Raw genomic sequence first — 53063 nt, forward strand, 5'->3', positions numbered from 1 at the left:
TTACTTGAATTGTTCTTAATGATCTCAGACCATTGTGTTCAGAGCTGCTTGTGTCATGCTTTAGACATTAACCCACCCAGACTGAGACACAAACTAAAAACCACTAAAACCCTGTTTGAGTGTTTAAAAGTGCAGATTTCTGATCCATTTTCCCCTTTTATCAGACCCGAGTCTGTCACTGCAGCCGCTGTTGTTTCTGACCCTCCAAACTGCATGTGGAGAGTTTAGTGACATCAGCCAGATTTGTTGATATTATAATTAAGCTGCTTTATTATAATTTACTCTCTTTTCCTGACTTGCGCGTCTTATCCCACAAAGGTGACTGTTGACCCTACAGACGAGAGCAAATTGCACAAATTACAGCACAGAACAGGCAAAACTGTCTATGTGACACATTTCTCTCTCTCTCTACCCCCCCATATCCATATACATCCATCCATTAGATCGGGAGGACAGAGATGGTGGTTTTTATTTAAGTTAACTCTTTGCTTTGCCACAGATTGTGCTGTAATTTACTGTGAAACAGTGAAATTCACCTTTAGGTCTAATTGTGCTTCCTGGGGAAACCAAGACAGTCTTTGTTTACATTTACTAAAATAACTGCATCCCATCTCTAACATAACATGCTTTTTCTTTTCAAGAAATAATTGCTCTTAGTGTAATTATCATTCTACTTCTTATCATGATACAGGAGAAACAAACCCGTTGTGCTTTCTATATCCTGTGAAATAAACGAGGGCCTTGGCTGTCTGGTATTTTACTTGAACAAAGAACCGTGATGCTGAAGAGTGTTTTTGATTGAGAGGCCCCATGGTGCCGCGGTGAAACTTTGAGTGGTGCCACAGGATGAATAAAACCCTGAGCCAACAGTTGCTGTGTGTTAAGAAAAGGGGGGAAAAAGGTCATAAATGAGGGTTGTTCTGTTAGTTTTCATTTGTCTTCCATTTATTTTCTTCTTTCTTACTCTTAAAACTTGGAATTCTCTTCCTCGACTCACCATTGTTGTTTTTTGTTGTTTTGTGTTTTGCTGCCTTTAATACTACAGAGGGCGGATGTGTTGTCTTCTTCACTGGCTGCTGTAGCTGTAGCATGTAGCCTTGTTTGCTTTGTCCTTTCTTTCTTCCCACACATGCTGCTGTTTGTCCAGTGTCACCTTCACAGTTCTTGGAGTGTGTTTTCATTGCTCAGACCTCAGCCTGAAGATGTTAAAACTTAAAAAAAAAAAAAAAACAAGAAAAAAGTCCTGTGTCCAGAAAGGTCAAACACACGGCTCTATTGAAATTTTAAAGGTGGCATTATTGTTCTGTCTCTCATCCTCTTTCTCATTTGTCAGCATTCACAGAAAATGTGAAACTATCTTGCAAGCTCTTGAGGCAAAAATCCAGCAGGATATCAAGCACATGATGCTTTGTACAATTTTCTGTGTATGTGTGTATATTATTCAGATTTAAATCATGATTATTACTATCATTATTAGTATTATTATTACTGCGAGAATTTTGTTTTACAGCCAAAGCATGTAACATGTTGCTTTAAGCCTTTTGATTGGGCTACACACAAGACTTGACTGTACGATGTCTACGTTTCCACAGTGGCCTGTTATTGATATATTAAAAAAAGAACTAATAAAGTTATGATTTGTAGCCTGATTCCCTCTGTACAGACATCATGACTATATTAAAATATATAAATACACATACAGTATATATTTAACACAAACCTGAGTTTAAACGAGTCACATGGATGCTTGGGGCATAAATGTGCAAAATGCTGAATGTGCATTGTAGTGATTTTTTTCATTTTTTAATGCTTTACTTTTGGTGGGTTAAGACAACTGTATAGTGGTGTATTAAACTTTGCAAGCAGAACCATAGAAACACTGGCTGTTTCCTGTTCTTCTTCTTCTTCTTCTTATTATTATTATTATTATTATTATTGTCGTTGTTTTTTGGACCCAGTTAGTTGTTCATTAAATGACAGCTTTTCTTTAAGGCTATCCCCCCAAAAAAACTGCTGCTGTCTTTCTGTTTTTGTTATTGTCAACAAACCTAATGAAAATACCAAACTCAGCCTTATCTGGCCAACAATTGAATCAAAAGCAACTGGACTTAGGTTTGTCAAAGACTGACCTGGCCATGACCTGGATGAATGAGAATATATACAGACGAACTCAGCCCTGAATTGATCTTTTAAAAAAATTACTATGCACCTTGATTTTTTTTATTTTATTTTTTTTGCTGAAACTATGAAAAATGTGCCTTGCTGATGTTTTCAGTGACATGTTTCTTTGTTATAGTTTATTTTAATCCAAATTCATATTCACTGTCCTTCTGTTCTCATGTGCAAATCTTTTTGGCCTAATTCTTCTTTTTTTGTTATTTTTAAGGAAGTGAAAGCATGGTGATTGCATTTGTGAGCTTTCTTCTGCTAAATTTTAATTTGGAGCTTTAAAGTTGAGTTAAAATTTCATAGTCAACAATTTTATTTTTATGGATTCTGTCTCAAATTGAACCAGCATGAAGTCCTGCTTCATCAGTCATATGATGCCTGTGATGTGGAGGCATTATGGAGGATTTACAGGGTTTACACATTCAAACACTGGTGGATTTACTCACATAAACTTCAGACTTTCCTTGAAATTTAATCTAAAGGCCTAGGAGGTGGCTGTCATTACCTACAGTTTGAACAGAAAACAGTCTAACAATCTGCAAGTAACCATTTTAAATGTTTAATACTGCATAACCTCTGCTTTCAGAAAACAAAGCGTTTTCCTGAATGTCCTTGATGCTTTCTCTCTGGAATTCATGCAGAAAAGAGAAGCACCAAGTAATGAAGAAAAAGTCCAAGAACGCTTTTCATGCTCTTGGTTGACTTTCTGAACTAAATAATTTATTAAACTCTTATTATGAGACTTGAAAATCTGATTTGTGGTATATTAGAAGAGACTTATCCTTCCTCTCCTGACGGCCACAATAATTATACCTGGATCAAGTTTCATGATAAACTCAAACTTCGGCATCTAAATGATTCTAAACTAGGAACAAACACAAACAACTTATGATGCAGGAGCTCAAGCTGCACCAAATCCCAGAGAGGTTGTTTTTCATCATTTATTCCTTTTTTCGATCAAAATCATCCAGCAGAATGTTTGATTTGATGATAGAAAATTACAGACATTTGTCTAAATGGAAAAATAGATCTCTGTGAATAATCATCTATCTTCAGAGTGCAAGAAAAATAAAACAAATTTCCCTTCACCATAAACATTTAAACAGACAGCAAACAAGATGATCAGCAAATCAACAGTCGAACCAAGAGAGTGAGTTTCTTCTGATACATCGTCAGCTTTTATTTTCTCAGTCTCACTCATCTTCATCCGCTTTATCCGTATCTGGGTCGTGGGGGTTCTGGAGCCAATCCCAGCTCACATTGGGCGAGGGGCGGGGTACACCCTGGACAGGTCGTCAGTCCATCGCAGGGCCAACACACAAGGACAAATGCAGACAAACAAACACTCACGCTTGCATTCACACCTACGGTCAATTTAATGTTGCCAGTTAACCTATACATGCATGTCTTTGGACGGCGGACATGCAAACTCTGCACAAAAAGGACCCAGGCCAACCCAGTCTGATTTAAAAAAAAAAAAAAAAAAATCTGATGTTCACTTGCCTTCAAAGAGAAGCTACAGTGGCTGTAGTTTTTTCATTATTTAAAAGTTTGACAGAACATATTCTGTCTGAAACAGCAGCTTTAGAAATGGAGACAAAACTCATGATTGGACTTCCAAAAATTCCAAGTGTTCCAAAAATGAGAAATTAGTGCATGCACCACCAAGTTCACACCATAAGGAGGCAGCACAGTCAAGGCACATCAAAATGAAGTGGACACTGCATTGCTCAACAAATACCTGCTTGCATAGAAAGCAGATATTTGGAAAGATGTGTGGAAAGATTAGTGATCCCAACCAAGATAAAAACAACTGACAACACAAAATGATTGCTTCTTGTTCTTCTTGCGAATTACTGGAGCTCTCACACTTGCACGCACACACACATACATATATAGGTTTTCTTTTTCCGAAACAATCATAAGGAATAATTCCAGACCTAATTTGTCCCCTAAAGCCAAAAAAGCATGATTTAAAGTTCTGTTTCTATCTTATGTGCTGCTTCATAACATAAGTAAACATGAAATTAATGCCTGTTTAATGATCTTAGTGTCATTGGCAATTAACTTACATAGTGCAAAAACATGTAGAAAAGAAAGTATTTTCATAAAAGATATGTTGGTCTTTCATCATTCACCTCTTTACAGGGTCAAGTGTAGTCATGGTATGTTGCAAAAAACAGGCACATCAAGGCTTCACAATCTGACCTCCTCTGTTCTTCATATTTTAAATGACAGACAGCGTCTTTACAGGTGGAAAAAGGTTCACATACATCAGTGTCAGGCTTCCTCAATCTGCGGTGAGACACTGTCTTCTTTTCTCCACAGCGTCAGTTTGCTAATGTTCTGACATAGTTTTTCGTGGCCCTGTCCATAATACAACGCCACCTCCCTCATGCAGCATTTAACAAGTCAATACCTCCTCTTCTCCTCCCTTCCACACTCACCAGCCTCAACCCCCAAGACCTGACATGTCAGGAAGCACCTATAGTTCATTTCATTTCGACTCCTATACAGGCAAAGAATGTGTCCAGATATTTCTGAAATGAATTTAGCATAACTCTTTGAACCCCCACAAGGTTTGGTTAAGATTTTGTGGCTTAAACCATTAAGCCACAAAACAGTCATCATTTCCTCCCTGTGATTTAAAGCTGAATGGGCCATCTCTGTGATGGTTATTAAAAAGTGTCTGAAAAGCAGCTGCGACTGAACACACAGGTCCAGGACATCTCTGCAGATGGACTGAGGCAGCAGGAAGGAGGAAGAACAAGCAGAAGTGTTGTGATGCAGCTGAGGTCGACATCAAGGCACTAAGAGGTATCAGTGACCCAAACAGGACCAGAGCTGCAGCCACTGAACACTTTTTTTTTTTTTTTTTTTTTATAGGCATGGCTGCATCTACTTTTGATTTAGCCAGAGACACACAACAGAAAAACACCAACGAACAACAAGTAGCTGGATTAAAGGGTTAGTTCTCCAAATATTTCTTTGACCTTTTGAGGCATCTAGTCCCTGACCTTACCCTATGACTTGGCTTGAAATGATATATATTATTATTTGGCACAATGCAAATAGAAGTGAAATGAACAGCCAGAGTTTTGGTTTTCAATGAGCAGGTTTTGATATCAGTTATATCAGAGCTTCCTTATTTTGTTTGAGGACAAACTCAATATTACAGGACTAATGTATTTAACTAGATTATTTTGAGCCAAATTATTGTCAGTTTAGAAACAAGGTTCATACTAATGAGACGTTAAGGCATCAAATTGGAGACTGTACTGCTCTGGTGACCAGGCTGTTAGTGAGACCACGCAAGCTTTGGAATAAGGAAGTAAACTAAATATCAAAGGTTTCATTGAGTGCTCTGTTGTCGCATATGGTTTCTTGGGATCCATTTTACGTCTTCAGTAGAAACTGGAGAGATCTCTTCCACTTCATTAGTCGTGTGTTATGGCCAAGGAGATGAGCACCACTGTCACTGACTGAATTATCAATGACCCTGTGTTTTCAATAAACAGTCCCACAGCCTGATCACCTCAGTTCAGACCCAATGACTGTGGGCGCGCACACACACACACACACACACCATCTGAGTAGTACTGCAGAGTTTTGCAGAGTCATGCAGGCATAAATCCATCCCTTCACTGTTGCATAAGATGCTTCGATTTAGGCCGATATGTCGGATTCAGGACAGAGAAGAAATGCAGCCATGAACTGGACAAGATGCTGCAGGCCAAAGATGTTGATGGATTCGTTTCCATGGAGGCCAGCAATTCATCATGAACTGATGAAATGACACTGTATGTGTTTATATCAGTAAAGTGAGGCTAACGTATTCTACTACAGAACAAAGGGAACAGTTTTGGCTTCGGAGACATGAAATATTAAATAAAGAGAGATATTAAATTAAAATTATACAGTAAACTTGAAGAGCTCAGCTCATCATTATGAAATTGTATCTTTTCCGATTCAAGTGTTTTGCAGGTAATTTTCATTTTCAACAACATTGTCTTGATTGGCAGGTTATGACATTCTGTCAGGAGATATTTTAAAATAAAAACATAGCTGCAATAAATAATAATAAAATAATAAAATAAAAATTGAAGAATGCAAATATAGTTTTCTCTGTATTTATCCACATAATTATTTGCTGTAATATCTCGCTGACCATCAGAGTATCTTCTAAAAAACGTCTTCTTTGTACCGCTGTTTTGCTCCCGAACCTGCTCATTTCTGATTTGAAATGCTAAAATGTGTTTATCAAACACCTTCTGCCTTTAAAAGCTGTTGGTGTTTGTTTGTTCAGTTCATCCAGTGATTAGTCTGGTCAGGCCACTGTGAACCTCGGCCTGCACCGGCCCGTACTCCACCACCTCTCCATCTACTGTTATTATTCCTTTGGGTGAGGACGGCTCGAGCCGGAGTGCCCGCACCTTTGTGTACACCAAATGTTGACAGTTGGTAGCCAGATGTGTGCCTTTCTCCATTGCTAGAAACAGCCTCAACAGAGCAGTGCGAGATATTCCTGCTCTGACATAAAAAAGATGGATGACGCCATCGTCCAAGGAGGCATCTGGTGCTGCCAGCAGGTCCTCCGCCAGGTGGGACTGGTACATGGCCAGCATGAGGACAAAGTCTTCCTCTTGGACCACCACCCATTCGCTGGGCAGTGGCTGGTCCAGCGGCAGCAGCAGGGTGTCTCGTGGTCTGGGGGGAGCTTTGGTGGTGTTTCTGGATGGTGTGCTCTCTTTTTTTCGCACCTTGAGAGAGTTGTTGGAGTGGCAGGAGTTGTGGAAGGTGTTCTGGCAGGGAGAGTCTCTGGACTGCTGGCACTGCAGAGAGGCTGGGCTCAGGGAGGAAGTGTGATTGTTGCAGTGGAGTGTCTCGTTGTTCCTCAAACCTCCCTGGTAGTCCTTGGTGGCAGGCAGGTAAGCCAACCTGCCCTTGTAGACACGCAGAGAGGCCAGCCTCACCAGCGTGCCCACAGTGAACCTGGCAGCTCCAACGCTACGGTATTTCTCACTCTCCACGTCCACGTCTGCAACGAAGCCCCAAGCCAGAGAGAGGAAGGACAAGAGACGAGGGCTGGAAGAAAGATGGACGGAGACCAGGTCCATGTGGGATACCAGTCTTTTGCAGAGCAGGAAACCACAGCTGACCAAGAGATCCTCACTGGACACCGGAGAGGCTCTGGACAGGAAGAGATGTGAGTTAGTCACAGCAGACAGAGATGGACTTCATGAAACCAGAGTTAATATCGTTGTGCTCATATAACATACATGTGAAAAATGCTTCAATTGTCTTTTTAATCGCTCATTCTTTCTCTCATTACTTTAAGGTGCTAAACATGAAGAAATTGTGTGAAGCCTATAAAGGATAATATTCAAATGCAATATATTCAAATGTTATATTTCATTCATTATAACTTGCAATTCTTAGATCGCATATTTCATCATTGATCTATATGAGAACACTCTTTAAACAGTATCTAATTGGTGACAAGTTTACATTAACTTTATTTAAATAAATCACAAAAAATATGAAGTCATTAAAACCAAATTCTCCTATTTTGAGACGATAGAGATCAAATTTTTTCAATTCTTTTGTACTGACAATTATTTTATTAATGGGAGGGACAGTTTAACTCATTTTAGGAAGTGGGTCAAAGTGTGTCTGTGTTTTAGGGTGTGACTTATAAAAGGAGTGTTATATAATATTGGGGAAATTGTGACCTTATTTTGTGATCACAAAAATACAGAGGTGAGCTAGTTGTTAGATGAGAAGGGTGGAGTCCCATGGAGGTCTGAAGGGAGCAGGGTGAGTGTGGCGGGGGGAGTCTGGGGGATTCTGAGGGAGTCTAGGGGAAGTCAGGGGGATGGGGGAGTGGTTCAACACACCAGGCAGTTTGAACAAACCTTGAGGTGGGACAGAATGAGCCTGTGGGCCTTCAGACATGACAGGCCAGTCAGACAACAAAGACAACCCCATCTGGGCATCTGGGAAAACGGAGATTGGGGTGGAAGGTCATGATAACACACGAACACACACAAACACACACAAATTGGCCTGCTGTTACCACCCACAGGCAATTACAATGATGGCTGGACGTCTAAGTGGAGTTCACTGGCTTTGGCCCTGCAGTTATCTCCATATTTAGCATCCTGAATTTATTCACCAGTCTGGCCATCCAAACAATCTCATTTACATTTCCTCGGCTCTGTTTCTGTCTAATCACTGTCTTGTAAAAGAGTTAAGTTTGAACTACAACTACATTATTCTGACATTGACAGAATTTTTCAGCTTTTCAGGTCAAATTTTTATGTAACACAAACATGATATGTTTCTAAGCCATAATGGACAGTTTAGTGCTTTTCAATCCTTTTGTAGTAGTCACTCCACTCTTGGTTTCATTGAGTGACACTGATGCCCTGATAAGACCAATGGAGAATGAAAAATCTCAAAAATGCCAAATTGAACACCGGTTAAAGGTCTGAGAGCTGAGAACTCTTCAGAAATTCTGTTTTCAATGCTATTTCTAAACATTATGTATTGCTAAATTCAGCAATATTAATTCAGCGATAAAGACAGCAAAGTCTACTTTGCATCAGCTCACAAAGTCCTGAGCAGACTTGTCTAACCCTGCACCAAAATGTGTTGTCTCTGGACACACACTCTGGGTATAAAATCAGTGATAAAGTAGCAGAATTTCAACCAGCTACAACTGTAAAATGTTTATGTATTAAGGAATTATGTCATGTACAATAACAATTCTCTCAAAAGGGATTTTTATGACATAGTAGACTATTTACTTTTGATACTTTTGAGTACATTTAGCTAACAACATGTCTGACCTACTTCAGGAGGATGTTTACTTTGCAGTACTTATACTTGAAATAGAGGATTGAACTCGTCTTCCACCACTGATGAGGGTCAAACTGAAAATCAGATCTAAGGTGCAGCAACTGTTTTTACCAAAAACAAGATAAGGTCCTTCTTTTTCCATATCCTTTCCATATCCTATCCATATACTTCTTGTGCAGTGCCTGTAAACCACCAGGGGAGGGAGATGCTCCCTCATGTCTAAGTGTCAAAACCTCCACTTCAGAAATCATCAGCAGTCAGCCATACAAATGACGCTCCAGCTCGAGCTGATTATATCTCTGCACAGAAACACATTAAACCCTAACTCAGCTAACTGGTTCACTGCATTGCATAATACCAAATACATTCTAGTTGCCACTTGATCCACGTAGCTCCAGTGAACCCGACATTCAGCTGGGAATAATACCAGATACAGTGGCCAGGGCCACTGCAGGACAGCCTGCAGCAGCAGCCATACACACACATGCAAACACACACACACACACAGAGAGAGAGAGAGAGAGAGAGAGAGAGAGAGAGAGAGAGAGAGAGGGAGAGAGAGAGAGAGAGAGAGAGAGGGAGAGAGAGAGGGAGAGAGAGAGGGAGAGAGAGAGAGAGAGAGAGAGAGAGAGAGATGTTTTCATGTTTTCTGGATGCCCCGGGAGTGCGAGAGGAGAGTAAACAATACAGAGTCTGGTCTCTTCCTCCTATTGTTTCTGCTGCTGTGGCTCAAAGACCATTGTTTGATGAGAATCTGACAGACAGATGCAGCCATAGGGGATGAATGAATGAATGTGGCTGTTTGGGTAAGACCATGAGTGTGAAATCTTTTCCTTTATTTCCTTTTGTTAACTTATGTCATTTTGCCTTTATTTATTCCAAAACAAATACAAAATGACAAAATACGTAGGGACAAAATGAAGCTAAAACTGCCAGGAACCTCCACAATGGGAACAAATGAAAAAGCAAATGAAAAAATTATCAGAGTGAGCAACTATGAAGACACATCTTCAAGACACTACATCAATGGCCAGTGCACTCTGAAGTACTATGTATAATACAATACCCCTGGAACCAGGGTCCACAGCCACAAACACATATGGGTGTTAAATGACACACAGCGGCTGAAAAACCTTGTTCACTGCCTATTGTGGGCATTACATGTCAGGATGGGGAAAAAACAAAAAAGCTAGATATTCAGGGCACAAATTGCTGATACGATAAAGCTACAAAGTTTTTCCTGGTTCTGGGAGTTTCTGTAAACTGCTCAATGAATCCAACAGAATAATAATCACGTCCATGAAAAACTATCAGGGCTTTGTATGCAACTCTGTGGTCTCTCCCTCCAACTAATAAAAAGCAAATGTTGTTTAAAACTTTAGATTATCACGCAGGCTTACTGAGACTTCTTACATGAGTCTTACTTTCTGAGGGAAGTTTCATATCTTCAGCAGAATGACAAGATGCATCAAAGGTATCTGACGATATTATTGATGATCATGAAAAAATTATATCTTTGGTGTCAGGGTTAGAAATCATAACATTTTCCACTTGTGGACGAAGTGATTATTTAATCAACTGGGAAAATATATTAGATAGTATAAATTATAGTCAGTTGCAGTTGTGAATGTATTGATCACTCTAGAATAAACTATGGGTACATGTTAAATGGATGCAGTGATTGCAGACACGGTTTATTTTCTATTTATTTTGATGTTGTTCATTCATTCATTTTTCTCTCCTTCTTTCTTTCCTCTTTCAGCGTCTTCCCGCTGTTCTTTGTTCTGACTTAATGATTGGCAAAAGTCACTCAAATGAGCAAAACATTAATAATTAATACAGATGAGATAAGTGCATCTTACTCTGAGAAGCACCAGGGAGCAGAGCTGTGTGAGTCTTGGGCCCAGTAATAAAAACAACACTACACAGTGAAACAATGATTTTCAATCAGATGTAACCCAGTAGTTCTGTTTGCAGCTGCAGCAGCAAAAATGCCTGACACTATAACATGACAGATGAAATACTGCGCACCATCAGGACTTCAGGCTCTTCTGAAGTACATCAGACTCAAAGGGATTATGGCCATTAGACACAGCACGTCCTTGTCTGCAAAGTGGCCACTGCACATTCTGCACATTCATACGACTGAAAAGGACAGCTGCATCAGTTTCCTGTGTCTGGGCCAGTCTCTCCTATAGCATAGGTAGCTCTGTTTAACAGGGCACGAATGGAAATGTTTGGACCAAATCTTGTGTAATTGTTGAAACTATTGCGTCAGTATGTTGCTTAACTAGTCAGACTGGTCTCTCTGGAGAACTGTTGCGCAATACTTTAGTCTGTTTTTAATTTAGCAATTAAATATAAAATATTTATTAAATATTCATTTAACCGTTAAATTGTTCAATCAGTTGTTTCAGTTCAGATACAGGAGTCAATATTTAAAATTTTTTTCATTGATGACTCATTAAAACACTTGCCAATTAATTATTTGCCCGTTGCCTATTTAATTAATGATTGGAGTTTTTCTCCCTGACACATTCAGTGTCAAAAGTAGAACACAAATTATAGTGAGTTCAGCACAAAGTATGCTGATATTTGGTTATTAATAATTTTTCTTCATATGTCTCACCCAGAGTAGTGATGTATAGATGCTGCCAATCCGTTGCCTGATCCACCAGGAAGGATGCCTAGTGGGGTCTGGATGGCCTCCTCCCAGTCTGGTCTCTCCAACAGACCATTTATCACCTGTATCACACAGATATTATGCTTTGGTTAGGCAGACATATAACAAGACTAACATTTTCAAGAAGTGACATAAGAAACTATAATGCAGAAGGCAGGACAAAGCATTGGACCTAAAAGCTTCTAAAGCGTCTGTAAAGAGTAAGAAGAACTGATTTCATTAGAAATGTTCATTAAAGCCACACTTTAAAATATTTTAGATTAGTTATTCTTTAAACTTAGGTAAAAATTCTTCTTATATACCAAGTGAGGAGGCTTTTCCACAAAACTCTTACATTTTTACAAAAGAAATCAAATTTCTTAAATTCAAGTATTGGGCTGTGAGTCCAAATAACCTGACACACTGCCCTTTCCTCACACATTGTGAGTGTTCACTGTGTTATGTACTTTAATAACCAATATCTGATATGAAAGCTAGTTTATAAATATTAAACATAATGAACCATGAAATCATGACATATCATATATGAAATGTCATAAAATAGAAATACCTCCCACAATTTATGAAGTGACGCCCACTCTCTAAAACCCAGCAGCAAAAACTAAACAAGTGAATGGTTGGAGTGTTTTAAAATATGACTTAATTATTAAAACGATGGCAAAAGTCTGATTATTGTATGCAAAAAGCCACACAGTTGAGGTTGGACGTGAACATATTGAACATGTGTTGTGTCTCTTTACCTCATGCAGAAGTCCATCTCCTGACATGATGACTAAAGCATCCCACTGAGACAGATCGGCCTCCCTCACCAGCTCTCGGGCGTGATTCTGTCGTTCTGCAAAACGCAGACATGGACACAGATAACAATAACAATAAATGTGTGCCTTTAAGCGTGTCTTTCTTGTCTCTATGTTGCTCCTATACTATTGCGAAAAGAGAATTGTGTCCTGTCGGCTTCCTGCTTCCACAGAGAGGTCAGAGGTCATGGTCAACTCTAGGGAGTGACAGGCTGCAGGTGTTGGCAGCAATTTATAATCTCCTTAGAAAAAACCACCAGGACTGTGAAAGAGTAATGAAGTTACAAAAAGACATTAAGAACTGAGGTAACGGAAAAGTTCTGGTCCACCATACTTTTAATCGTCTTTCTCGTTTCCCCTTCAGTTCCCAAATTAAGTATCACCGTGGGAAGGAAATCTGAAATATGGTCTTAAATGAAGTGTCTGCCACACTGTCAATTAAATTGGAAGAACTAAATTACCTCAATCACTTTGTCATATTAATCTTGGGTTGTATAATGTGATGAAGTGGGATTTTGGTGGCAAGACCAGATGCCTTTTAAAGTGGACAAAACCGAAGTAAATCCACCTGACTAGTGTAATTCTTCAGTTAATAGGTCTGCAATTTCCTAGAAGGTTCCTGAAGAGAACTTAGTGATTTAGCTATAATTATGGTGAAATTAGAGACAGACTTTAATTAGTACGTTAGAATTATTTAATTTGAATTAATTGCATACATAACAGAGTCTTCCAGCGAATGGGAGGTGAGTTGAAGACACAAAAATCTGCTTTAAGAAAAAGCTTTAAGCATCCGAAGAATCAAAGAATAGGTGGCAAATTAAATTAAATTAAAACTGTTTCTTCAAGGAAAGCTCATGTTTCCTTATATGTACAGTTCTTTTCAAGAATAAAACAAAGTATGTCGAGGTCATCTTCAAAATTAGGAATGACGTATGGTAGGAAATCAACAGGTGGAACACTGCAGCAATTTACGGTGAAGTGCAGAGAAATGATTAAGCTCAGCTGTAAAACTGAAAACTTTGTGTTGTATGTGTATATGAGTATATGTGTTCTATCCTCTTTCTTTACCCTTAAGCTGTTAACTGGTTCAAAATGTATATATTTAACTAATTTCGACTGAACTCATTTGCTGTCAGTTATCAAATTTTAGCATCTCAATATTCATTCATCAACCACATGTTATCTGACTCTCCCTGTCTGCTTAGTGTGTTCATGTGGCGGGAAGTATCACTCTCTCTCTGTCTCCTCTTTAGTGTCAGGGTGTCAATCAGGCAACAGAACAGGACAAGACAGGGAGAAGCTGTGAGGTGTGAAGACAGCTGAACGCACCAGACCGTCACAAACCTCCATTCTTTCTCAGGCTGAGGCTTAGTGACATTTAACCCATCACACTGTTTGGTCCTTATTATTCCTCATTTTTTACAAACGGAAACGTTTTATCTAATACGATATTCTTTCTATCTTCTATTTGGCTTTAGTGAAAAAAAAAAAAAAAACAAGCATAAAGGTGATGAAAGATAAGAACACAGAAAATACAGAGAATGAAAAAGTGATGGCCTGTTGGTGATGAGGCTTTGCAACAAGAGTCCAATAAAAATTACAGTTTGTCTCAGCAGCCACATCTCAGCACACGCTCCTCAAGTGTTGTGCCCTGTGGTGACTCTTTGTAGCCATCTAATAAATACTTAAGCTTAGATATGTCGAACACAAAGAGACAAAACACAATCACACAGTTTACTTTAGACGGATGGAGAGATGAACTATCATTACACAGTTGATCTGTTATTGATATCCTACAGGTGAGCCTACAGCAAAAATTTATACTGTGACCTACACAAAGATACTGGGGATCTGCCTTAAGGAAGCTGTTCACGAGTTACTAATCAATACCTGATGTAGACTGTAGTAGATCAAGGGCCTATAAAATCCAAAAACACACAAAGGTCTAATCCTCAACCAGTATGCATATTAACTTACTGGGTCTTTCTCCTTCTAGCCATTCGAGCTTTTTGCCACAATAGCTTTCATCATGACATGAAGGGGGCAGCTTAGTGGGGTCACCCAAATTCAATTTCTTTAAAGCAAGACTGGCTATTTTTATGCAGCCCGTGAAAAAGTCACTCAATACCAACATTTGGAATGCTCTCTGCAGGGCAATGTTCATATTCAATACTTTAAAAGTGTAAAAGTGCAAAGCAGTTTCACTTACAGTGTGATGATGAAGTTTATCTTAAAGGAAAAGTTCAAAATATTCTGAGAAACCAGCATTTGCTTTACTGCTGAGAATTGGATGAGATTAACCCCACTTTATTCCCTGTGCAGCCACTATATATAAAATACATAAATATGGACAGAGTCTGTGTCAGAATGGTCTGTCTGTTAAAAAACAGCATCCACCTACAAGCATTTCTAAAGCTCCCTACATCTTGTTGTTATTGTGATCTGTATAATGAGTGTGAAATGAAACGAGTCTGGCTTTTTGAGGCTGCTTTTCTTTCTTCAAGCACTTTCCCACAACGCCAGTCCATATTGGATATTCCACATTTGAATTTATGCTGCTCAATAGCCCTATGAAATGATCTAGTCCAGTGATAGAAATGTGTAAATTATAAATATACATGTGCATATTTGTTAATTATATTGATGTTTTGCTTAAAGATGCACAATCCTATGTGGGCTGCAGGACATTGAGGACGCAAGACCTCTTTTAATGTCTGTTCAATGTAACTGCTTTGCACTATTGTTATACGTTGCTGTTACGTTAAAGTCTTCAACAAAAAGAAGAACAGTAATGTTACACCAATGAAAGCATGCACATGAACGCTTGCAGTCCTCTGAGGGGGATCTAATGTCTTGGCCTTTCTTCTTACCTTACCTTTTCTAAACTGAAGAATAAAGGAGAATCGATTCCTCCTTATCAGTTGAGTCACATCACGTTCCCTCATCTATGTAGAGGCTGTACACTAAAAAGGATTGAAGGGCCACAATCAGAAACAAAGCATGGACACTGCAGTGTGGTGGGAGGACAGCCTGGATCAGTTTTAGTATGCAACTCCAGTGATGACAGCAAATACAGCAAATATCAAAGCCGTAAGGATGGGGGCCCACTGTTGCTGGGGAGGGGAGAGGACAGCAGAGAGGTGTCCACTATTTTTCCCATCTGAATTTTCTGTGGTTTAAACCAGCAAGAACTAGCTCATGACAGTCGTACAGGTTTCTACTTCATTACTGGCCTCTGTCAGTTACAGGATGCTGCTGTTGGACCCCCCCCAGCATCCAATCAATACATACGTGACAGGAAAAGAGGGAGTTTTGCTTATCCTCTCGTCTCATACACAAATGATAAGCATTTGTCTTGTGTACTGAGCTCTGCTCACCGGCCTACTTTGTATGTACCTGCAGGATGCAGAAGTATATTCACTCTGGGATGATGCCAGGATAGCTTCCTCGAGAACTGTTTGTTTTGCATGAGGTGAACACAACTATACCTGGTCAAACTCAAGGACTTCACTTGATTGTGAACATCGAGGTCACAACACAAAAAGCTCCAGGTGTAGATCAGTTTCTCTGCAAAACAGAGCTGGAATGATAAGTCACGCTGACGAGCTCAATATGACTATTGTCCCAAATATCTCTTTATTTTTGTTTATTATATGTTTCATTAACTTGTAGTCAAGTCAGGTTAGGACGATTTTACTTATATACCACAAAATGACAACAGAAGTCATCTCAGAGCACTTTTCATTTAGAGCAGGTCCAGACTGTACTTTTTAAAATATTATTTACAGCACTGCCCTATCAATAAGCACTTGACAAAAATGTCAGTAAAAATATTGTTTTATTAGGAAGAAAACTTGAGCAGAGTTTGGCTCTGGCTGGTTTTAATTGAGTTAAATGTTTAGATCATTACACATTAAATATATGTAAGGTAAGACGAAGCTCTGTCCTCCTGGTGACCTTGTATCATCAATTACAGGCAGCCCCAGATGCACCTCCACCCTGTTGACTGCAGCTCTCTTCAAATAGCACAGTTTAATAGCTGCAGTCTTTATCCTCCAACCTGACAGCAGGTGATGACAGTTCAACAGCCCTACCTTTTAAATGTGGTGTGATACAGCAGGAAACGTTAAAAAAACCCTGTGGAAGCTTACTCAGCTCCCTGTGCACAGACACACACAAACACACACTTACACAGTCTATTTCTGTAATTGACACACGCAGCAGGGAGGACCAAAGGTGGAACTCTTTCTGGTGTAACACTGACGCTTTTGATGAACTTTTCTGGTGTGGCTTTCTGTGCCACCCTCTGTGTCAACATCTTCAACTGCTGCTTGGTGTCTCTCAAAGATTAAATATCTTTCAGATGGCTAGTACATCATTATGAACATCTGATGCAGTTAAACAAATTTAGATTGGTGGTATTCAACATGTTAGTTAGTTGCATAGGTTCAAAAGTTTTATTACAGCAAAACCAAGTGTCATTTGACTTTTATTGCTGCAGTGCGCACAAGCACAAGCACAAGCTGACCTGTTATATTTCTGCTCTGTTGTGTACTGTCTCATTCACCGCCCAACAACACAGAGGTGTTGTGTTTACAGTCCAAAAATTGCCACCAAGGGAAGTCCTCTTTCACTGCACCAAGTTAATACTTGGACTGACGCTGTATTTCCTTTCCCAGTGCAGAAATAGAAACATGGCATCACAGATCGAAAGAGACTCCAGTAGGTTGTGCTGAGGGTACAGGCGCTGAGGGATACGTCCTATTCTGACACTCTCTTCAACTAAGCCTGAACTCTGAAAATATCAACCAACAAGAGCTTAAAAATGGGTGACGTGTTGCCATCAGAATAGAGAAAAGTACGGAGATATTGTTAAACATAGAACGTGTATTTACACCAAGTCATAATTATGTGAAGTGGTAACAGCCACATTAAACAAGCAAGGCCTGGAAAGGGTGATACTTTGGATTTTGAGTGTTCGCGGAAGACTCGTTTGACAAGCCCTTCGGCTATGAACACAGATATGCTCCCGAAACATGAACGTGGTTTGTTCTTTAAAAGCTAAAAGCAAAATTCTAAAAGAAAATAAACTTTCACATTCAACGTTTTTCCACGCAGTAACTCATCCTACTAGAGAACTGAAGCTTTCTCCTCTTTTCAGGTATGAGATGGTCTATGTTTCGGGTTTGCCTATTTCTTTAAGTTAAGAGAGTTACAGAAGAGTGTTCAGTGGGAGCCGCTTGTCAAAGCTGAAGGTCTCATTTTAGCAAGTTGTGCAGTAAGACACAGATGTTAGACATTAACTGTAGAATACACAGCCAGAGACTCTCCTGCTGTATGCTCTCCTGCTGCCCTGCCAAATTAAATGGATCTCAAAATCTAAATAAGAGGAAAAAAAACCCAGCTCTAACATCATGGGAGGCCTTCTAAAGTTGGGACCACAACTGTATATTAAATGTTTTGTCCTGGATTCATCTAGAGGAAGAAACAAATGGTAACGTTAAGAGTAAAATCAAAACATCACAGAAAAGCCACAGTTGTGTTCTATCAGACATCTTTTATCACTTTGTTTCCCTGCTCCCTTGAAATTTCCTGTATTCTCCTTTAAGCATGATGGTTTGACAAATTTAGAAAGTGGCTTCTTTTCCTCAATTTGTAAGTCTTCTAGGATGTTTCCAAGATCCTTGTCCTCTTCTCGCCCTCAATGCTAGAGCTATAAAAATAGTCTTAAGATTGCCATGTGGGGTGGCAAAGAGAGTAGCCACTGTTAAAAGATCCATGAGGTTTGTTGTAAGAAATGACAGAATAAAAAAACAAAAATGGGATAGGAAAAAGGTGTAGCACAGAAAGGTTGTTCTACAGGATATCCGTCTCTTCTAGTAAACTTGTCACTTGAGTCTGAACACAAAAGGAGGATGAGTAAGTTGCCAGCATTCAAGTCAATACTACAGTAGGCTGCCTGGGAAGAATCAGTGTGCCATCTTCACTAACAGAGACACATGCAGAAGCTAAACAACGAACACAAAAATACACACTGTCTCAGCATTCGACCCCTGATCAGAGCAGTCATCCTTCATCTATGTCCACCCTTGGCAGAGCCCACAGCTGCCACAGTCCAGGATCCAATAATGAACGCTGTCTGCTTCTGTTAGCATGCACATATGAGACTTCCATACGACTCGTACAGATCACAGAGATTCTCAAAAGCAGATAGACATGCTGATTTCAGTTTGTTTGATTTGTGTGTGTTATAGTAACAAATGTTAAAAGATGTTTGGACAAACATTCTTTGCAACATATGAAATATGTGTTTTAAGCAGCTTTGAAAATGGTTGTTTTTTTAAATCACCTTTAAATAAACTAAGTTACTAGCATTAGCACATCAGTGAAACATCAGTGACTTTTCGAAAATTTAAGAAGAAAATTTAAACTTGGCTGCTCCAAAATAAAACTTCATGAGCCATGTGACATAGATGACTCCCTTCAGACCAGCTCTCTGCTGTTCAGAAAAACTGTGTTTGTCTTGTAGGCGAGACGGCTTTAATGCCACCAGGAGTTAATTTGGGGGGAGGGTCAAATTTACAACATCTGAAAGAGGATAGTTTGTTTCTAATGCCTTTTTCTTTAAGTCTTTCTCCCACAGTTTGCTGCTTTATTCAGACTGCTATGTTTTTTTAAACGCAGTGATGTGGTAAAACTATTTTGTATTGAAGACAGAGCATGTTGCCGCTGTATCAAGTGAAGAACACCTGGCAAAAAGAGCAAATATCAAGCAATGCAATCTGCATGCTGAAGCTAAACTGTTAAAATGCATGTTAAGATAGTTTAAGATTCTACTCCTAAGGAATTGTAAAAGACATATCTTAAACTCAGGCAATGGAGATCAATGGTCTCCCCCACATATGCAGATATGGAGATTACAGCTATTGTTCTATATTGCCCAGCGTTAATTTGCACTTCCTGGAATTCTTATGTCTTTTCCACATTTTCTGCACAAAATTAAGTTATAGGATTTCTCTACTGTATGTCTCTATTTTCCTCCCTTTGATTTTCTCCCTCTCTTCGGTCTTCGCATTTACCACTGTGATAAAAGCCATATTTTCCGTCTGTTATCTTACACTACACTGCTGTATGAACAAACCCAGAAAGAAAAATATAAAACTAGGAAAGCTGAATAAAATTGCACAGGCTGATCAGTTATTTACAATGCACTCAGAAAATATTCACAACCCCTTTTGGCACATTTCTTGCACCTTTTTGAAATGGAGAAACTTCAACTATCATATTGACATAAATATTTAGATATTCCCATTCCCCTTGATTTACCGCATGGACTCCAATCAAAGTTTAGAAAGATGATAGAAGATCAAGGAGGCTCAGCAGGCTCCTGAGCTAAACTGAATACTTATGTTAGTGTCAAATTTCAGTGTAGTCTTTTTAATTCATTTGTAAAAAAATATATTTTCATCATCATGTGATATTGAGTGAGATTGATGAGGGGAAAAAAATCATCAGTTTATTTTGATAAAATTGATGGGTTCTTTCTAAATGTTGTCTAACTGTCCCATACATGAGATGAGCATGCATGACAATGTGTATTTTTCATTATTACCCAGTGTATGTAGATTACAGTGATGACTATAAGAACATCAACACGTAACCCTGCGAGATTATATCAAAGCAAATCATGGCAAATGTGAATTTTCTGTGAATGTATGTTTATTGGGACTGTGAATTAATCTATGTGTGCACACATTTATTATATAACATCTCCACATGCAAATGGGTCAGAGGCAGCCGATCAGCATAATGATGGTGACAGCAGGAAAACACGAAGAGGATTTAAACTGGTGGAAGCAAACTTCTAGACGAGAGAGAAAATCTGCTGGGAAGGTGTTGCTCCTGTTGTTACTGTGGCCTTTGCTGTGCAGTCTATTATTATGCGAAAGGCTATATTCGCTACAAAAAGATATTACAAGTGGAAAACTCATTTCCTGAGCTGAAGGTCAGGAAGACCTTTGCAAAGATAGTGTGAAAAATGAGCATACAGTGTGTGACACTCTTGTGTGTGATCCTCAATGCGTTTGTTTTGGATGTGAAAATTTTCAACAAATTTTTGACTAGAAATGGCTACAAAATTACATTTGTAGCCCAAAATTACATTTCGTTGGCTGTAGTCCATTTCTATCAGAGACATCGGAGCATGTGACAAACAAACCACTGGTGTTAATTACTTTTTAGATAACAAAAAATTCCTGATGCCATTAAAAGGTATTTGGAACCATACTCCAACTAAACTATGGGTATAAACTTTATTATCCTTTAAAGGCCGACATTTCAGTTTAAATGTGACAATTTTCACAAATTGCAAAATTGTGATTATTAACAAATCTAGTTGCATACTCACTTCTTCGGCTAAACATTCTTTAATGCAACATACAATACAACAATTTTGATTCTTTCTGACTTCACATGTTGTCCACAGCCCTCTAACGATGTGGATGGATGTTCCTAGGCTATATATCTATATATGCGACGTGCACTTGCGCATAGTACTCACCAGTGATGACCAGAGTGTGTGAAACACCGGTTTCGTTGAGCATGCATTGGATGTGGTTGTTGTATAGGGTGAGCGCCTGACCTTTCCCACTCTGTGGATTCACCAGCAGCATCATTCGACATGGCCGAGGCAACTCTCCAATTAACACACCTGCAGAGGAGAGAAGAAGGTAACCGAGCGCTCCAAAGGACAAAGGCACCCACGTGGATTTAATCTGGAAAATCTACAACCTGAACTAGTCATGCTGCAGATAAGCTGGACATGTTTGACCAAAAATAATATGAAGTGACTTTTGCACATGATGGCAGCTCACAGTTTTTCTAGTTTTACAAAGTTTAGATTTCAAAACTTTGAATTCTTAAGCCAATGATTTTCAAAGTTTATTTATATGGGCTAACAAGAGCCACAACTGTGAGAAGCAATTATTTTTTCATCTACAGTGCTCCTACAGCAATAAAGCATTTCTTCCATCTTTAGTCTTTGGTAATAGCGCTGTTGAGATTCTTGTATTAATTTGTACACGATCAAAACATTTAGCTTCTCAGATCTATGTTCACCTGATTACATAATGTAAGGAAAAATATTTCAACTGGAGATGGATTTGTTGAGAGTCTTATAAAGAAGAGCATAGAGGTGCAAGAGGATTTTTGGTCCATAAAATAGAAAAAAAAAAAGAAGAAAGAAAACCTTGGGCAAATAGGTTATATGGTACACAGTATTTACTGCACAGTGTGAATTACTCGTTAGCAGATATCTACATGCTTTAAACTTATTGTTAAATATTTGCAATCTCCCGATTGTAAACAAGGTTTTTCATATTCAGTGTATTCATTGATGTTAATGTATTCAGAATAAACACATCCAAATATAACTCACACAATTGTATGTTATTATTTTCTACAATACATGATATCTGCTGCTTTTAGAAACAACAAGCATCATGCTGTTTTAAAAGTTCTGTGGATCAAATTGGCAGGAGATTTGTGGCTACATGTACAAATAAAAGACAGTGGTCATGGAACTAAACTTGCATCTTTAGATAAATAAGCGCAGAAGTAGTAGGGCTGATACAAATTGGTGTTCAAAATAACTTTGGGATCAAACAGATTTCAGAGAGGGTTGGAGAGATCTTACAGTACGCAGAACCTAAATTGAGCCTAAAGAGGCTCTCCCACAGTATCTGGGGAGGATTCATTCATCACTTCAAGATGCAAACACTACATAGAGATTACTAAATAAAAATAAAGATTTGGTGCAGAGTTTCAAATTGTGACCAAGTTAATAGCAGATGGAGCTGTGTAGGAAAATAAGGGGACCGTAACTCAATGTAGGATTCATGTAAGTAGAAGTTCTTTCCTGTAAAACCAAACACTGCATCACTGTTCTCGTTTTTTACTTTTCCCCCTTAAGAATATGTTTTTCTTGCAGCTCAGCTTGGAAACAAAACAAATAAAAGTAAAGGGGAATGTGACAAGAAGCTGTCACACATTCTAGACACTGTAGCTGAGGGATAATTTTACAGGTAGGTACACAAAGTCCTCTCTATTGCAGAAACAACACACTCCACTATGGCTGTCATGCCTTTTCAGCACACACTCAACCCCTGGATGGAAGCACAAACAAACAAAACAAACTATTAGAACCCCAAAAGCAAAAACTCTGCAGTGATTTCCCTCTTTGAGTGTGATCTCATTCTGTACAGCAGTCTGCTGGATATTATTTAAGATTAAAACACAATAAGGCAAACCATCCAAACAAGTCTGACAGCTGAAAAATGAGTAATGATGGGTGGAGAGAAATGAAGTGCAGACGCTCCTGGGATAAGTATAACTGGTTCAAAACCTAATCAGCAGGTTTCGTTATAACTCATTACGTATATCCGCCTGAGTCAAAGTGACGAATGCTGGAATGCCGTGAGTCAGGTCAGAAAAATGTTCACACACACATTACCACACCTCAGAGTATGTTAATGTCTGTTTGACCTGGAGTAACTTCTTCAGTAAATCTGCGGAACTCTATTAAGATAGATATACAAGATCTATACTCTATCTAGATAGACCTATAAGATAAGATATACCTTTATTCGTCCCACAGTGGGGAAATTAACTATTGATAAAGAAACTGATGTATTACGTTATATATCATATATTATATTTTATTCTGAGAGATGAGTCTAACTTTAAAGTTACTGATATAAATATCAAACATACTTGAATTTCTTGGTACCTCACGATATGACACAATTCAGGGGGCTTTGATGATGAAATGGTTACTGATGCATCTCGATGCATTAAAGTTTCCAATATATTTGCTACACCAACCTGCCAAAGGGCAGACCACCATGTGGAGGCACCCAGCAGAGACTGGGGACCACCTCTTTATTTTGTGAGTTTGCACCAGACATGGCTTTGTAGGTGAGGCACACATATGATTAGGAGACACATGATAGAATAAAAATCTCCTGCAGCCTAAACAGAGTAGTTTATTCTTCACTTTTAACATAGTAGCGTTTTGCTGACGTTGATTTAATCTTGCTGATGCTGCAGTTATTTTTTATTTTATAAAAAACAATTCTGCAGTAGAAAGTAGCACATGGTCAGAAAGGTTTAGGAACCTCTGATGTAGTAAATTTCGAACAGGCAATTATATAGAGCAGATCATTTTTATTGTTGCCTGTTTTTGGTTTGTTTTGTTTTGTTGTTTTGGTGCCAGAAGTGACTGAGAGAGGTTGGGACTACCAGTTTTGAAACTTATTAGCCGTTAATTTCTTTTAATACGCATTGTCAAAATACATGAACATGCAATTGTTCTGTTATTTATTTATTTTCATTTCAGAAATCTGGTCACCTTAACTTGAAAGTTAAACTTGTTGGCATGCTTGCTAATTTTGCAAAGAACCAACATGAAGTTCTTGTTAGGTCTCTTTTCCCTTTGACTTCATAGAAGCCAAAAGTTTTCCAAACACCAGAGGAGTCGGTCGGATTGTTTTCACCTCAGTCACTCACATTTAGCCCTTAGCCGGTAGTCTAGCTCAGAATGTGAACACAACGCATGTTTTATGTCTGAGACATTTTATCTTCCAATTGGTTCACAAAAATATGTTTTATGTCCATAGCATCTGATCATCCAATAAGTACAACCATTAGTTGTTCTAGGCGCAAACTGAGTTTTGAATTTTCAATTACTGATTTCTTGTCATCGAGAAATAATCTTTCAAGAGAAAATCGTGATGAATCCAAGAAGTGAATTTTTTTTCCACTCCTATCAATGACACATCAGCCAGATTTTACTTGTTACACTCATAATATTGTCCATCTACTTCATCATGTTGATTCAGCAGATATTTCATGTATTTTCAATTAATGAAATTATGAAATTTGAATTAACTACTGAGTGGAGAGTGACTAAGCCATTTACTGTAACTTCATTTCTGTTTCAGTGTGAAAGCAGTTCAACATCACCTAAACCTGAACCTTTAGGAAAGAACAGGAAACTACCTAAAAGGGTGTAGCTTTACATGAACACCTGGCCTACTGTAGGTGTTCCCAGGGAGAAATTGCCCCACCCAATGTAACCTAGAGAAGTGTACACATACACAAACCCTCCTGCACAGCCGCCACCAGTTTTTAATAGCTGTGCTGGTTAGAAATAGTTCTGTTTGCAGACATTGCAATAAATAATTTCAAGCAAATTAAAATAAAGCAAAGCCAAGATACTATATATCAATTGGATGCATTTTTTTTTATTCAGATCAGCATCACATTTCACTGTATGATTTAGACAGGTTAATAAAGGCAGAGCCACTTTCTCTGGGAGTTGAATGTATCCATAGAATCATCTGAAAAGCATAATGACTGGACTACTGAGGGAAAGCCAGAGAAGACCTCCCCATGAATCAGCAAGCATGATCACTGGCATTGAAGGCCCCGATCTTCTTGTCTGTGAGCCCCACCACCCACACAACAGACCTAGTTGGCTAAATTCAACTCCATGCGACTTCCTGTGTGCTACCCTCCCCTTGTGAAAACATACCAGTGGGCACAATGTTGCTACTCTTGTCCCTCCACACTCTGGGTTTCCTCCTCTATCATTAGCTCAGCTGCAGCGGCATCATGGCACTGAGCCAAACTATGACATGCATCTAATAAGGATTTGCTAAAAATCAATACTAAGAAAGATCTATTTTTGAAACTTCCTCTAGTCTGTAAATAAACACTATCGAACATGCTGGAGAATTATCGGTTTCAGAGCAATTTAATATTTCTGTTCTTCAAAAGACACAATACATGGTTCTTTGTATATGGATGGTTGTAGTACGGATTGTACATTGCTGCTGATGAACACAGAAATGTATTTTTCACCTGATTTTCAGGTTACAATACTTTGTTTCTGGTTAGCAATTGTCATCAGTTTGTTCAATGAGCTGAAAATTATGCTAGACAACAATAATAGAGCAGAGATGGGAATAATTACCCAGACAAAGAAACCTGGAAAAAAATAAATCACAGTACTAGATGAGGTGGCGATACTACTGTGGTTTCTAACGCTGCTAAATTAATTAGCCTCCTCATAAACAGCAGACACGTCATAAATAGAAGAAAAACAACAGCAAACTGACAGCAGCAAAGTTCTGCCCCCAATTTCAACGACATTCACTTGATCTGTGCCTATGAGAAGTCTCATCTGCTCACTTCAAACCAAGAGCGATGGGACTGTCCTAGATCTTAATGGAATAATCACTTCTGAGGTATTCAACATAGGAAATGACAACTTAAATGAAAGGGAAAAACCCTGAAGCCGGAAAAAACACATTTCCCAGCTTATAATAGCTATCTGAGTGCATATAGAGACAGAGAGAGGACAACTTTCTCAGGTTTTGTATGACATTCATCTAGTATATTCAGTGGGATACCAGCTTCTGTTAACTAGACACACAAATGGAGGCTTAAATACAAAGCATCTGTCTCATACAGACCACCATAGACTTGTTTTTAAATATTTGTATTTCTCCGCGACCCAGAAACAGTAGAAGATGGATGAATTTGTATTTCTATCTCAGTGTCTTCATATTGCTACAGTTTACACTAGTTTCATTTCATTTCATCATTAATGTCCACTAATTTTAATAAGTGAACCAGGAACAGCAGTAAAATCATTACTATCCCTAAACTTACATGGTTACTCTTTCTCAACTACCCTCACTGCTCAATGACTAATGCTGACTCACTGTGATGACCTGAGCTTAAGTGATTTCAGTCATGGTGGTGTCTGGGTCCACTTCCTTCAAATCAGCTTCTCATCACCAGTAAAGCATGACAAAGCGTTTATCCACGATTAGGCTATCAACATAGGAATTTTTGCATAAACTGAACAAGCACAAGGCTTTTATGACACTCAGTTGAGCTCACAACAAAACACAGATGGGACCAGTCCCATGGTTTTGCTTTGCATTTGGAAGCACATTTTAATTTAGGAAGTAGCTGGGCTCCTATGTCACATTGATCACCAAACCCCCCAGAGTTGTATTTCCAAATATATTGACAGTCAAATATCTCTGTTAATGAAATGACCCACAGTTGGGTCAAGAAGCCACTAGCTAGTTACATCTAAATCAAATACAACGATGACATACTTACACAAAAATAATTCAGCTAATTAAAACACAGCTGTCAATTTTACTGACTGAAAGATAAGCTGTGGTGTTTTTGACCATTTCCCAGGATATGGAGAATTTTTTCTATAATTGGCTTTGTTTTGTCTCTTGTACAGTCACCAAATGCAGCAATGAGCCAACAAAGCCAGATAAGACTACAACGGCTTGAGAGCTAATGGATCTTAAATAAGTGCAAGGTTTCAATATGAAAAATAGCAAATCTACAAATGTTTTACAGAAAAAAATTTTAAATTGAGCCTGTTGTCAGGGGTTAAGGATGTTTAAAGGATTTTGGCAACAGATTTACTGAAACATAATAAAAAAATTTTGTTACCAAATACTCCACACACACTTTTGCCTCCCTGAATATATGACACAGCAGGTTGTGTACGCGGAGTTACTGCAAGGCTTATGAAATCGTGGAAAAGTGTGATACGTTTTCCTGTTCTTCAGTGTGCCAACATTGCTTAAATAAAGCATTACAACATGTCCTGCTTCTCTTTCTGATGAACACTGTGCTCTTCTCAGGCCCCCAAAATGCAACAGATGGATGTTAGATGCAGTTCATAAGCAAAAACCAAATAATACTAGAGGTAATTATTACCATCTGAACACTATATTTCTGCTGATTCATTGGAGAATATGTGTGAATCATACTCATACTATTAGTTTGCTTCAGTATGCACAGGGCATGGATACAAGGCTGAAGATGAAAAGTCATGTCACTGTGGTCCCTTTGATAGCTCGGTTGGTAGAGTGGAGGACATCAGGGGAGAAACATGATGTATCCTTAGGTCACTGACTCAAAGGAGTGTTTTTGCTAATTTCCATCCTTAGGGACTAATGAAGGGTTGTCTTATATGACATTCTATTTTATCGTTTTCCTCATGCAAAAATTGAGAGCAGGGTGGCGGATGTCTCCTGTCACACCTGCCTACCCACCAACGGGTTTGTGTCTGACCGAAACGGTGTTTACATTTCTGCCTATTGCTCAGTGGTGATATGGGCTCTAAGCCTTGACAAACACCCATTAGGAGAGAATCCAGTTTCCACATTAAAGGGATTAATGGATTAACATGTTTTTGACTTGGTACTTACAATTTTCCTGTTTGCTGTGATATATGACAGATACATTCAATTGCAAGCATTTCTAAAATGTTAGCATTGTCACAGGAGAACTGAGGGCAAAATTTGTTAACCTTGTAACATACACTACATCTCATGTAGAGTTACGTGTATATGGAGGATATATTATATATATTGAAAAAAACAAAACAAAAATGGCTGAGTCCTTGGGGCAATAACTAAAAACATATAATCAAACTGAGATTGTCATCTTGATAGCAGCACAATGCTTCCCTTCTAAACCAGGTTTCATGAGCAAACTGTAGTTAACTACATACCAGCTGTAACCTCATGACAGCAATTTAAGAGATACACCACAATGTCTGCAGTGTATCCATCATGATTAGAGGTTCTGTTCGGGAAGATCTTATACTGAAATGTCAGATTATTTTAAGTAAAAGGCTTTATTTGGGACATCACTCAGGCCTGATCCCACAGCTTACAAACTTCATATCACTAGGATTTCCTGTACATTAGAAAATATTACAAGCTGTACAGCCAGGCGTGTGCATCCTATTTTGGAGCAATGTTTTTTTTTATCTTAAAGTGAGATTCAGTACCTTTAAAGAAACCCCGCCTCACTTCACAGCACCTCGCTGCTGTAAAATTCAGCAAGGTGATAACTCTTGTCCGAAATGTTGCCTGTAAATCAAAGAGCAGAAGCAGCAGCAGACAAGCAGATTTTTGCTGAGCGAGAACCACAAAGGGTGTGGAATGGGGGGAGGAGGAGGAGGAAGTGCTGGTGGTTTGCCTGCTGTGGATCTATATTAAGAGTGTCAGAGTGTTTTCGACATTGAGGTTTTTATTAAAATGATTCTGTGCTGTCTGTCAAAAAGCTGTAAGGATATAACCACTGTCTGTCACTATATGCAATGATGTCTGTCCCATATGGGTATTTTAGGCCACAGGGTCAAATTAGGGAGGGGAGGTTAGGCTGCTGCATAAAATCAAACGCCAAAGCAAAAACTTTCCAACAGTCAGCCAGTTACGTTTCCACTAGTTTAAGGTTTAGTGTAAAGGAAACTTTATTTCTTAATTAATGTCAGCTCTCCTGGCATTATGTTCAACTTAATGTTTACTTCTTGCAACTAGTAGTCACAAATGTAAAAACAGAGAGCAAAACACAAGAATACTGAAAACTGTAAAACAAAAGTTATATACAGTTCTAAAACAAACCAAAAAAAAAAAAAAGCAATAAGTGTAGGCATATGGACGAAATGGACTTTCCACCATAAAAAAAACAAAAAACAAAACACACATGTTCTCCTACCAGGCAAAGACTGACTTTCTCTGAGGTGAACCAGCTGCTCTGTTGGGCTAAATGGTCAATTAGTGGTTGTTGTTATTGTCGGCATATTATAGAATAACTCTCTTAGAATAGAAACGTGGGTAGGCACTCCAGGTACTTTATGCCCCAGTGCCATTATATTCAGATAGCCATCCAACAGTTTAGGAGGATTAGGTTTTGCTTGGAGTTTATTTTTGAAAATTTCTTCACTTTGTCCTTCATTAGAAATTGTTCATGACAAGACTGACAAGGCCAGCGCACTGAGCTGCTGTGCACCCCCAGGAAAAGAAAAAGCGCCAGAGTACATCTCAACAGGACATCAAGCTTCATAACAGCGTATGTCTAATAAGAGGAACTCTCAGGGAGAGAGTTTCTTCTATAGTATCACTGTACTATGACTTCAGGTTTACTGTGTTGTTATTCCTGTTGTAATGTCACACCTTATTTTTTACTTTGACTACTGTAGCAGCTAGACAGATAATCTATAAGGAATTCAATATGCGTTTCCTTTTGTAAAAGAATAAGGAAGGTTTATCCTACTTGTCTGTTCAAAATGAGAATAATTGGAATGACACTACACTTCACCCGTCTCATCACTGACCAGACAACCCACCTGTTAACAACTTTACGCACTTTCAAGTAGGTTTTAGTTTCTAAATCTTCAAATTCATCCCTTTATCAGAGTAAAATTATGACATTCACATTCAGTTAACCCAACCTAACCCTCATCGAACCAGTGTTCCCCGATCTTTGCAACAAATTCCAGGGATGTACACTAGGACACTTTGATGTTTGTGATTTTTTATGTCTGGGATCACTGCTTTGTCACTGAGTTGTTCACCATTTCTTGGTGAGCATAATCAAGGTTTAAAGAGTGAATTAAAAAATACTGATTTGATGTATGGATGCTGATTAAAAGGTGTGAAAAATGCATGAGAAGATGAACCTTCACAGTCATGACATTATTTACCATTAACCTATTCCTGCTTTCTCTTCTGAAATTGTGTGTAATGGAGCATATAAACCATTGTCCCAGTTTCAGCTCCGCCTTGGCCAGAGGTAATGATATCAGTAATAGTGCTGACTGGCTGAGAGAGGCCTGGATTTTGTTGCCAAATGTAGTAACACCAGTCCCCCCTGAGAACATTGAATAAGGTTCTTCTTATTTGACAGTTACCATGGTTTCATACATGTATTAACAGCCCTATTCATTTCCAACTGTTATGCATAGGTCATGATGCCTGTGATTCAGGAAATACTTAGAAAAAATGTTAAACTCAGTTGTCCACTACTGCAAAATCTTGGTTTAGTTTAAAGGTGATAATCTCAGTCTACTGTGATATTTGGGCTACACTTAGAGTGCAGTGACATGAGAATGATACTGAAGATAAGATAATATAAGATAATGAAGGTCTCACAGGAAAGCAAACTAGATGCTATATCGGAATCTAAAAGCACCATCACTATCATGTATTATATGAAAGAGGATAAGAAAATGCATCTATGTTTTAAAGTCTCACCATGACTGTGAAAATAAACACACAGCAAACTGCACCAGGGAGCAGAGTGTCAAGATACAAAACACTGATAAAAACAACAGCATAAACAGAGGATGAAGGATTTCAACACTGCTGGCCTGACCACTTACTGCCATTCACCTACATCGACTTTAAATAAAGCTGACAAACAAGTGACAAAGTGACAAGCTGACAAATGCAAATAGGTAGTTTGGCCAATGTCCATTTCACTACTTTGGAAACAGCAATATGTAAAGTTAGAGATAAAAGAAAAGCAACAAATATCTGTCCTCTGAAAGCATGTGATATTAAATAAACTGGTAATAACACTGCATCATCATTGTCTTATTGTTGTGATGCATTTATTAAAACTATGATCCCAAAAAAATTATTAGTCATTCTCACCCATGATACAAACACTCCTCAACAACCTGTTACTAAATATAATTTACTCTTCTCTGAACTTTGAATCCCTTTGCTCTTCTTAAATAATGTTGTCATACATTTTTGCATAATGATTATGAGTTTAGGAAAAACTGAACCAGGTGAACAAAGATTTCAAACAGACAAGGTCATCCAACAGTTGTTCCCCCTCAATAAACCCCTTTAATCAGCTAAACCTTGAAATACAGTGTTATCATCACATCCTCTCATTGCCCTGTAAGCTGGTCTTTGGCTTTCTTCCATGTTGAGGAGTATGTAACTGATCTTGGCACAAATTCTAGCACAACCACATGCAATCGTGACCCCATGCCCACTCCTCTGATGAGATCGCACCTGCCTGTCCTTTGCCCCCTGCAGACACAAATCATTCACACATCTCTCCTCTCATGCTCTGCTACTTCCTGTCTAAAACACAATAGCTCACATTTCTAGCAAAATGAAGAATCCTCAGGAAAGTATTTAAGGATTTTAAACAGAATGTAAGACTAAGACTGCAAGACCGCACACGGCGACATAGTGGTTAGCGCTGTCACCCCACAATAAGAGGGTCACGGGTTTGGTTCCCAACCTGGGTCCTTTGTTTTATTTAGTTTGCATGTTCTACCTCACAGCTAGAAAATGCCCAGTCTTACCCCAGACTGGGCATTCATGCCAAGCCCTCTGACGCTTTGCCACCACTCAACCTAACAAACTACAAAAATGGTATCAATGTTTGGAAGACCACATTTACTTTATTTCACAAAACTCCCCACCTCAATTTGGCCATCCCTCTGTCACCCAGGTCTGGAAAAACATTACCAAAACAGAATAGAAACGGGCCTCTTCCATCCCAAGAATATCCCCTGATTATGCAAACCCCCTCACAATCCCACAGACTCCATGCTATTATTCCCTGACTTCTTTATTGTTGAACCATTCTGCTTGATGTAACCACACAGTTCACCATCTTTAGTACAGCAGTACATTATGTTGGTCACATAGAGTTCTGTGAGCATGTGATATCCAGCCCTTCATAATTGCATAATGGCTTCCAGTGAAATCTTTTATTCATTCAAACTAAGTCTTGACTACAAATTACTCAAGCTTTGGTGCGTCCTATCAAGTCTTTTCAATTCCAACAAAGCTACTCAACCTGAACATTCCTTCTTTGGTGAGAAGGGTGTGCTTCAGACTAATATGCATTACTCAACATATGATTATGTATTAGAGAGTAAAGAATATGTAGAATGTGAAATATGCTCCAGGCTCATTTACGTACGCATCTCTAAACTATGCAGGAACAATTGCTATGGGCAGCCAATGTGGCGCTGGCAATGTCATGAGAGAGGTATAATATATTGAAGTATTGTATTGAAGTCTCTCCTTCCAGTACAATCAGCTGTTTACAGTGTCTGCTGGAAAATGGATCAATCATCATAGACTGAATAAATTAGACTGAATCCGTACAATATCCCTTCATGTCCAATTACTTACAGCCAGGTTTTCATAATGACTGATATAATTTTAAAAAAATGTTTGCTTGCTTTAATGTCCTTATGTGTCTTGATTTGGACATTGTCCTGCACCAGTGGATGCAGGACATAGTGGACATAATGTTCAGCACAAAGGTATTTACCACAGTTTGTTTATCAAGTCACAGCTAAGACTAAAAACAGTTGCAGAATAATTTAAAAAGGGGCCTGAGCATTTACATTCATAGTTACACTGATGCTGATCATAGGACTACTGAATTCATTAACCTATTGGACAGCCTAGAATTTACTCAAAATGTCAGAGTGGCGACACATCAGAATGGTAATATCATGTCGGCTACACATTCAAATGTTAGTGTGTTTGACCTACATACACTTACAAAATTAAACAAGGCTGTTACATAGTACCTATGAGGGAGTCAGTACATGTGTGGGGTCTGGTCACTAATCTAATCTAGTCCTAGTAACCACTATTCAATGATTCTCATTTGCTGGTAATGCGCTACAGTGATAGCAAAGTGTTGAACCCAGATGACAACCCAGAGTGACTGATTTAATCAGCACTAACACCTTTCACATCATCACTCATGACAATGACAGGTCCACAGCTGAATTTAATCCATTCATTAAGAGCCTCAGATCAATACTACTTAGGAAATACTTGGCTATGTGTCTGACTGAATTGAATTGCTGAATTGCTATCGGCAGCATAGAAATAAAGTTCATGGTGATCTTGAGTCAGGGCATATTTTACAGATGTGCCAGCAAAGACACTGAAGGTTAAAGTATAACGTCATGTCATATCTTCTGTGGAAAGTTGCACTTAAGCCAGAGCTCACAGCACACAAGGTATAGTTTTCTCCCATAGAGAAGATAACTGGTTGGTAATTTAGTCCAACAAAGAAAAGAAATAAACCATTTTCATATTGTTTGTGGTGAAACCTACATATTGAGGATTCTAAACTCAGTATGGGAGTTCATTATCATGTAAAGTATTACTGATGCAATGACCAGAAAAGTTTAGTCAATCCCTCTTTCATACAGTTTAATGGTTTCATGGAGAAGCAGAGCAACACTGGACAACCTGAACATGTACAAACATGCCTGACACCTATTTGCATTTGTCCATTAAATAGCAAGACAACTAAAATATTGAATGAAAGACTGAAAGGATCGATAAAACTACAACATGCATAAATATGATACATTGAACATCTAAATCCAAGACTCTATGAGACTCTCTTATTGGCACTATTTGGAATTGCACACCACCATCAGAAGGCCATTACCTGTCAAAGGTAAACAATCTGGAGAAAATACATGCTTTCTGAGTAATTCTGTAAGGAAACCAAAAGTCAACTCAATGACGCACAAACCAGTATTGATGAATAGGTCATATAGACAGCACTGACCTCACTTAGACTAATGCTTTGGATGCAGAGTCCTTGAACATGATTTAGTGTGGTTTCCTAGGCTTCAGGCATAATCAGTAACTTACTGAAGACTGCTTTTTAGACAGAAATCCTGTCGCCACAATCCAGAGATTCCTGAGATGCCTGTGGCATGACTGATGTTTGAAATGTGATATTCTAACAGTTAGGTAGGAATATATACAGCTTGGATTTTTGCTCTGTACTTCCTGGAACCAATGTGATAGAGGAGTTTTGTGTATTTCCCTGAAAAGAGCTGAGTGGTTTATCACTTGGCAACCAATTCTCTCTCTAGTTGTCTGCTAATTCATTTATCAACATAAAGGACTATTTGTTAAATCACTGCCAACAACAGCATTTATCCCAAGCAGTGATTCTCTATGCCAGTGTTTCTCAAATGGGGTACTTGAGGGCACTGCAGGAGGCATGAGAGATTTTTTAAAAATATATGTTAAAAATAGCAATCAATTCAAAAGCCCTTAAAAATGGTTTAGGGTTTTTTCGCTGAGTACCCTCTAACCATTAGGGGGGACTCAGCTAAAAAAAATATTTACATGGGGTACTCCACTGAAAAAAGGTTGAGAACCACTGCTCTATACTATTGCTGCAATGATGTACTGAGCACTTTAAAAAGTGTTACTCCATATTTAAAGCCTTTTTAGGGTGTTGGGTCTTTTGTTGCCTTTCCAAACCCAAAGAGACAATGGAATAGGACAGGAATAAAATACTGTGTGTTTTGCTGTGTCAACATGCTCAGCAAACCTGGCTCTTTAACTTACTATATATGATAATAGCAAAACATAAATTCCACGGCTGAGGAGTCTACCATTAGCTAGGTAGTTATAATATGTGTGGTTTCAAGTTATATTAGAAGAGGCTCATTCAAGATCAACATAGCTACTGAAGGCCAATATCTGATACACTTGTGTATCAGATTGTAGGGTCATATTAGCCTCTCTGTTCTGCTATACATTTGGCAGAAAAAACTGCTAACAAGAGTGACCAACTTCAGCTTGCTGATGGCTAAAAAATTATGACATAGATAAAAGTAGCCATTCTTTTAACAGTTTCAATGACAGACAATAAGGCCAGTGGGTCTGATAGTATCACAATTCCTTAAATGAGCAGGTAAGTGTCTTGGGATGTTTAACACTCCATGAAGTTTTCACATTACAAGGTAATTACTGGGGAACACCAGTACTGACCAAATTGCAGGACCGGACTTTGCCTTGAGATGAGTGTGAATCAGGGGTAAATTCATGTAAACTTAGGTTAACTTGTCTGCATCCATCTGAGGATTAAAGCTAAGAAAAGTTATGACATCTCAGATATAAAACAACTTACAGAAATATGTCTCAAGATACTGCAAGTGTTTCAGAAAAAGAATGTGGGTTTTATTCAGATTAATGTGGGTGGAGGCAGACATGCATTAAATTCCAGCACAGGTGAAGCCAGGGACACACCTGAGTTTGGCTCCTATAGAAAACCTGTTAGATGTCTCGGGTTAACAATAACAATGTGTTTCATAATAACAATAATAATATTGCCTATATTGTCTAGCATTACTGATTGTGTATTGGTTCTTCTTCTGACAATGACAGAGTGTATAGAATTGCTGCACATTTTCTCTTGTTAAAAATTATTTTGTAGAAAAAAGAAAATCTGGGTCACACTGTGCTAGTGATACTATGGCTTTGTGAGGGAGAACATTTATGTTAGGCAAAGAAATGAATTCTTTTCACTCAGGACAATTTGGCAAGAACAAACAATGAGATGTTTATCTTTAGAAATCTCCAATTACAGAATGTTTCCCAATGGGTTGGCTGTACCTCTAGGCATTACATGAACTCAATAGAAGTAATATCGGCTCATGTTTCTCTAGTGTCTTTTATGTAAAAATGCTTTGTTCGCAGACTGGACCTAAAGTGGACCTGCTGACGTGGGACTCTACACCACACCAGTCCAATTGTTCAAACAAGCAGTGGATAATTCATGCAAAAGAAGGTTTGTCTGAACTTTCTTTACGAAAATGCAGTTATTCATCTTTAAAACCACCCTGGGTAAACGTCCTGTTTACTTTGGTGAGATATTTCTAACAGCTAGTGGGCCAGATCATCTAGATAGATAATCTTTGGTGTCCTGAGACTGACAGCCTCCCGTTACTCAGCCTGGGTTTTCAGATTAACTTCATCTGTAAACACTGCCTTCATATCTCATGAAATGTCAAAGTCAGCTCAAAGATATTAAAATATGAGAAACACATTTGTTAGCAATTTTCAAATACGTCTAGGGCATCTCAAATATGGCAGGTTTGTTGCATTGTATGTGGGTATTGTAAATTGATGATATGTGTTCTTATGTGGCAGCTTTCTTCCATTGCCATTGTTGCTACATCTATCTTGTTAAAAATATGATATATCTAAAGGCACTTCTTTGTTGAAGGGGGCCAAAAGGTTTAATGATTTTAAAAAAAGAGGAATTGAAAATTGTTTGTTTGAATTTTGGAATAAGTGAAATGTGATTCGATCCTAGGCTGCACCTGCTGTTTTATTCATTTCAGGAGTAAGTCAGTTGAAGTAGGTAATGGAAAATTTGCCTCCATCACACACACACACACACACATATACATACAACTATTTCTCTACAAAAAAAGCAAATAATGGACAATGTTAGTTAACTAGATGGCACTGGGACAAAATTATCTAAATGATAAACTAGTGGGATAGTAGAAATTCTAGTGGGAATTCTCAAATATTCTAAGGGACACTCTAATCAACAATTCTAGAATTACACTGACAATGTCACAAAGAATATACTTTATTAATCCCAGGCGGATAATTCTGCAACAATCTAGTATTTTTTAAAATAATCTATTATTTAGTACAATTTATTTGATTAGACCTTTAGGTAATAAGGCCTTATGAACATGGGACACTCAGCAGCAGACATGTTTATGTAACTCCTCCATCTACAATAGCATTCTTATCACTTTTAAACATCAGTTCCAGTGTCGTACTGTAGTCAAGCACAAGAATCAGCACTTGATGGCAGAGTGTAAATGTAAATGTAGTTACTGAGTTATTCAAACATAGGGGTGATGGGACCTCACTTCACCACAGATTTAGTCATTTCATCATCATCATGAAACAGCAGCTGAAACAACTAAAGTGTTGACACAACTATTTTGATGATCTACGGGGATGATGAAAAACATCAGCTGCATTCCTAATCTTTGGGGATTATTAAAGATGAATCAAACATTAAATATTTCAGCACCGAGTTAAAGGCTGAAAGGGATTTTTATAGATCCAACAGCAACTAACTTGGTCTTTTTTCAGAGGCCTGGCAACAGGCTTTACCAATTAAATTTGAGCATTTGTGATTGCTTTCATCGACTTGTAGCCCAAAACCCAATTATCTTTAGTTTATATTCTATATGACAGATATATTTGTGAAGCTACAAACAGGCATCCACTATTTTCTGGTGATAGAGACAAAGAAGAAAAGTAGATCTTCATGTGGTACCGAACCGTGAGCTGCTGTGCTGGTTTGTTTGTTCCCCGCTCTGTGAGCAGGTGTGTCGGCATGCTGAATCACCTCAGTGTGTTAAAATCCTCCCTGAGCTGTGCAGTCCGACCTGAACTCATCTGTCAGTGCAAGAACAGGAAACTTTCCCGCCCGTTGCTAACGACACTCACCGTCTCTTAGATACCGTTGCCGGTCTGCGCGGTCTCGGACTGCTCGAGCCCACTTCTCCGCCTCGTCCAGATTGGCACGCGGGTCGTGGAGCGCGCACAGCCGGAAGCTCTGCTCCAGCCTGAGCCGGACCGGCCCGGAGCTCATCCAGCGCCGCCTCAGCGGGTAGAAATAGGCCGACAGATACGCCGCCGGGTCAGCGTTATCAGCCGCCCGGTAAGCCCGGCAGCCGACGCAGTCCTTCAGACTGAGCACCACTTTGTTCCGCCCGACAGGTGCGGACGTGAGTCTCTGGACGACCAGGTCCCGCTCGGTCAGGCTCACTGCACACCGGACTTTTCGGTTGCCGGTCGAGGTGAATTCCCCGTAGAGTGTTACCGGGCTGCTGTCGGTGTGGCCGTCCGGGTCTGCTCGCCTCTGAGCCATCCTGGAGCTGGACTGGGAGAGACAGGGACGCAGCTCCGTCACATTACTGCCCGCCTCGGAGACGCGAGCAAAGTGAAGAGAGCCAGTCTGAGTCTGACAGCCTGCTGCTCGACCGGGGTCAAGTTGTCGAAATCAAACACACCACATCCGGCTACACTTTCACAACAAAAGCGACCAATTGGCGCACGTGTAATGGTTTTCTGTTCTCATAGGTCACTTTTGTTTTTAGTTTATTTAATCCCCCATAAAGAGTAAGTTAGTGTCGTTCTGTAGTCAAGAAAGTGTTGGAGAGGCAGCAATTGCCTACTGACGGATAAGCCATTATCTATTACACACACACACACACACTTTGACCGGGACACATTAAACACATTTATGGGAGTAAAGGGACCTTATAAGTCTAACAGACAATTTCTAAACCAGTGCTTTCAGCCACAGTTTCACACCAATGATTCATTGGCACCGATGGCCAAAGTCACGCTTTTTATTTTGAAGGGAACCCAAATTCACCGGGGGGGTTCTGCCTAACTCTTTGTGACTTGACGCACCTCCACTGGCCGCAGTTTTGATTGAATTTTACTGCTGTTTGTCAGACCTGCTTGTCCAGGAAAGGTGGGATGCTGCCCCCTGACGGTAGCATGGAAATATTTTGGGTCCTTGATGGATATCTATGTAACATTTTGCAACATTATGTCCTGTAAACTTTCATCTTATATTTCAAAGTGAAAATTTTTATATAGTTGTAAAAAAATTAAACAGAAATACAGACAATAGTATAAAAACCAGCAGCACGGCGGCATAGTGGTTAGTACTGTTGCCCCACAATAGGAAGGTCACAGGTTCCTTGCCCGGGCCTGGGGCCTTTCTGTATGGAGTTTGCATGTTCTCCCTGTGTCTGTGGGCTTCCACCAGGTACTCCGGTTTCCTCCCACCATCCAAAGACATCACGTTTAGGTTAATTGGTGACTGAAAATTGCCTGTAGGTCTGAGTGTAAGTGGTCTGTCTCTGTGTGTCGGCCTTGTCCGGGGTGTACCCTGCCCTTGTCCAGTGTGAGCTGGGATTGATTCCACCACCTGGAAACGGATAAGCGGTTGAAGATGAATTAATTAATTAATATAAAGAAGTAAATTATCTACTCACGTACTGAATCTGCTTTGAAATGCTGCATATGTCACTCAGAAAGGAGATAGCGGATTTTTATTTTTATTTATTTTTTTGGCTTCTTGTTTGATGAATTTTGTGCTGCATGGCTGTTGAATACTGATGCAAAACTTTCCAGAAACTGTTGATGGCTGATGATGATTGTGGCTCAGAGTTTAACTATGTTTCACTATTATAAATATTTGCTTTTTTCCCTCTGATGGGCATGACGAGAAAAGTATATGGGGTAGCTGTAGTGGATGAAGGAATCATGAAGAACAATTATTACTACAGCCCAGAGATAACCTTTATATCAAAAGACAAATGTGCACTAATAAACTCCTGCTCAATGAACAGTGACCTACTTCATCTGTAATGTGTCAATAATAATGACCTAGCCATGTCACAAGCCAATCACAGATGCTATTATCCTGTACTATTTAAAATGTTCAACACATTTTGCCAGCAATTTTAATTTTCTTTTTATTTTGATGGATGGGTGGATAGACAGTCACAGACAGATAGATAGATGATTAACACTAAATCTGTATTTTATTAGTTTTTTTTTTCTATTAAAAAATAAGACTGCAATCCTTCAGAATGAAGATAACATGTTGATGGTTTTTGTCTAGTTTGAAACAGCCTCTGCCCAACATGAAAGAAATTAGTTTTGATGAGGTGTTCAGTACATCCCTTTTATCATCAAACGTGGGCTGCTCTGTGCTGTTGAGGTTGTTTCTACTTCTGAATGATTTCCCACAATTTTTTTTATTTACGATCAACAGCAGCAGGTGCTAATGTCAACCAGCAGATGGTGATGTTGTATTTAGAAAAAAATGAAGCTCATTGCCACCATGCCACAAAGCTTATGGTTTGAAATTCAAATCTAATAAGTTGTTGGTCTTGTTGGCAATGTGAGGACGAGATGTAACTCACTACAGTTCTCTCGGGTATGTTTTCAGTTTTTGGTTTTAGAAGTACTCTCACTTTGCTTGATTATTTCAAAAGACAACTGAATTTAGAATACTACTCATTTTAGCATAGCATGTGATTCTTTATGCCCTGTAGTATAGATGAATACAACATTAAACTATAATACAAAATATTTAATTTCTGGGTAATGGGCCTCATTCCTTTTCCACTATTGGTACAGTGAACGCTACAGTCATGCCCCTGAATAGTTTCATCAATGCTATTATAAATTAATTGACTGGCAAAACATTTATCATCTTCATCATTGCAGCCATGATGTATTACATTAATACAGTGGCTCCCAAACTTTTTCTGCTTTAGCGCGGCGTTGTGACCCCGAAGTACAAACAAACAATCGCGGATGAGGAGACAATATTTATGCTCCCACAGCCAAAGGAAATAAATGTGTAGATGTTTGTGGATGGAAGGTTCGTTGTTAGCTTAGCTGTTAGCTTCCAAGTCTCACCAACCGGGGGTGTTTGCGTAGGCGGGGGAAGGGGAATTCTCGTCAACCAAATTGGGGACCAGCAGAAAATGTTTGGGAACCACTGACTTAGTCCATGGTCATAATATAATTCCCAAGGTAAGATTCCCCAGGTGACGTAGCTTGCTTTTTCTAGCATCGCCAGCAGAGAGAAGATGGTGGATAAACACCATCCACTCCTTGCCAACAGCAGCTCAGTATAGAAAGAAGAAAGAGTCACTTTTGAACCATTCTGCTTTTTATTATTCTTTTTTTAATAAATGCATGTTCTGCTTTCAGGTTTACCAAGTATTCTCAGATTAGAAAAATAAAATCGTATTTTATTTAGTCGGAGTGTATCGATTTATATTCCTGCAACATCGATAGGTGCTCGGTAGTAATGTGTCAGTCGCGAACGATACGGTTCTAAGAACCGGGTCTTTGAAATTAACAACAGGAACCGGATCCTGCCTAGCTCGGACTCGCTTAATTTTTTTTCCTTTTTTTTCTGTTCAAGCCGCACATGATTGGTCAGCTACATGAGCAGTGAGCAGGAGGGGGAGGTGCGGGGGCTACACATAGCACAAAGAGAGAACAGTCACTAGCACGCCCACACAGAAATGCTGGAAACAGGTGGTAATTGAAAATGAGTGGCAGGAAGAGAAGCAAAATTTTGATGCATATCAGTTTCATTGATCAACCAAAGGCAGAATGGGTGACCCAGGCTTCAGTCTACCCACGCCTTGCACATGTGATGGCTGGAGACTGTGTATTGTGGCCACATCCGTCCCTCTGAGCGAATCGTCTTTACAGAGGGAAGGAACAGAAGCAGCCCTTCAAAGCTGAGGCATTTCTCAATGCCAATCTTCTCTAAAGACTAGTTGAAACTGTTACCTGTTTTTCTTTTTCTTTTACATATTTGTATTTATTGCTAATGTGTTGTTGTTATTGCTTTTATTTTGTTCTTTTGTGTTTATAGTTGTTTCACACTAAATAGTTAAAAGTTGATGAATAAATAAGTATACAATCAGAGATTGGACATTTTCTGTAATTGAGAAGGGTCTTTGTTTTTGTACATTTTTACATGTATTTATTTTTTGTAGCACTCTGCTCCATGTTGATTATAATAAGATATATGAATAATGAACATTTGATATAATGTATGTTCTTAGTAATACATTTTACATATAATTGCACATTATTTATGGTAATAAATTAATTTAAGCAACAAAAAATCTGAGGAGCCACTTGAGAGCTGAAAGAGTCGACTCTTTTTAGTGAGCCCTGCCAAAATACCCGGCTCTCTAAATCGAGCCGGAATTCCCATCACTCGTGCTCGACGTCTATCGATCTAAAATGGATTCGAAAGGTAAATAATCGATTGTATTGGATTTATCACCTTGTAATTCGACGCTTTCACTATATATTGAGGTGCAAATTTCAGTCAATTAATAACAGTATAACAGTAATAATCAATATACAGTAATAATTAAGTATAACAAAACGTTACAACTTATTTCGGGTTTTTTGCCGTTATTGTCATGAGGCTTTATGATTTGTGTCCCGCAAAAATTGAGCTTCACAGGAGAAGCAGAGTTTGTGTTCTTGGAGGTGTTAAATGGATGTTGTGAGCCAGATGTTTTTCACCAGCTACTGAATCTCCACTTCTCATCATAATGTCGCTGGTAATTGGATAACAACACCTTTGGACAGCTTGCTTTAAGAAACGTTTACGACAAATTCATCTCCTGCGCAGAAACACGCCAACCTCATGAAAGAAGAAAATATAAATTCTGCATCTTGTAGCTAAAGAGTTTTAGTTTCTGAATGGGGGTTTTGGTAACAGGTAGGAAATATTTGAGGTGAACAGAGAATTGGCAGTGAAATCAGGATGTTTCTCATCTCTCTTTTTTTCCGTTTTCATTAATTTCTATCTTGGATAAAAGGATAATTTTCTGTGTCTTTGGGGTGAATGGGGCCAAAACCTTTGAGTGAGAGCCATCATCTGTCCACATCTATCAACACCTCATTTTACAAGATTTCAATACATTTTCACATGCAGTGCTGAGTCCAGGATGCTCAGCATAGGACGAACATCTGAATTATTCCAACCTGCCAAGGTCAATAAGTGAGCCTCCAAACCTCGCATATCTATATTTTTCGTATTTGTATTCATAATTTGGTAATGGATCCAGTATTTCCTTACCTTCCCACTGTCTTTAAAATTTACTGTTGCATGTAAACAAATTCCTTCAAATGAGATAATGAACCAGATTCTGATTCTGATCAGAATCAGTTTTTAACTCCATCAGTAAACTGATGGAGTTAAAATGTTTGGATGTCACTTACTAATGTTTTGTTTTTGTCAAGACCCTGCTGTCAGGGGACCCTAAGGAAGGTTTACCAGAGGTCAGTGGTAGGGTGTCTCTCCTTGTCCCAGGTGTCAATAAGCAGTTACCGCTCAAGGGCAAAGCACAAACCACATCCTGCTGCATCACGGAGCACTGTAGGATTTATCTTTACTATTTCCTGTGAAATTAAGTCTTGCGTTCCTGCGGCAAGTAATCATGTAAAACACCATTCCAGCTTTAAAGAGGATGTGAACATGCCTGCCCTGATCGGTGCTGAATCAACGCTCATGAGAATCAGAATCTCCCCAGTTGCCTCGTTTATCTTCCCCATTAATTAAAAGGTCAGTATCTACCCAGAATGAATGAATGAGAGACCAACAAGATAACTAGTTTTGTTGGTCTGTGTGACTGCCATCTTAAAGGGAAAAGTCGCTGTTCAGCCTTCAATCTGGAAGACAACACCTGCCACACTGAGTGGACCATCATGTTTAATTTTATTCGTTTTATTTTATTAAATTGCCACAGTTGCCACAATTGTCACAGATGAGAGGACTGCCCCACCAATGTGAAATCTGTTAAAAATTCCTTTTTAGCACATATACAATTTAACAAGTAAACTGAAGTTTAAAAGTGAGGTTTTTGTTGTAAATGTCATTTTACATCCTCTAGCTTACACTAAACCTTCACCCATCACATGCACATTCAGAGTTGTTAATGAAAAAAAGAAAAAGTCTTTTATTTGACTGTAAAGTAAATTAACTTCTTTCCCAACACAGCATTAGTCTATTAAACAAAAGTCAACAAGTGAGTTAAAAAAAGGTTTGAACTCAGCAGCAGAGTGACTTACCTCTCCAAAGATTGATGTGGGAAGAAGACAAGAGCGACAAGACAAGAGTCCTACAGTTCTGCTCTTCATCCATTGTGATGTCACAGTCAGCGGAACAGAAGCAGTTCTGGTTCTGATCTTCTGGTCTCAAAGGTTCTACAGGAGGAAACACACATTCCTGTGTACAGAGGTCACTGCCACACAACTCTTAAGATGACAGGCTCAGCTGTGGTAACGCAACACTGAGTAATCCAGTGCAGTAACAACAATAACAACAACAGCCACTTTCACTCTATCTCACTCCTACATCTCTTTGCCTAGTGGCTATTTTGTGTCTTTTACCTTTATTTTTTCCATTTGTTGTCTTAGTTTTAGTCATTTTGTGCATTTCTTTCCCTATCAGTTTTCCCTTTATAATCATCAGCTCCCCTGAAAATATTGACAGTTATTTTGCCATGCATAATGCATTTATTTTAATTTTCATCATCTCATCATGTGTAAAATTCAGCTTTGCTAATGCACCGTTCATGCATGAAACGGCTTAAATGGTGACGCTCCCTTAAAATAGCCCTGTGTGTCGCTCTGGCAGTAAAGTTTTTTTTTCCTGCACAAAATTATATCGCCAGACATAATTTTGAATATTTGTCAATGGTCATGATAGGTTTGTCCAAAAACAAAAATCCTGAACCTAGAAAGACTGGCCTGTAAAGAAATTGAGTAACTGTGTGTGTGTGTGTGCATCTCTGCAGTTGCTGTGTGCTTCTGTACTTGTATTGTTAGCATTAGCAGCATGTGTTTTCAAATTGATGAAAAAATTTTATGAATTTGTCTGTTTTCTTGCTTTGCAGATGTTTTCTTAAGTTGCAGTCCATTGAGCTGTCAGGGCCTCTGTTCTTCATCATCATCATTATTATCATTATTATCTTCAAATGAACCAGCAGTTGGCAACATAAATAAGATTTATGTTGTTAACTGCAGTGGCTGCTGATATTGCCACCATCTTCTGAAGCTGCCCATCAAGGAAAAGGCAGCTGTGTGAGTTGATAGTAAACTCTTGTTTGAAGTAGAATTGGCTTTACCATCTGTGTTTTGCAGCTGAACTTGATAGTTGTGTTGTTGCTACAGGAATGTGGAACTGTGAAAGACAAAACAAAAAAAAAAAGGAAGAAGAAGACCACATTTAATTTTGATTTTCGTAACTTTTCTTATACGTTGTGCAAAAGACCAATATCATCAGATTGTGTGTCTGTTTCTCTGTTGTGGAGATTAAACCTGACACTGGATCTGAGATTTCATCTAACACAGTTGATCTCATCGGCTCTGTGTGAAGGCCAAGATTAGAAATGAAAGAAGGGATTTATACCGTAAAAAAACAGACAAACAATTTGGTAAACAAACCTGATTGTGTGTTTAAAGCCACAACAGCCCTAACGCATTCGGACCTGGATTCCACTAGGTGAGCTCTGGTATCTGGTCCAAGATCCTGTTCTGCATGATCTGAAGTGGGCTATTTAATGGGTCAGACTGGTTTGTTCAGCACATTTTATAGGCCTTGGATTGGATTCACCTTGAACTTGTTGTTCTTCCTCAAATCATTCCTGAAGCATTAGTGCAGCAAGGAGCTACTTACCGTCATATGCAACAAATGGTCTGACAACGTTATCCATCAGAAGTAGCTTTAACCTTTTCAGAGGTTGGACCGCAGTGTGAGGGGGTTTTCTAATGAGTGACTGACTCAGGGTCAGAGGTCAGTATCAGGCCATGGCACTTTAGCACTTTAGCCACCCCGATACACATTCACTTCCATTTGGTGTGACGTGGACGCTAACGGCTAAGCTAACAACGAACGAACTAAACTTTTAACTTTTTTCCAGTCATAAACTTTGAAATATTTATTTCCTTTAGCTGTGGGAGCATGAATGTTGTCTCCTCGTCCGTCTCCTCGTCCGTCTTTTTTGTCCACGCCTTGGTCACCATGGCAGTTGTTTGTTTGTATTTCCTCTCTGCGTGTTTAAATGTTTTATGTTTATGTTTATGTATGTTTATGTTCAGTGCTGCCCTGCTGTCCACTGCAGTGCATGTGCTATAATATTTTAATAAAGTTAAGTTTAAAAAATATTTTCTTTTCTTTGAAATGTGTTCTTAATCACCCCCACTTTTAATTTATCCAAAAAAAGTCAAAATGAAAACACTTTTTTTTTTTTCCCTGGGTCTCAGGAGGGTATAGAGGGAATAATAAAGATGTCTTCCTCTTCTCCATAGTCAAATCAAAGTCATTCTTGCGTTGTTATACTGCCCCAGGCGCTGACATATGATCTACTGAGAGGGGAAGAGTGGGAGGAGTAGGAGGAGGAGGTAAGCATATATGCAGATGGAAATTAGTGGTCTCAGTAAACACCTGGAGCCAGAGGGGAAACAAGATGATCTTATTCGCATGCAAGTCATGTGCTTCTAAAACGCACAGGTTTTCATCCACTTCACACCAGAAGATAGGTAGGCATCACCTTAATTCTCACTTTAGATATGAATGCAGTTTTCCCCCAAAGGCTTTACTTTGAACATGAACTTATTATGTAATTTGCTGCAATGGTGGGAGGGGGGGGTGCCTCTGAGAAACATGCATGTTTCTTCAGCGTGAAATCATTGCACACACTATCACCCTTCACTACAAAAGAGGCCTTTCATTTCAAACTGCAGGGTAGATGCCGATTTCCTAAAAGCTATTGATTGAAAATGGCACAGCTGAGGAGCGGGAGAGGAGCCATGAATGGAAACAGTAGATTCCCACTTCCACCGTTCTCCAGCTGTGAGCTCTATTGCTGCCTGGCCTTGGAGGAGGGAGGTGGATGGGGGCGTCCCTGCATATGGTGGTTTTCATGAGATTTAAGAGACATCGCTCTCACTCCCCAGGCTTTGAGGGGTTTCATCTCAGAAGGGCGATGAAAAAAAAAGTTTTTGCCTCACACTTTGTATACGCATACTCTAGTTTGTACTAATTGCAATCACTAGCGTTCTTCGCCATCTGGTTTCATCTCCTGAATTTGAGACCATTGACTCAAGCTTAATAACTCTTCAGCAGCCATTATGGCAATGTAGCACAGATGTCAACTCAGTGCATATAAAAATGGTCAATGCATTAAGCAAATTTTTGCTTATATAAGATACAACTCACTGAGCCTGTCTCTGTCCTATCACCACCCCACACTTTTCATGCACACACACTGACAGACAACTGAGTGGGAGGAGGGAATGTCATATACCTCAGCAGTTAGTTAGCATTGGCTTCCGACATGACAGAGTTCCTGTCCGGATCGCTTAACACTGATGGCTTGCAGAAAGGTTTCGCCTGTCTGCCTAGCTCTCCTTCAGTTGCCCCTTAATTCTGCTCTGTTTCTTCAGATGCCCACCCCCTCTGTCAAGGCCTTGCTATAATTCTTTAAGAGTTATGCAAACCTGTGTCTTTCTGTCAAACAATGAAACATTTGAAGCCCTGGAATGAGTGATAAACAGTCACATATTGTGAAAATTATCATTTAAAACTGATAAAGTAGTTGCTGTCAGGGTACTCCATGGAGAGTGATTTTATGCATTTTCTTGCAAAATCAATATACATCTTCTGAAGACCAGTGGCTGTGACAGCTACAAATGTGATTCTAAACTACTCTAAGGAACCATGCTGGCAGCTTTGTGGGGTGATCAGGCGCAGCGGGACTTTGTGAGCAGAGGACATTACCAGATCAGCTGTTAATATATTCAGTATTCTAATCTGTGAAATAGAAATGGGGTTAATCCAACTTTAATGTATTTTGTAACTACTTTACTGTGATAGACTATAATAGTCTATATTAATGATCAATTAGTAAGGTTTCCAAAATTCTGTCATGTTGTACATTAGTGTGATTATATTTAATGAATAGTGATTAGTTTTAAAGATGTTTAGTAAAAAAAAGTAATCAAATGTAAAAAAAAAAAAACTAATTTAAAGTTGTGGCATTTTATCAACTGAGGGCATGAATGTATGTACCAATTTGTACAGTAAACCATCCAGGCCTTGACATTTCACTCAAAAACAACAAATGTCAGATTCATGGGAATTCCAGTGGGATATACTTTATAGATACCCAGTTCCATGACCATAATTATTGAGCCATGTTGCTAAAAGTTTCAGCCACATCCCACCATGTTTCATTTCTGGCCAGCGGTTCTGAAAAGTTTTCTTACAGTAAATTGGCAGGAACACGATTTTGTTATACGTTGGGCTGCAATTTAGGGTTATTTTTTTCATCTGACTTTCACTTGGGTTGAAAAACTGATTAAATTGAGTCAACATAGGTTTCTTTTTAGAGGTTTGTTTGACTTCCAACACAAACAGTGGCAAGCAGCCCAAATACCAGGAGACAAGAAATGGCAATCTTTAATTCAGCTGCCACGAGCCATAAAGTGGCTGAGTCACTCCCTGAACTGAAGCTATGCCAAGAGGAACAGACAGGGGAAAGCCTAGGCCTGTTGTTCTGTGGTGAGGGAATCACTCATCTGATGTGGAGGTAGTGTATTAGGTCACCTCCATTCTCATGGCCTGGTTGTTGGAGCACAGCTGTGGGGGATTTAAAAAAGAGGTTCAAGTTTAGTATGATAGCATGAGCAGTTATGTGCCACATATGATGACATGCACACTTGCAAAATGACAAACAACAACAAATTTTTCTGTCTGTGGCTGATACCAACACGTCCTGTGGGTGTGTTCCCTGAGATGTACTCTAGATGCTGTAGTAGTGTGTATACTTTTACATTACGAACATTGTACTGTTGTGAGGTAGTCAGTTGTCAATACTTTTGTGTCTGCCGAGTCAGGTTCCTTTGCTGAGCAGGTGTGGAAATGGATGATTCTGGTTCTTCATTTCTCATTTCCTCCATCACAGTGTCAACCACAAGGTCAGTTCTGTTGGTGCTTCTCCGTGACCTATTCGATGTCATTGCCCATTTCCTGAAGTGGTGACCGGTGGTGCTAAGAGACGAGCACAAACACATCTGGCTGGCTGAAGCGGCACCTTCTGAAAACCTCTTCATTTCCACTCAACCCCCCCCCCCCCAACAAAACCACTACCTACAAAACCATGGGTTTGGTTTCACTGTCAGGGTTTGAGTTTCACGGTTATGTCATGTTTTGAGTTCTGCCTGGTGTCTAATGTGTTCGGTCTGTGTTGTGACTTCCTGTTTTATCTCTGGGTTCTGTCATGTTTGCCCATTGCTTTACTTCCTTATTGTGCCCTCCAGTGATTTCTCTGCCTTAATGTGGTTCACCTGTGTCTTGTTGAGTTCACTTTGTATTTAAGTCCTGTTTGCTGTTTTGTCTGTGTCAGGTCCTTGATGTTGTCTCTCTCTCTCCCCCCCCCCCCCCCCCCCCCCCCCCTCCTCCCTCTCCCTCTCCCTGATCACATGTTGTCTCCTTGTGTCTCTGCCTGTGTCTGTGCTCGTTTACCTGAGTTACTTTGTAGTTTTTTTTGTTCATTAAAAGTATTTAATTTCTCACCTACCTGGTTCTCTTGGCTCCTGCATTTGGGTCCTCATTCCCACACCACCACCCTCAACAACACCATTGTGACATAGAAAACATGAACTGGAGAACATGCGTGCGTGGGTGTTTTCAGCTGTGTATGGTTGAGAGTTTGGTAGACCGTTATTGTTGCTGGTGCATGATAATTGCCTCTAAGTGGAATCTTATCTGACTTTTGTTCTCGCTGCAGGAGGCTGCTGTTTGCTGTATCAACCTGCTGTTGATTGGATGCACTCCCATTGCTGTTTGCAGTGCTCAGAAGTACATTTATTTGCAGACACTTCAAGAAGCAGAGGTGTTGGGAAATAAAAATATGAAAAAATGCCCACACATGGCCATCTGGCTCCAGATTTCAGATTTAATTCTACATAGGCATGACATCAATTTTGACTACACTTTTATATGTAAAGCAGAAGGTAATATGCCCAATCATTGAACTTGTGGGAGTAATCACGCAGTATTTGTGTGGCTATCCCATCAACTTTACATTACAGCTGTGATCTGCACCCCATCCTTTAAGGGACAAACAGATGGAAGTCTGTACCCTAAAATAAATGTTGTTTAGATCTGTATTTCCTGATGACTAATTCTACCAAAAACTGGCCTACGTTTAAACCTATAAGTTTACACCTGCTTTATTATATCTGAATCTGAACACATGCATTCAGTGATGGCCATAAGCTGATATGATTCATGACAGATCACTCTAAAACAAGTCACAACATTAAATTGATATCTCAATACCCCGCATCCTTGTAATGCTGCCAGTCCCAAAAGTTACAATAAGTGTACTTTGTTCATATGAGTGTGGCCAGTCCTCACTCAGGGCTTTTTCTTGATTGGATCTCAAAGTCTGGTGGACTCATGATTAAGTCTGTAGTGCAACTGTATTGCCCCAATGATTGGGGCAGAAAGAGGGCTCTTTGTTAGAGTCTCCATCAGTCCCTATCCCTTCTCTGTCGCTCTGTTTCTCCCTCTCCCTCTGAAACCATTATTAGTTGTGGTTCTCTCCCTCATCATTGGATTAACTCCCATGCTTTCCCAGAGTGTGCAGGAAGACCACACTCATTACGCAAGCTGCTCTGCTTTAGCAGGCACACAAAAGCATTGCTTTCGCCTTGTAATTTGAGTCAGATGGGCTCATCAGGGCAGGAGGCACAGCAGGATATGGAAGTTCTGCCGCCACTATCAGCAAATACTCATGTTTTATACTGCTCTGATTACACAGGTGGATTCAGAGTGCGCTCCTGGCAGAGGCGACATTCCTGGGGACATATTAGAAACATTAGTTCCCCCGGCTTCAACCGATAGTGTACTACGGCTGGAGGAATTTGGTACACAGTTGTCAAAATGACAAAGAGAAACATTTAGGATAATAGAGTTCTTAATAGATCTGATGCATAACACTCAGCCACATTCCTGTCACAATGGCGCATTAGGTCCCTTTTCAAAAATAACTCTGTGGTCTGGTGGTCCCGGTGGAACGTAAATTGAAAGCTCAGTGGTGGACAGCAAACAGGAAAACAATTTTAATACCAACAAGGATTCAATCATGAATGTAATCAGGGAGGAAATAACAAGATCTCATTTGGTGGCAAAGGAAATGGTCAAGCTCATAAATAGATATAAAAAAAAAAACGGGAGTCATTGTAGATATCTAGCATACAGTGGATAAATTCTGACTGTAAATGACTATATTAGTAATTTGATTGCTCGCCATGATTGACAGTAAAGGCCATTGAAGCAGTGTCCTATATGTGCACGTGTAACGAGTAAAACATACAATTATGCAAAATATTGACCTTGGTAGCTCATTATTTGCATGTAATAATTTTATGATGTTGACAGTGTGGGTTTGGATTTCACTCAATAAAAACTTAACAAGCCATGCCTCACACAAAAAACACCAGTTTATATCTCAACAAATAATTAGAAGAAGTTCAGCCATCATTCATGAGAATCTCAAGTTCATTGTTTATGAGACAGTTGAATTGTGATAATTACTTTCATTTTCATATGTTCAGAATACAGAGACTAAGATGTTGCTATTTGGGTGATATCTACTGATGTTTAATGCAAAATCCATAATTTTCTCAGTGTCACATCCCAACACTACCTTGACATACAATACCAATGTTTTAATCACGGACAAAACCTTTTTCACATTTTCGCATTGTCGAGTCCATGTCTTTCTGATGTCACAACAAAGTATAATGCTTGCTAGAATAAGTGACTAAACTTCAATGACTGCATACATTTAAAACCATGAATGTGACATAGTATGCGATTTGTGTTGAGTTTTTCTGTTAAACAGGCAAAAATAATCTAAAGCCACCCCCTTGACTGGAGGGAGACATCAGCAGATGGAGGACAGCGCACTGGATTGTTTCCACTGATGTGGCGAGGATATTTCCTCAAAGAAGCATTCTGGGAACAGAAGAAGCTAAGTTAGTTTGACTCATCACGACAAACAATATGAACAACCACATCAACAAACATTTTGTGGAGATTCTTTGTGAGATTTGTATGTTGTTGTTGTTGTTTTGTTTACAATAAAACTGACACTGAACAATACTCTGATCAACAGCAAGGTTTGAACTTGAAGGTTGAAGTGTGGACTTGAAAACTCACCAACTGTCTTGCCATGGAGCTGAGGAGAGCCTCCACATCAGAAACCCACATCTGTGGGGAGAAGGATGAAGGACGGGAGCAGTTGGGTAATAGGAGAGAGGACAATTTTTTATTTATAGAGATACCTTGCAAAGTGTAATAGGTTTATGCTCCTACGGATCACAGCAGACTCAGGTCAGAGTGGATAGAGTGGTGTCAAATTTTGGTTTATTAAATATTAAATAAGCCCCACGAAGTGTTCAACATTCAACTAGCCAGATGAGCAACTGGGATGGGACTTTTTTTATCAAACCATGCATGAGTCTGTTTAATTTTTTCAAAGGACAGACTCAAAGTAAGCCCATTACATAAGAGACATAGAGAATTGCCACTGATTGATCTACTAGATGAAACCCAAAGTCATTGTACATAGAAAAGCCTACATAACAGACTGTGTAAATGACTTAGTATCGATTGAACTAGGTAAAAATAATAGACTGCAGACTGTGTTCACTCTGTTTGCACTGGATGTACACGAGCTGTAGGGAAAGCTCCAAGAAAACAAGATTATAAAATGTTCAGGCCATTATGTGTGCAAAAACTGTCTTACTCTGTGGCTTTGTCTCCTTTCTATGCTTCACTCCCGCACATCCCTCCAGTGTTCTGGCAAACATACATCAGTTGGGCAACTGCCTTCTCTCTGAGCCATGATGTCCCATCCACCAAGCCAGAGTGCTGGGTCATTGCACTGACAATGTCCACCCCCTCAAGTGTCTGACAGAGTTCCCTACTAACGTAACTTGACTCTAGTAACTGATACTCTCAAGCACAGATCTTAAATGTGGATTGAACAAATTTTGCCAGAAAGGTATGTCCTATCAGTGTAGATAGATGATACCGTACAGGCCCATTATGAGTGCAGCTCCATGATGACAAAATGCAAATCTTTAAATTTGGACTGCCTTTCACGGCAGTGGTTTTGATTAATGGAAAAAGGTTTCATTGTGTTGTGTTGTGTTGTGTTT

General features: G+C 39.2%; 1 protein-coding gene across 1 annotated transcript; it reads right to left on the reverse strand.

Annotated features, from left to right (window-relative positions):
• Nucleotides 1–5030: 5030 nt before the first annotated feature.
• On the reverse strand, nucleotides 5031–38121 carry LOC115045110 (sphingosine kinase 1). Its single transcript, XM_029504624.1, has 5 exons — nucleotides 37698–38121; nucleotides 21071–21220; nucleotides 12454–12548; nucleotides 11660–11775; nucleotides 5031–7359 (listed from the first exon to the last, which is right to left on the reverse strand). The coding sequence occupies exons 1-5, from the start codon at nucleotides 38119–38121 to the stop codon at nucleotides 6477–6479; spliced, it is 1668 nt and encodes a 555-aa protein (XP_029360484.1). The 3' UTR covers nucleotides 5031–6476.
• Between the last annotated feature and the right edge of the window lie 14942 nt (nucleotides 38122–53063).

Source organism: Echeneis naucrates, chromosome 1 (genome assembly GCF_900963305.1).
Source record: "Echeneis naucrates chromosome 1, fEcheNa1.1, whole genome shotgun sequence".
Classification (NCBI taxonomy): Eukaryota; Metazoa; Chordata; class Actinopteri; order Carangiformes; family Echeneidae; genus Echeneis; species Echeneis naucrates.

Excerpts from the sequence above, each read along its gene's own strand:
- LOC115045110 (XM_029504624.1), bottom strand. The coding sequence starts at position 38,121 with ATGGCTCAGAGGCGAGCAGACCCGGACGGCCACACCGACAGCAGCCCG. Across the intron at positions 21,221-37,697 it reads GCAACGGTATCTAAGAGACG|GTGTGTTAATTGGAGAGTTG; the intron begins GTGAGTGTCGTT and ends TCTCCTCTGCAG. Across the intron at positions 7,360-11,659 it reads TCTATACATCACTACTCTGG|AGCCTCTCCGGTGTCCAGTG; the intron begins GTGAGACATATG and ends CTTCCTGTCCAG.